The sequence below is a fragment of the Rana temporaria genome, chromosome 3, assembly GCF_905171775.1.
Source record: "Rana temporaria chromosome 3, aRanTem1.1, whole genome shotgun sequence".
Taxonomy (NCBI): Eukaryota; Metazoa; Chordata; class Amphibia; order Anura; family Ranidae; genus Rana; species Rana temporaria.
In genome coordinates, this window is record NC_053491.1 from 100,014,444 (window position 1) to 100,075,408 (window position 60,965).

At 43.4% G+C, this 60,965-nt stretch overlaps 1 protein-coding gene across 1 annotated transcript; it reads left to right on the forward strand.

The window, feature by feature from the left end:
- Positions 1-547: 547 nt before the first annotated feature.
- LOC120931538 lies at positions 548-39,212 on the forward strand. The gene is made up of 6 exons (XM_040343091.1): positions 548-565; positions 793-993; positions 23,778-23,910; positions 33,302-33,496; positions 35,272-35,442; positions 38,247-39,212. The coding sequence occupies exons 2-6, from the start codon at positions 847-849 to the stop codon at positions 38,957-38,959; spliced, it is 1,359 nt and encodes a 452-aa protein (XP_040199025.1). The 5' UTR covers positions 548-565; positions 793-846; the 3' UTR covers positions 38,960-39,212.
- Positions 39,213-60,965: the final 21,753 nt, after the last annotated feature.

The following is a 60,965-nucleotide window of genomic DNA, read 5'->3' on the forward strand; positions in this document are numbered from 1 at the left end:
CCCATCCCTTCTTACTGCACGGAGCGAGCCGATGACAGGTGACCTCGGCTCTTCTTTGACGAAAGAAGAGCAGGTGAATACCGGTACACCAGGGAGCTGTATTTTCTATGGTACTGTACCTTATACAGTGCCAAGATGTCTCTCAAAATACCGTAATGACTCCTGACCTGACAGTTGGGGGGGGGGGGGGGGTGACAGGGGGGACACAGAATCTTTGTAAAATTTGTACATTCTGTAAGTAAATAAGCCCTACCCCGAAAGTAAGCCCTAGTGTGTTTTTTGGGGACAAAATTAATATAAGACCCGGTCTTACTTTCGGGGGAAACACGGTAGTTGCATAAATGACATGATCCTCTGGCGTCAATGGCCACTGACTATGAGAAACTACACCACTGGTTGCATACTTGCTCCAACTTGGAGAACTGGAAGATCACTAGGAAGATGAGTGTACTGCTGTTTATCTGCCTCCTGCTGACACACCCCCCTGCAGTCTCCACTCCCAGCTCTCCAAGCCCCTTATGCAGCTGAGAACAGAGGTTGTTATGACTGATAAAAAAGAAAAAAGGTGATATGTATATGTTTTGCCTTGCATGCCTTTTTTAGATTTAATGGGTTGTTTTACAAGGTAACTGTTCATGTATACTTTAAAATGGATGAGAAAACAGATTACTTACTTGTAATTATGTAACTTTACCTAGGGCCCTGCCATTATCAGTAAATAAGGAATGCTCAGTCTAGCTGCTTTTCATTGTCACATATTTCTTTTAAACACTTCCTGGTCTCACTTCTTAGGCGTGTGACCTGTTAATGCACAAGGAGGCATTGCATAGGACGCAGTTCTGAAGAATGGACCCGGCAGAAGTGAAGTGGTCAGCATTTGAGTACACGCTTCAAGCATATGTTACCGACTTTCAAAAATCCTTTCCCAATATTATTAAAATCACAGAGGGATTCCTGGGGAAGCAAGAGATAGACAGTATCAGCTCCAGCACGGTAAGGACATTGCTTATACAATACATGTCTTTCTACTTTCTCTGTAAGCACCATGTTCCTCTAACACAATGGTTTTCAACATTTCTAAGACCAGGGCCAAGGAAATTCTATTCAAAAGCTTCCAAAGCTGCTCATTTATTCTATGATTATGATAAATAGGATTATGTAGAGTTTACAGTTCTGCAGTCAGGACTATGTCATGTACAATATACTGCATAATACTGCGCAAGGGGTCAGAACTATGTAATTACACAGCACAGGTTGCAGAGTGAAGTGAGTATGTTAGTGGTCAGTGTGTTACCTTCACTCACCATGCCACCTAAGGCCCTGTTCACACCACATGCCTTTGGATTTGTTTTAAAACGCATTTCAAATACAGTAAAAATTAATGCTCCTTGGGTATTGCACTGTGGCTACATTTGAAAAAAGTAGAGAAGGCACAACCCACACAAATGTGTGTACAAGCAATGCACGAGAATGCAACTCATTAAAAGGTTCCTTTCATAAAACATTAAAAAAAGCATGGAAAAATGTGCAGTGCATACAAAACCACATTCAAATGCACGTGAACACAATGGGCCAGATCCACGAAGCAGTTACGCTGGCGTATCTATTGATACGCCGCGTAACTGCTAGGTTGCTCCGGAAAACAAGATACGCCTGAAGCTGGGCTAGATCCGACTGGTGTACATCTTAGTACGCCGTCGGATCTAGGGTGCATATTTACGCTGGCCGCTAGGTGGCGCTTCCGTTGATTTCCGCGTTGAGTATGCAAATTAGCTAGATACGCGAATCCACAAACGTACGTCCGGCCGGCGCATTTTTTATGTCGTTTTCTTAAGGCTTTTTTCGGCGTAAAGTTACCCCTGCTATATGAGGCGCACTCAATGTTAAGTATGGATGTCGAATTTTGAAAATGTTATGTCATTTGCGTAAGTCGTTCGCGAATAGGGCTTTGCGTAGAATTACGTTCACGTCCAAAGCATTGGCTTGTTGCGGGTTAATTTGGAGCATGCGCACTGGGATACTCCCACGGACGGCGCATGCGCCGTTAAAAAAAACGTCATTTACGTCGGGTCAAGACGTATTAACATAAAACACGCCCCCATCTCATCCATTTGAATTGCGCGCCCTTACGCCGACAAAGTTGCGCTACGCCGCCGTAACTTACGGCGCAAATTCTTTCAGGATAAGGAAAATATGCTGTAAGTTACGGCGGCGTAGTGTATCAGAGATACGCTACGCCGGACAGAAAGATGCGCTGAGGTACGTGGATCTGGCCCAATGACTTTATCTTTGCATTTTTCTGATGTGAACAGGTCCTTCCACTGGTGGTCAGCAAACTCCTTCCTCTGGTAGTGGACACTCAGTATGTCCCTTTAATTGATGGTCTTAATTTGCCTCATTACCTTGGTGGTCAATTCTTAGCATGCTTCTTATATTGGTGGTCAGTGCTCAGTGTGTTTCATCACATAGGTGGCGGTGCTCAGTGCTTCCCCTTATATTGGCTGTCAGTGCTCAGTGTGTCATTTTACATTGCTTCTCAGTGCATCCACCTTTATTGGTGGTCAACATGTCCCCTTACACTAGTGGTCAGCATGCCCCCTAAGCTAGTGGTCAGTGTTTGCCCTGAAATTGGTGTGCCTTCTTATGTTGATGGTTAGTGTACCCCTTAACGCTGGTGGTCAGTGTGCTACCTTACATTTTTGCTCACTGTGTCCCCTTACATGGTCGTCAGTGGGCACCCTTACATTGGTGGTCAGTGTGTAGGCAGGTAAGAGTTTCCCCTCCATCCTGTAGGTGGCACTGTGTCATTATTACAGATAGAGAGGCATCTGTTATGCCCCGTGCACACGATCGGTGGTTTCCTGTTGGAAAAAGTCTGATGAGAGCTTTTAGTCGGGAATTCCGACCGTGTGTATGCTCCATCAGACTTTTTCCAACGGAAAAACTGCTGGAAAAAGATAGAGAGCAGGATCTCTTTTTTCCCCGTCAGGAAAAAAAAACTGATCTGAATTTCCGATCGTGTGTACAAAACCAAACGCACAAAATACCTGCGCATGCTCGGAAACAAATCGACGCATGCTCAGAAGCATTGAACTTAGTTTTCTTGGTTTGTCATAGTCTTTTACGTCACCACATTCTTGGCAGTTAAATGTTCACCAAACTTTTGTGTGACCGTGTGTATGCAAGGCAGGCTTGAGAGGAATTCCATCGGAAAAACCATCCAACTTTCTTCCGATGGGAAAATCGATTGTGTGTACGGGGCATTTAGGGTAATTGTTCCTTGTGTGTCATTCAGGAGTTCCTGGAGTGAGTGGTCAGGAATAGAGACCACCTGTCTAGGGAAAGTGATTTGCACAAGAAGAGGTTCCTGGTGAACAGGGACTACAGAGAGGAAACCTCCCGGTATTCAGAAAAGCCACACAGTGCTCTCTTAAAAGCCATATAGTGCCATCAAGAACATTGCAAACTGCCACCCCTTCAGCAGCAGCAGTCCTTCAATACTATAGGCTCTAATCCTGGTAATACTGTAAAATTACAATTGCTGCATTGCCATATATCAGTGCCCCAAAAAAACACCATTGTTCATTACTGTTAACCTATATATGCAATATACCAAATAATTACAACAATCAAAAAGTGTGTGTGTGTGTGTGTGGTATCCCCTTGACTTGGTACCTTGGGCCTGGGGCCCGCCTACAAGTGTGTCCCTCTACATCAGTGGCTCTCATTTCCTACGTTGTGGGGACCCCTAACAGTAAAGTTATTTTCGTAGCGTAGGTTGTCAGCACCCAAGGCAAGACAAGTAATTTGCGCCCCTAACCCATCTCGTAGCAGTTACACCCATGCCAAAATCAGGAGATAGGGTCTCCTCCAGTCCCTCCCACTTCCCAATCCTCACCAGTCAGCTGACCTCTAGTCTCTGCCACCCAGCCATGCCATGAACTGAATGGATGGCTACAGAGAGGCTGAGTGGGCGGCCGTTGGCTCCAGGGACAGCCCTGCTGGGCGGCTGCAAAAAGGCTGGGAGAGCGGTGCGGGCTTCAAGAACAGCCCAGGTTTCGGTGACCCCCCTGGCAAATCATAATTTGAGCCCCGAGGGGGTCCCGACCCCCAGGTTGAGAACCACTGCTCTACATGGTGCTCAGTGTACCAACTAACATGGTAGTCTTTGTGTTTCCTTACAGCCCAGATAGCAATGATAGCTTGCCACAAATTTGTGGCAGTGTTGAATTGTAAGTATGTTAACTTGCGGTACATTTTCACTGGCACGTGAAGCATAAGTTCTAGTTGACACTATTCCAATTTGTAACAAATTTGCGTGGCAAGTCTCTAGCAAGAACAAAGTTGCAGTGGTGAGTCTACAGCAGTAGATTACTGGAAACGCTGGAGAAGGAAGGAATCCCCTCCCCCACTTTGAATGACCTAGCATTCCACTATATCTTTCAATGCTGCTTACCTTACAGCAGTAAGGTAAGAAGATAGTACACCCGCCATGGGTGTTACTTACACCGAAGAGCCACCTCTCACAGAAGTCACAGTGCCGCCTGTTACTGTTACAGAGCACCAGCAACACTACACTCTGCACCCTGGATCCAGAGGAATTGATTTTCCCCTTCTGAGATTCGCCAGCACTTTAGCACCTTTTGCTACACTCACAATGGACTTTATTTCCATTTGTTTCTAATTCTACACGCAATGGGGCAGATCCACAAAGATCTGCCCCGGCGTAGCGAATCTGAGATACGCTACACCGCCGTAACTTACTTTTTTTGGCTTGAATCCTGGAAGAATTTGCGCCGTAAGTTATGGCGGCGTAGTGTATCTCTCGCGGCATAACGGTGCCTAATTCAAATCGGCGACTAGGGGGGGGCGTGTTTCATTTAAATGAAGTGCGTCCCCGCGCCGAACGAACTGCGCATGCGCCGTCCCTAAATTTCCCACCGTGCATTGGGCTAAATGACGTCGCAAGGATGTCATTGTTTTGACGTGGACGTAAATTACGTCCATCCCGATTCACGGACAACTTACGCAAACGAAAAAAAAAATAATGAAATTAAACGCGGGAACGACGGCCATACTTAACATAGCAGGTTTAACTATACGCCACCAAACAGCAGCTTTAACTATACGCCGGAAAAAGCCGACTAGAGGCGACGTAAAAGAATGCGACGGCCGCTCGTACGTTCGTGGATCGTTAGAAATAGCTAATTTGCATACTCGACGCGGATTACGACGGGAACGCCACCCAGCGGACGCCGAAGAATTGCATCTTAGATCCGAAGGCGTACGAAGAGGTATGCCTGACGGATCTAACCCAGATGCAGTCGTATCTTGTTTTGAGGATTCAAAACAAAGATACGATGCGGGAAATTTGAAAGTACGCCGGCGTATCAATACGCTGGCGTACTCGCTTTGTGGATCTGCCCCATTGTTTTTATTCTAATTATTATCAATTTTTGAATATATATTATCATTGCACTCTATATCATTGCACCTGTAGTCACTTGTTTGCAGCACAGCAGCACTTTATATATTTATTTATATCATTTTATACAATCTATTCTCTCTGCATTCATATATCTAGGTTTATATGGTATATGTTATATGTGATTTTCCCCTTCTAAGATTCGCCAGCATTTTAGCACCTTTTGCTACACTCACAATGGACTTTATTTCCATTTGTTTCTAATTCTACATGCATTGTTTTTTATTCAAATTATTATACATTTTTTTATATTTATTATCATTGCACTTTATTGCACCTCTAGTCACTTGTTTGCAGCACAGCAGGACTTTATATATTTATTTATATAATTTATTCTCTCTGCATTCATATATCTAGGTTTATGTTATTTCATGAGGGAGCGCAACACCACTATTTGTTTTTTTTGTGAGTTTACAGCAGTGTTTCTCAACTCCAGTCCTCAAGGCGCCCCAACAGGTCATGTTTTCAGGCTTTCAATTACAGTATTTTGCACAGGTGATTTGATCAGTTTCACTGCCTTAGTAATTACCACAGCCGTTTCATCTGAGGGAAATCCTGAAAACATGACCTGTTGGGGCTCCTTGAGGACTGGAGTTGAGAAACACTGGTCTACAGCAAGAGCTCTGCAAGTCTACGGCATTAAAATTCAGCCACAGTGACCCCTGTGGTGGGATGACTATTACACAACATACCTGAACCAGAACTTGCAGAATGTAAAGAATGCTGAACTCAAGTCAATGCGGACTTTCTGCAATTTCGCAACAAACTTGTAAAGCCTGACAAGTATAGCAATAGCTTAGCAAGTCATTTTCAAACCTGCAGCACAATTGCTTGCTATCTGGGATTGGTGGGCCCAGGCACCACCATGTAATGGATGCGAGGCATGGGGGGTGCATCTTGTCTTCTTTGCTACACCCTCCAGCTCTGACTACATTTCCCTCCCTAAGATGCAGCGTAACAGTTACAACTGTCACTGTCTCTGCAGTGCCCCACTGTTTGTATACAAGCTCTTGCCTAGTACTGTACAGTGTTTCAGCCTGTGAGTCAGATGCAAGGTGGACACAGAGGGCTAGATTCAGGTAGGGGGACGTAAGTTTGTGCGGGCGTAGCGTATGTTATTTACGCTACGCCGCCGCAATTTAGAGAGGCAAGTGCAGTATTCACAAAGCACTTGCTCCGTAAGTTGCGACGGCGTAGCGTAAATCTGCCGGCGTAAGTGCGCCAAATTCAAATTGTCAAGAGGTGGGCGTGTTTTATGTAAATAAAACATGACCCCACGTAAATGACGTTTCTCACGAACGGCGCATGTGCCGGCCGTGAACGTATCCCAGTGCGCATGCTCCTAATCACGTCGCAAATAGTCAATGCTTTCGACGTGAACGTAATTTACAAAATGCCCTATTCGTGAACGACTTACGCAAACTATGTAAAATTTTCAAAATTCGACGGCGGGAACGACTTCCATACTTAAAGGGTCACTAAAGGAATTTTTTTTTTTTTAGCTAAATAGCTTCCTTTACCTTACTGCAGTCCTGGTTTCATGTCCTCATTGTTCGTTTTTCCTTTGATGTTGCTGTAATTCCTCTCTGTTCTGGACACTTCCTGGTTGCCTGTTTCCTGATCACCACAGTACTGGGAGATTTCTCACTGTGGTGACTAATCAAGGAGGTGTGTCTAAAACCCCTCAGCACCAATCCAGTTTCGTTTTGCAAAACCTTCTCTGCCCTCTATTGGCTCTCTGGCTCTGTACATCAGAGAACCAGGAAACAACAGCAAAAACAAAACTAAACTGTAGGTACATTATATGATTGTTTTTTATCTATTTTTTATGCATTTTCAAAGGAATCAGTTAACTATTACCCTGTTTTACCCTGTAAAATTTCCTTTAGTGACCCTTTAACATTGGCTATGCCTCATATAGCAGGAGTAACGTTACGCCAGAAAAAGCCTTATGCAAACGACGTAAAAAAATCCGTCGGGCGCACGTACATTTCTGAATCGGCTTATCCAGCTCATTTGCATATTTTACGCTGAAATCGACGGAAGCGCCAACTAAATATGCACCCTAAGATACGACAGCGTAGGAGACTTACGCTGCTCGTAACTTAGCCTAATTTAAGCGTATCTGGTTTCCAAAATACGCTTAAACTTACGACGGCGTAGATTCAGAGTTACGACGGTGTATCTACTGATACGCCGGTGTAACTCTCTATGAATCATTCCCAGAGTTTGTAATCCCACAGCTGGGTGTTGCAGAAACAGTGATGGGGGGGGACTGGGGGAGAGCAGGTAGAGCACACAATAAAAATATACTATTCAGCTGGGAGGCTGACACGGCATAGTGGAATTTCAGGCAAATTTCAGGCAAACATCTACGTACACAGGTAAAATACACACATTTTGGCAGTTTTACCCACCAAAGGGTTTGCAAATTTGTTCAGGCACTTTTGTGATTTACCCACCTCTAGCCAATCTGCCCAGTTAGGAAGATCACAGTGCTGCAGCTTTAGAGCTACTTAGGACCCCTCATCTAAAGCCTCGTACACATGATCAGATTTTCCGATGGAAATTGTGTGTTGACAGACTGTTGGCCTAAAATCCGACCATTTGTATGCTCCATCGGACAATTGTTTTCCGCAGACAAATGTTGGATGGCAGGCCTATACATTTTCCGGTCTGTTGTCACATTTTCTGATCGTGTGTACACAAGTCCTTTAGACAAAAGTCCAGAGTACAAACACACATGCTCGGAATCAATGCTCACCAAACACGACATTAGCAGAAGGTGCCCAAAGGTGGCGCTCAAGAGCTGAAATTTCATGTAGTACGTCACTACGTTCATGTATGTTGGCCAACAATTGTGTGCCTTTGTATGCAAGACAACTTCCTGGCAAACGCCCTTCGGACAAAAGTCTGATGCTTTGTCTGCGGAAAATCCGATCGTGTGTACGAGGCTTTAGTTTAGGTTCATATTTATCTGGTTATGGTTGATACATTTTTCAGGCTTGTTTTGCGGTGAGTTTTGTCTTTTTAAACCCATGTTTTTAAAGCATTTTTGCATGCATTTTGTGTGTTTTTTTAAATTTCCCTATTAAAAACACTGTATATAGCTGGTTGCTAAGGAGTTGGACGGGAAGCCGGCCGGCGCATCCTTAACCGATAAGTTGATAGCTGAATGTAAAAAAAAAACAGACCCTGCAGCCTGACAGGTCAGAAAAGCGATGAGGACAACCGAGCACCCCCCCAAAGCACCTTGTCTCCATGTTGATGGGGACAAGGACCTCTTCCCCACAACCGCCATCAGGGGGGTACAGGCGGTACACCTGTAAGGGGCCCTGAGGTCCCCAGGGGCCCAGATGGCAACCCCCTTTTTTTTTTAGGGGTCCGGAGGCCCACAGGGCCCCAGAAGGCAACCCCCTTTTTTATATATATATATACTTATTATTATTATTATTATTATTATTATTACTATTATTATTAAAGGGCCCAGAGTTTCCCAGGGCCCCGGATGGCAACCCCCCCTTTTTTTTATAAATATTTTTGTTTATTTATATGTATATATATATATATATTTTTTTTTTATTAAAGGGCCCAGAGGTTTCTTGTTTTTTTTTTTTTTTTAATAAAGGGCCCAGAGGTCCCGGATGGCAACCCCCTTTTTTTGTAATTTCTTTTTATAAAAAAAAAATAATAATTTGTGTATATATATATATTTTTTTTTTATTAAAGGGCCCCAGATGGCAACCCCCCTTTAAAAAAAAAATATATATATTTTTTTGTAAACAGCCCCCCCCCGCTTCTCAATTTCAGGCAGCAGCACCCCCCCCCCCCCCCCAGGTTCTCTGCTCCAGGAGGGCCAATGCCTGAAGCTGTGTAAGGGGCCCCATAATTCCTGATGGCGGCCCTGCCCACAACCCTGGATCCTAGCCCCCCATGTAAATGAGTATGGGGTACATTGTACTCCTACCCTTTCACCAAAAAAAAGCAATGTAGTGTTACAGTAAAAAAGAGATATTTTTTGACAAATTCCTTTATTAAAAATTAAGGATATCCCCCCCATCGTAGCTCCAACGTAAATCACAATGTATTCTTTCTCCACTGATGTCTTCTTTCTCCGCTTTCTCCGCCGTTGTATTCCTCCTCCGCCACCGCCGAGGGCACCCTGAAATGAAAAAAAGGGCAGGGTCTCAGGGTGACTTTACCCATAGCTATATAAGAACTGTCAGACACCAGAGCTCACAGAACAGTGGAAAGAGGAGTGTTTTTTTAAATTTTCAGTGGGTCTTCGGCGGCGGCGGTGAAGGAAGAATACATCGGTGGAAGAAGCAGAGAATGAAGACATTGTGAATTACGTTGGAGCTACGACAGGGGACATTCTTCATTTTTAATAAATGACTTGTCAAAAACCGTCTCTTGTTTTTTGTAACACTACACAGTTTTTTGTTGTGAATTGGTAGGGGTTCTATGTCATTCACGTTGGGGGAGCAGGATCTTAAAGGGGGCTTCTAGATGCTGATAAGCCCCCTACCTACAGACTCTCACAACCACCATCCAGGGTTTTGGGGAAGAGGCCCTTGTCCCCATCAACATGGGCAGCCTCCATGTTGAGGGCATGCGGCCTGGTATGGCATACCAGGAGGGGCCGCTCATTTGTCCCCTACCTTTTCTGACCTGCTGGGTTGCATGCTCGGAGGAGGCCCCACTCTGTTTTTTACTTTTATTTTGGAGTGAGGGTCCCCTCCTAATCCATACCAGACCCGAAGGGGGGGGGCGGGGGGGACCCTACTCTGTTTTTATCTAAATTTTTTACATCCAGTTGTCAGCAGGAACAGATGACAGCTGATGACTCATCGGTCGTTAAGGACGCAACGGTCGGCTTCCCGGCCTGCTTCTTAGCAACCAGCGATATACAGTGTTTTTAAAGGGGAAATAAACACTTGCATTTCTGGTATGATTCCATTGAAGTCTATCACACACAAAATGCAATCTGCTGCGGGAAAAAAAGTCGCTGACCTTTTCCAAAAATGCACCGGCTGAAAAACGCATAGATGCAAATGTTTACCATAGAACAGTGGATATGAATGTGTACCATAGGAGACCAAGTTAAATGAACTGTAATGCATTTCTGCAAAATGGAAAACACACAAAAAAGTGCATAGGTGTGAATGTAGGGTAACTGGACAGAGGTGAGCAGGCTGGAGGCAGTGAGTGGACATAGGAAGCTGCATTGCTGAATGATAGAACATGATGTGGCATCTGCCTGGCTACAGTGTGATGCATGTGTGGGAATCATAACAGGCTGACTGGTGTCATAAGGACAAGAAGTCAGGTTAATCTTCCCAGTGGGGGCACAAAAAAAAACGGCACAGGTTGTAACCCTCATCTCTGATATCCAAAGCTAAAAAATAATGTAGGCTAGAGTTCTACATTAAATGTCTCATCTCCAGTGTACAATAAATAGATAATACTTTTATTGTTTTCTTGATAACATATAAAGGCCATAACTGGAAATTTTCTGTACTTCCCCTAGCAGCACCCTTATTCGTTTACACACAATAACCAAAAATGTGACCTTTATTATTTGTGACAGATGTTATAAAGAATGCAGAAGTCTTCTGTACAAATGTTTATGATTTAGAAAAATACTTAATGAGGCTGTCCCTTGTCCCCGCTTTTGTTCACCATCGCACTGGAACCTCTAGCGGCCCATATACATGGTAATCCGAATATAAAGGATGGAGTTGGCTGGAGTAACCCACAAGTTGACAATGTTTGCAGATGACATGCTTATGTACGTCAACTCTCTGCATATTACTTTACCAAACCTTCTCTCTCTATCATGAGCAACTTTGCAACCATTTCAGGTCTTCATATGAATCCGTACAATTCACAAGCCTTAAACGTTTCCATGCTTGATTCCCTTAAGGATTCTTTGCAAGCGCAATTCGCATTTCAGTGGATGTCCTCGCTACCATACTTGGGGGTTTATCTTACCTCTTCTTTTCATTCTCTATATGCCACTAACTATCCCCCTCTTATTTCTTCTCTGAAACGCCTGCTGAATACTTGGGATCAGGGCTTTTTTTCAGGGGGAACTTGGGGGAACTCAGTTCCACCACCTCTGACTCAGACCCTTTGGTGCCTGATCACCAGAATCACTTGTAAACACAGAAGTCTGGTTTCTGTGCTTACAAGTGACAGCTCTGCACTCTGTATGTAACCCCCCTGAACTCTGAACTCTGTATGTAATGCAATCCTGGTATTTAATGCCCCTTTAAGACCCTTCTACTGTTTGTGAAATTTGAACGGGGTCGTGGTTGAGTTCCTGCACCTATTTTCTGAGAAAAAAAGCTCTGCTTGGGATATTCCCCAAATATCATGGATGGGTCATATCCACGCCATCAAAATGTCCCTCCTGCCCAAAGTACTATATTAATTTAGGGATTCTTCCTATCCCTATCCCCCCTCATGTCATTTGTATTTTACAACGTTGTATCTTAAAATGTATCTGGGGTAGAGCTAGCCTGCGGCTTAATAGATCCCTTCTGTACACCCTGAAAGTCAGGGGAGGGTTGGGAGTCCCCAACATTGCTCACTATTACAAGGTTGTCCAGATCGCTCCTATTGCTCAACTTCATGCGGGTAACTTGGCACCTCTATGGTCTCTCGGTCTGGGATTCTATTAAATATTCTGCACGCCTGATATCACCCTCACCTCCCTCTTTTACCACTGCTTAACTGCCCTCTGTTCCCTCCTGGGTTGGAGAATCACCAAAGCTTTCAATGGTGGAAGCAAAAAGGTCTCACAATGGTTCGTTCTTTGCTCACACCCAGAGGAGTCTGCTCATACCAATACCTACGGTACTCTTACAAGATTTCAGAATCTTTTTCTATTCTTCTGCTGCTTGCCTTTACATGTATCCTCCCCTCTTTGTTGAGCTTCTGCAAGCTCTAGATGAACAGCGTAGGCCGTAGCCATCTAGTTTTGTGAACGACTACACCCCCCCCCTTTTTTTTTTTTTTTTTCGTGCCAGGCCTTCCGCTTATATTCCCCAATTTTTTGTGTCACAGAATCACTAGGACATCGGTGGTTTAGAATACATGATATTGATTTGATTGCCTGGATGTTGTCCTTTTGGCGTCTCTTGTGAATAAACGGTTCTTATGTCTTAGAAGCTCAGCTTATTCTTACAAATTGATGTTACTTAAGTCCTGCCTTACCCATGCTCTATTACAGTATAGGGAAGAGCTTCGTATCAGAGTCGAACTCACGTTCGACTCGAACATCGTATGTTCGATTGTTCGTCGAATTACGAAAGTTTTCGGCCGTTCACTGCGGCATCGCAGTGCATTGCTGGCTGACGATTGGCCAAGCATGCTATGACCCGCATGCTTGGCCAATAACAGCTTGCAAAAAACGGAGAGCCATAATTGGCTTTGGCCAATTATGACTCAGGGGGTTTAGTACACGCCCCACACTATAAAAGGCCCCCTGCAGGTCGGCCTTGTGTAGTATGTTGCGGTGGTTAAAAGAGAGAAGACAGAGAGAGAGAGTGTCATTTTTAGTAGGTAGATAGAGCAGGCAGGCTAGTCAGTTAAAGTTACAGTGTGTAGAGGATATATATGCATCCCAGGTGTTGTATATATATTTATACACTGTATTGAGTTTAGCTAGATCTGCTCTTACTAATTTACTGACAGGCAGGCAGGTGATTGTGCTAGCTGCAGTATTCTCACGTGGTGTATTGCCTGTGTCCTCTGCAGTGTGCACCTAAAGCTACGTGGTGTGTACTGCCCGTGTCCTCTGCAGTGTGCACCTAAAGCTACGTGGTGTGTGTACTGTCTGTGTCTGTGCCATTTTTCTCAATGATTTTCATCCATATTGCAGGGACCAGACATTACATTAAATCCGCAAGCAGTTTTAAATTACTTTTTTCTTATAGTAATCTCACTTTGTGCAGGGGCAGTTCTAAACACATGCCACTTCACAGGCATACTATAGACACCCAGCAGGTACGATATTTAAAGGAATTTTTCGGGTTTTTTTTCTTCACTTTAAGCATCATTAAAATCACTGCTCCAGAAAAAACGACAGTTTAAAAAAAAAAAAAAATTCCATTGATACATGTTCCCTGGGGCAAGACCCGGGTTCTCAAACACGTTTTACGACAATAACTTGCATATTAGGCTTTAAAATTAGCACTTTTGAATTTGAACGTTCGAGTCCCATAGACGTCAATGGGGTTCTAAATGTTCGCGCGAACGGTCGGTCCGTTCGAAGGTTCTGGTGCGAACCAAACGGGGGGGTGTTCGGCTCATCCCTATTACAGTATATGAGTGTTGCCGCTCCCACTTTACATTTGGGGAGCAATGTTTATACAAAGTGCATAGTTTTTGTACCTCTTTGACTTGTTATATTAAATACATTTTAGTAAAATAAAAATACTTAATGGATATAAACTACTAGACCAGCTAAAAAAATTACCATTGCATCAGATTGTATGCATACAGTGTCTCACTAAAGTGTGTACATGTTTGTAAATATTTTATTATATATTTTCATGTGACAACACTAAAGAAATTACACTTTACTACAATGTAAAGTAGTGAGTGTACAGCTTGTATAAATGTCAATTTGCTGTCCCCTCAAAATAACTTAACACACAGCCATTAATGTCTAAACCACTGGCAACAAAAGTGAGTACACCCCTAAGTGAAAATGTTCAAATTGGGCCCAATTAACCATTTTACCTCCCCGATGTCATGTGACTCGTTAATGTTACAAGGTCTCAGGTGTGAACTGGGAGCAGGTGTGTTAACGTTGGTGTTATGGCTCTCACTCTCTCATACTGGTCACTGGAAGTTCAACATGGCACCTCATAGCTAAAAACTCTCTGAGGATCTGAACAATAGAATTTTTGCTCCACATAAAGATGGCCTAGGAAGATTGCCAAGACCCTGAAACTGAGCTGTTGCTTGTGGCCAAGACCATACAACTGTTTAACAGGACAGGTTCCACTCAGAACAGGCCTCGCCATGGTCCACCAAAGTAGTTGAGAGCATGTGCTCAGCGTCATATCCAAAGGGTTGTCTTGGGAAATAGACATATGACTGCTGCCAGCATTTCTGCAGAGGTTGAAGGGAGGGGGGGTCAGCCTGTCAGTGCTCAGAACATACGCCGCACACTGCATCAAATTGGTCTGCATGGCTGTCATTCGAGAAGGACGCCTCTTCTAAAGATGATGCACAAGAAAGCCCGAAAACAATTTGCTGAAGCATAGGTGTGCGCAGCCTATGGCATTTGGGTGTGCACACCAAAGCTCAAACACACATGCATGTGTAATATACCGTATATGGCAGTGGGCAAGTCAGTAGGACTTTGTCAGCAGGGCAGAGATTGGTGTCAGTGTCTTTATTTGTATTATTATTATTATTTTTTTTACAATTTTATTTTTATTATTTATTTTTTTAAATATATATATATATATATTATATATATAATATATATATATATATATATTTAGGAGCCCTGTTGGGGGGCTTTGGTGAAATATCAGTGGTCTAAACAGACCCCTGATGTCTAAGGACAGAGATTCCCCAGTTCCTTTCTCTGCAGCCAGGCAGCAGGGGGAATCTGCACAGTACAGGGTGATTAGAGTGTGCCCAGGCACACCTTACACCCTATGTGCGCACGCCTATGTGCTGAAGACAAGCAGACTAAGAACATGGATTACTGGAACCATGTTCTGTGGTCTGATGAGACCAAGATAAACGTATTTGTTTCAGATGGTGTCAAGCACGTGTGCTGGTGTAGTGTCACATTCCGCTCCCTATCACAGAATGCTCCGGAAGTGATGTTTTGTCGCCACCATATTGCTACACCCCACACTCCTGCACAGTAATGATTGAGTGAGAAGGGGGCAAGCGGACATCTTGCTACACCCTCCGGAGTTTTAGATTTCACAGTTATTTTCAACACAAAACGGAGCTTATAAGCTTAAATACAGTATTTGGAAATAAGACGGACTATTTAAATGTTACATTGCTGACCTTACATGGTTGCTAATGTGACAGAACACCTCTGATTTTCACATTTAACATGTAAACAGTCCGTCGGATTTCAAAATACTGTATTTAAGCAAATAAGCTCAGTTTTGTGTTGGAAATAACTGTGAAATCTAAAACTCTGATGGGTGTAACAAGATGTCCGCTTGCCCCCTGCACACTCAATCATTACTGTGCAGGAGTGTGGGGTGTAGCAAGATGGCGGCATTTCCGGAGCAATCTGTGATGGGGAGCAGAACGTGACAAGACACCAGCAAACAGGTGAGGAGTACAAAGACAAATATGTCTTGCCTACAGTAAAGCACAGTGGTGGGAGTGTCATTGTCTGGGGCTGCATGAGTACTGCCAGCACTGGGGAGCTACAGTTCATTGAGGGAACCATAATTGCCACATGTACTGTGACATACTGAAGCAGAGCATGATCTCCTCCCCTCGGAGACTGGGCCGCAGGGCAGTATTCCAACATAATAATGACCCCAAACACACCTCCAAGACAACCACTGCCTTGCTAAAGAAGCTAAGAGTAATGGTGATGGACTGGCCAAGCATGTCTCCAGACCTAAACACTATTGAACATCTGTGGGGCATCTTCAAACCGAAGGTGGAGGAACGCAAGGTCTCTAACATCCACCAGTTCCGTGATGTCATGATGGAGGAGTGGAAGAGTACTCCAATGGCAACCTTCGAAGCTCTGGTTAACTCTATGCCCAAGAGGGTTAAGGCAGTGCTGAAATATAATGGTGGCCAGAAAAAATATTGACATGTTGGGCCCAATTTGGACATTTTTACTTAGCGGTGTATTCACTTTTGTTGCTAGTGGTTTAATGGCTGTGTTTTGAGGGGACAGCAAATTTACACTGTTATACAAGCTGTACATTCACTACTTTACATTGTAGCAAAGTGTATTTCTTCAGTGTTGTCACATGAAAAGATATAATAAAATATTTACAAAAATGTGAGGGGTGTACTCACTTTTGTGAGATACTGTAAATCCTTAATCCTTTTTTCCCCCAGAGGAACCCCTAAAAACATTTTCAGGTCTTGGGAAACCCTACTAAAACCAATTTTTCAGTGGTAATGGGGAAAATACCTGAAGGCCTCGTACACACGGGCAAGAATCTCTTGCCGCCCGAGTGTACACACAGACCTTTCAAAAGAACTGCGGTTCTCTTGAAAGGCAAGAATGCAGTGACGTCATCGCGTACGACGAGCATGTGCTTGTCACATTCGATGCCTTCGCCGCCATCTTGCTTCACCCTACCTATGCCGTGGAAGCTACCGCGCATGCGTCCTAGTCATTTTGAGCATGTGCGGGTTTCCGCGGCAACTGGAAAGTATACACACTCTCGGGTTTCTCGTCGAGAAAACAGGCCGACAAGAATCTCGACGAGAAAATAGAGCGCAGGTTCTCGTTGAGATTCTGACCAGATTTCCCGAAGAGAAACCTGAAAGCCTCGTACACACGTTCTTGCCGAGAAAACCGGTCGTGTGTACGAGGCCTTGGTGGACAGTCGGAAGAATGCAACCCTTGACTGATTTACCAATTTAACATCGATTGTTTATTGCAGACGTGCTTGAGTATTTCCTAGGTCCCATTGGGAACCTAGGAAGCAGTAAAGGCTTGACCAAGGCGCTAACCATTCCCCCACTGTATATAAAAGAAATTGGACAGAGTTTTTTCTTTAATTGCACATTGTTAACTACTTAAATTCCATAGAAACATGTCATTACACTTCTTTGAAGTGCTAATTCAGAGCGTGCTGATGATTGGCTTCCCAGAGAAAAACTGTGGGTGAATCCATCACATGAGCAGCGTTCTCGTGGTTGTAAGGCAGCAACACTTTTGGCAGTTTTTGAAATTCTAAGCTGTGGATTTATTACTGTAGATAGGTAATTTTATTAACATTGAATTAAATATGACTAGTTCAGCAATTGATATATAATTTTTTTTTTTTTTTTCAAAATCAGGTTTGCTTAGGTATATTTTCCAGATGTGATAATAATCAAGTAAGCAAATATTGGAAATGAGTCAGTTAGTCTTGATGTGATATATAATCTATTTGAGATAAGGAAACTTGAACAAAGGCCAGGTTGGCTGATGATGTATCCTGAGACTATTCAAAGCTGTAGAAAGTAGATGGGAGGAAAGGGTGAGAGAAGAAAGGGAGAATACAAAACTGTCATAGGTTGAAGAAAGTGTAATGGACAGGATCTTCTATTTTATATTAATAATATTTTATATTCATGTTTTATGTTGGGTTAATATAAACTGTAGCCGGTATGTATATTGGTTGAGTGTTCAAAATGTTTAAAGCTCAAATCTGGGCTCATCTATAACATCTAGAACAACCCTGCGTCTCATATTGTATTTTTCTTTCTAGCTTGATAATCTTTAAAAAAAAGAAACTGGTAAAAGCCAAAACTGATCATATCCATTGTAGAAAGAAAGCCAGAATGCTATTTTCCCTCCATTCTGCTCTTTATTAGGGCCCATTTATACAGTGCCTTGCAAAAATATTCACCCCCCTTGGCATTTTTCATGTTTTGTTGCCTCACAACCTCAGTCACTATGGGATTACTTTTCTTTATTCTGCAAAGAACCTGCTTGGTCCTGCTGTTCTCTATCTCCACCTTCTGTTCATGTCTCCAATTCACCTAGGGCTTTTGCAGCTGTGGTGGCAACTCTGCCCATGCTCAGTTTCTAGTGAATTTCTATGCTGAGCATTTCCTCCCTATCACATCTGGGCAGCCCATGTGACTACAGAGTCACACATGTGGGCGTATACACAGTGGTAAATGACAGCCCACTCCCTCCCTCTTCCTTCATGCCCACTAACCAGCTTAACACAATAGGGGGGCATATTACATGTAGAATAATGGAGGCTTCACCTCCCTCCTATTCTAATGCCGCGTACACACGGTCGTTTTTTGTGATAAAAAAAACAACATTTTGTAATTTAAAATGACAGTGTGTGGGGAAAACGTCGTTTTATGTCTTCTGAAAAACGACAAAAAAAAAATTTGAACATGCTTCAATTTTTTATGTCGTTTTTTGTGTCATAAAAAATGACTGTGTGTGGGCTAAAATGACGTTTAAAACGTCATTTTTAAACCCGCGCATGCTCAGAAGCAAGTTATGACGCGAGCTTGAATGGAACAGAGTGCCGTACATGCTGAACGTAACCACGCTTTGCTAGAGCATTTTGAAAAAACGATGGTGTGTAGGCAACGTCGTTTTATAAAATGACGTTTTTACAAGACAAAAAAACTACCGTGTGTACGCGGCATAAGACACAGGCTGGAGGGGATGTGACTGACAGAAATCTGCCCACACCATGTTATTGCCAAACAATTTTAAAGATTGGATTTTAAGAATATATTTGTATGAAAATTGAAAACAGTTTATTGAAATGTTTTATTTATTTTTACTCTATATTCCAAAGGCTGTTTTTTTTTTTTTTTTTTTTTTACATGTGACGATCAGCAGAGGACTAGAAGCTCTTCTTGCTTATGTTTCCCTGCAGACAGGCTGGGAAATATCTGGGTCATGTGACAGCTGTATTTCGAGTAGGAAAAGAATACTTATTTTTTTTTATTAAAATAATTGCAGTACCATTATCCACATTCAGAAATAGTAGGGACAGTGTAAATTAAACAGTGTGTGCTTTTCATGTGTTTTTCCTCAATTTTTTTCAATTGCCTTCAAGCAAACCAATGAAATCATGCACATGTGACAGAAAGTGCACTGATAAAAGTTGATTTTCAATGCGTTATCATTGACTATAAAGTAACACATGTTACTGCACTAAAGCTGACCATAAAAATGCATGATGTCTTTATTAAATAGTGGCCCACCCAACGATGGTAAAACACAGAATTCTACATTAAAAAAATATCTATACGTACCTTTTACTTGCCTTTTGCCAGTAATTCCTATCAGAGATTGACGTTACAGTCCACGGCAAGAGACTGGGAACATTGAGGATCACAAATTTGTAAGGAAAATGCTTCTGGACTGTGCTTATTCATTTGAGATTTGGGATCTTCAGCAAATGGACTCTGCGCACTTCATGAACTTTATTGTTATTTATGTGTTGATTTAGTTTATTTATTTGGTTTACCAGCAGCTCTATCACATTTTATTACTTGATTCAGTTTTTTGTGGGAACACATAGGCAGTTTCCGAAACTTTCGGAAACTGGTGAGGCGCATTATGCGCCGGGGGGCAAGCTTTTGTCATACGTCAATCACTTAGTCTCGAATAGGAACGCCCAGTCCCGCGGGATGCACTACCCGGAAGCCGGGGGAAGAAATACCTATACTAGGGTATGTAAACCGAAAAAAAAAAAAAAAAACAGCATACTGTACATGTCGGCAGTATGCTGGATTGAATGGTATATACTTGTTTTAGGGTGAACCCCTGCTTTAATTATAAATTGGCTGGTGCTATCACCTATGTGTTCCCAAAAAAAACTGAATCAAGTAATAAAATGTGATAGAGCTGCTGGTAAACCAAATAAATAAACTAAATCAACACATAAATAACAATAAAGTTCATGAAGTGCGCAGAGTCCATTTGTGACATACTGTATATGTGAAAAATCTTCCTATAAAGGTGCAAAAAATAAATTTTCGAATCCAACATGTTTCACTGAGACTACACACCACTCTATAAAGTGTTCCCATCATTAGTGCAATGCACGCTTTCCTCCTTGTTAGACCCTGCAAGGGGTGAAAACACACCTTGCACACAGTGCAATTCTCCTTTAAGAATGGCTCCACAATGGTCATCAGTGATTCCTGGTATTCCCTTTGAGAGTCAGACACGCTATGCACAAAGTACAGTATCCTTCCAATATGAAAAGCAGGAACAAAGATTGTCTCTGGACAGCTTCACACTGAACAAATTGTAGCCTTTATTGAAAAAAAGACAGCACTACAAGTCACAGCAAAGTGAAGTAAAATAAAACCCAACCTCTGACGCGTTTCGCACTAACACTAGTGCTTAGTCACTTCTCATCATCATCATCATCCCTAGACACATCACAGAGGTAACATAATTACACCGATCCCAAATCTAACCAGCGGCCCCTGAGGGGGTAGCGCTACATACATTATGTGGAAGGCACACTATATCACTAAAGCCACTCTGTAATGTGTGGTCCCTAAACCTAGTCTAATGCTGGGTACACACTATACAAATAAGTCTGACATCCTTCAATTTTTCAATTGAAGGAAACAGGCAGAAAATTGTTAGCTGAATAGCAGTTGCATTCAGTCAGATACAGCCGCTGTTTGGGTATTCAGAAAGGTGCTAACTGCGGCTGTCAGAGTGCAACAGTCGCAGCAAGAGATTCCTTCATCCACACTACTAGGGAAAGGGGAATCTATTTCATTATTTTCTTTTAGATAGCAGGCTTACAAAATGATCTCTGTGTGTACATCTGACTTTAGCTGGATATACAGCACTTATCTCGTATCACTTCCCCCTTCCAGAACTCACACAGTCATTAGGAGTGTCTCTGAGGCCCCGTACACACGTCCGAGGAACTCGACGTGCCAAACACATCGAGTTCCTCGGCGAGTTCAGTGTGGAAGCCGCCGAGGAGCTCGGCGGGCCGACTTTCCTTATTGAACAACGAGGAAATAGAGAACATGTTCTCTTTTCGGCCCGACGAGTTCCTCGACGGGTTCCTCGCTGAAAAGTGTACACACGACCGAGTTTCTCGGCAGAATCCAGCTCCGACCGAGTTTCTGGCTGAATTCTGCCGAGAAACTCGGTCGTGTGTACGGGGCCTGAGAACATATATACTATATGCTTGTAAAATATAAGTATTCCTGTCTTTGGTCAAAATTGTAGTTGGATCATTCATGCACATCTGTCCTCCATATACAGTAAGGCAGGAGTCAGCAACCTTTTTCCACTTAAGGGCCGGATTCAATGTATTTGAAAAAAAATTCTGATCACTTTTATTGCTGTCAGAAGGAATGTAAACATCCCTTCTGACAGTAATAGGCAGTGACAGGTACTCTTTATGGAGGGATCTGGGGTCTGTTTTGAACAGTGACGTTTTTTAAAAATTTGGCGCCTTTAAGTCTTTTGTAAAGCGGAAGTGATGTTATGACATTGCTTCCGGGTTATTAGATCCGAGGCCCTATCAAAACTGTTTTCGGCATCTCTGGCCAGCTGGCAGACGTAGCGGCTGGTCGCTCAGGCCTCCCGATGTCACAGATGATGCTTGGGATACCAGCCGAGCGGCTTTTCGTACATACTACGGGAGTAAATTTAGAGGCATTCAGTGGAAAGATGGAGATAGTGGATAGTTGGAAACAGAATGAGATATTTTTAAGAATATGTTACCCCAAACTTTTCAAATTTCTAATATGTGTCTGTTGTACCATGCACTTATGTTAAAACGTATCCTGTCCTCTTTGTATTGCTTCATTTGTGTGAAATACCTGGAGATGCAAAAAGGTCCCCCTGCTTTTTCATTTTATACTGACCATGCATGGCATGAAAGGACATCAGTGTAGTCAGTTTGCTTCTTTGCATTCTTTTTGGAAGCACAGCCTGTCTGTCCCCCAATGATCAGACCTGCTGACACGCTCCTCTCCCCTGTACAGTTATTGACTGGGAAGATCAGTGTGCTGCCGTTTCTCCTCCCCTAGCTCTCTAAGCCCCTTATGCAGCTGAGAACAGAGATTATGTGATCACTTTTAAAAAGAGAAAAAAGGTATTTATATTGTGTGTGTATACTGTATATATTTTGAGATTGGGGGATCAGCCTCCAATGGTAGATGCGTGTTTTCAGTGAGACGCCAATCCGGACTGAGCTTTTTTAAGGGCCTGGTAGCCCACTTTTATTTAAAAGTAAAAAAATACAAATAGCAGCCCGCGCAGGGGGGTTTCACCATTCCTGTATCTTGGAAAAACATCAACAACTCAGCCTCCCGGCTTTCACATTTGCCATCCGGCTGTTCAGGCCTTTAGCTTAGGCCCCAAGTTCTGCTCCTCAGAACTACCAGCTTCTTAGACATAAGCACATGTCTAGCTTACGTCCTGCTGCAGCTAAGCACACACCTAGCTTATCTCTTGCTGCTCCAACAGTAATGACCTCTGCCTCCTGCAGAGATGCATCCACTCTGTGACTTCTCTCACAGAGATTTGGGAGTCACCTGACTCCTTAGCACAGACCTCCTGTCTGTGGGGTGGGGCCCTGAATGCTGCTCAGATCAGCCTTTAAAAACCCAAAACATAGCTGACCAATTAACATGTGTTTCTTTACAGAATCTGGCGTAAAACAGCCATTTCTCACCCAGCACAAGGTCCTATCCTCACAATATCTCTATATATATATATATATATATATATATATATATATATATATATACAGTATATACACACACACACACACACACACAAATGCTTTGTCTTTCATTTCTAATTTAAAGTGAATGGGCTGTTTTACAGGGTTTCACATAAACGTTAAAGTGGTTCAAAAGATACAAGATTTTTTTACCTTAACGCAATTCATGCATTAAAGCGGAGTTCCACCCAAAAGTGGAACTTCCGCTTAATCCACTCCTCGCGCCCTTACATGCCACATTTGGCATGTCATTTTTTGGGGGGGGGAGTGGGGGCTTGAGGAGGAATGGGACTTCCTGTTCCACTTCCTCCTTCCGCCGAGGGGCTGCTAAGGGGATACGTCATATCGCCTTTTGGCAGCCCCTCCCTGTAGGCGATCCCCTGTCCAATCGGATTGTGCAGCCCCGCTCGCGCATGCGCAGTGGGTGCCCGGCCGTGAAGCCGAAAGCTGTCACGGCCGGGTGCCCACACTTAGAATGAAGACGCCGGCCGGAAAGGGGGGGAGAGGAGCGGAGCCCCGGCCGGCGCGTCGCTGGAACGTGGAGCAGGTAAGTGTATGTTTATTAAAAGCCAGCAGCTACACTTTTTGTAGCTGCTGACTTTTAATAAACATTGAAAATGACTGGAACACCCCTTTAAGGTTTAAAAAAATTCTGCAAGCATTACATATTTTAACAACTATGACCTGTCACAAAGTGCTAAAACAGTATGCAAACCCAGTGCAATCCAATCAGCTTATCCTGTTCTACTGATAAAAGAAATGGCTTATCTATCGTGTGTGTTCCTGCACTTTGTATGTATCATGACCTGTGTGAATCCTGAGTAAATAAAGTAAGTTTAATCAAATGTATTTATTTACAGGTTATCAGAGTTCACTCCCTGTACAACCAGAGAAGAGTAACAGCCGAAACCAGAACTGGGAAATTGTTTTCCTTGCCTGTTAAGCTGAAAAGACTGAAATTTCTGGTGCCATCAGTTAAAGGGCCCATTGGAAGTAAGAAGCTGAATTTTATTAAATATATATCTTTTACCACCAAGTGAATATCATTTTGCTGATTGGGGAGGACATCTTTTTTTTCCAAATGTGTGCCAAGAAGTACCAAAACACTAGAAATACTTTCTAAATCACTCTATTCAGCAAAGCAAACTTCTTATGGCGCGTACACATGATCGGACATTCCGACAACAAAACCGTGGATTTTTTTCCAACGGAATGTTGCCTCAAACTTGTCTTGCATACACACGGTCACACAAATGTTGTTGGAAATTCTGATCACCAAGAACGCGGTCAAGAACAACACTACGGCGAGCTGAGAAAAATGAAGTTTAATGATTCTGAGCATGCTTCGAATTGATTCTGAGCATGCGTAGGATTTTCCGACAAGAACTTTTGATGTCAGAAAAATTGAGAACCAGCTTTCAAACATTTGTTGTCGGAAATTCGGTCGGAAAATCTGACCAAAAGCTCACATCGAACATTTGTTGTCGGAAATTCCAATCGTGTGTACGCGGCATAAGACGTTTCCTAAAATATTGATACCTTTTAGCAGAAGACAAATTATAATTAACATAAAGACAAAATGGAAAGCAAGCATAACCATAATTTAACCATGATGTTCCTCTAGTTCTAATTTTACCAGTAAATAAAATGAAAGAATAGACATGACAAAGGGTATTCTCAGATGAACAAAAATGTGTGTTCAAGCTAGATAGCTATCTAATGTCTTAAAGCGGTTGTATGCCTGCAAAAAAAAAAACTTTAAGGCAAAAGGCATAATGAGCTAGTATGCACTGCATACTAGCTCATTGTGAAATATTTACCTTAGAACAAAGTGTCGGCATTGCATCCTGGTAACCGCTGAGAGAACTGACATTTTCCCCTCAGCGTTTCTTCCGGGTTCGCGGCTCAGGCGCTGTCAGGACCTTCATTTGCCGTAGACGTCAGCAGCTGCATGCAAGGTGAATATCTCCTAAACCATACAGGTTTAGGAGACATTAATTCTACCTGCAGGTAAGCCTTATTATAGGCTTACCTGTTGGTAAAAAAAAAGGGGTATACAACTGCTTTAAAGAGGAAGAAAACTCTGATATATATAGATATATATATATATATATATATATATATATATATATATATAGATATATATATATATATATATATATATATATATATATTTTCCTTTCCTGCAAAGTAAAGGCATAATGGGCTAGTATGCATTGCATACTAGCCCATTATGTGACACTTACCTGCAAACGAAGCCCGCGTCGCCCCCGCTGCAGGCCGCATCCATCTTCACCCGTCTTCCTTCCGGGGCCGTGGACTCTGGCTGTGTGAGTAGCCAGAGCCACATTACATCACTCCCGTGCACGCCTGCGGGAGTCCCCCATTCTGGCAAGGTCTGGCAGCATCAGCGGCTGCAAGCAAGGTAAATATCCTTCCTTCCGGAGCTTGTGTGACTGGCTGGAGCGGCATGACATCACTCCCGTGCATGCGTGGGGGAGCCTTCAGTGAGGGCACACACTTATGAAGAAACAGCACAGCCGGACGTTCCTTCAGAGCGCATACGCCAATGACATCATCGGCGCAATATACAGTAAATATCTCCTAAATGGCGCACGTTTAGGAGATATTTACAGTACCTATAGGTAAGCCTTATTCTAGGCTTACCTATAGGTACAAATAATTCAGGTTAAGCTTACAACTTCTTTAAGCAGCAACTTCGCTCAGATGCCAGCTCCCCCTTTTTATTCACTCCATTCCATTCACCACACCGCCACTGCTCTGTTCAGCTGCTAGGAGTTAAAGTGAAATCACAGCTTAATAAAAGCTATTCTTAAAAATGTCCCCCCCCCCTCTCATGCTACCCATTTACCCTATGCAAAAAAATCAGTATACTTACCTTTTTTAGCCCACTCTGTTCTGTGTCAGGGAGTGCTGCTAACGGATGGCCTATGAGAGTCTATTGGTGACATCACTGCTCCTGGAAATCCCAGCCATTGTTGAGCGCTTTTCCCTGCAGCTGGCTGCTCATTGACACAGGGGATCATGTGATCGCACTGGAGCAGGCTGAAAAAAGGTAAGTATACAGATTTTGTTTCTACATAGGGTAGACAGAACAGGCAGCAAAAGGGGGAAGGAATATTTATAAGAATAGTTATGGTTAGGCAGATATTCCGCTTCTAAGCAGAACTAAAGTTTGCGGCACTTACCTCCCCTCCAGCAGATGTGACATCCATGACCACCCATGCCATGCTGCCATTTTCATCTAGTCTTTTTCTGGATCTTTACCCATCTTGATTAATCTCATATACAGCTCAGTGTACAGTACAAAAGAAATCTGCTGTTATGGATGTTATGTTTCTTTAAATGCAACTCTATGGTGCATCTCTGTTGTACTTCATCCTTTGTGGCGTTTCCTGTTCCTGCTGGGTTCTTATTCAGTGAACATGGCTTCTGTTCAGTAATGGCTTGTGCTGTCTCTTTAATTACATCACATCAAACATGGTGTCAAAAGGTTTCTGGATCCATGCTATTTCTACATATTTGATGCTGAGAGCCTGCTAGCCTTGATGTGAGTGTTCTTAGAGCTGACTGTGTCTCCTAGAAATTGCAGCCCTGTCCTGGAAGCTGAAGCATTTGCAGCAAGGAAAACAGCATCATGGCAGCTAACAGCATTCCACTGCAAAGAGGGTGAGTGGAGATGTCAGCAGTAACTGGGACAATTTCAGGGCTGAGTTTGAGGACTACTCCCTAGCCACAGGGTTAAATGAAAAGCCTGCAGCAGTGCAGTGAATGCCTCCATGTTTACAAGCCTAATCTGAACCTCATAGAGGAGCAAAAGTGTGACATCAAAACCATTCTGGATGCATCAGAAGCTTTCTTCAGGCCCTTTAAAAATGTCATATATGAAAGATATATCTTTGGCTGCTGTAAGCAAGAAGACTGTGAATCAATAGACAGGTTTTCCACATGGCTAAGAGAAAAAGCTGCAAGCTGTGAGTATAGTACTCTGAGAGATGAACTTATTTGTGATAAAATAGTTTTGGGTATTACCAGTGAAAGCACACGCCGCCACCTATTGAGGAAACACGATTTAGACCTAAAAACAGCAATTGAAATATGTCGTACTACAGAACTTGCTGACAAACATATGAAAGCTATGGAGCAGGATAAACTGATTGACAATATCAATGCAGCCTCTAAACAACAGCAAAGCTTCAAAAACTACATGCATAAGTTTCAGCAGCACACGGCTCACCTACACAATTAACCTGGGAGGAAGCCTGCATCATGCAAGTCTTGCAGCAATGTGCATGTATGAGAGAAAGAAAAGTGTCCTGCCTATGGAAAATTCTGTACTGCATGTGGTAAACCGAATCACTTTGCAAGAGTGTGTCTCTCCAGTTAAATGGAAGCTGCACATAATTGAGTAAATGTCAGATCCGGAGGACTCACACCTGCTTAGCACTGATATGGTTTACTCCTCAGAATGCATTGGTGCTGTAAACACAAAGGTCAAAAAATGTTTTGTAAACCTCAGATTAAACAAAATAATCCAACCTCGAGTATAAAGGACACAATTAAACTGCCACCCAGAGCACCCCTTTAGCCTAGTAGCACTAAAGTTGTATTTAGGGAAACTAATGGAATCATTGGGGCTATTCCAAGCAGAATGCAGCATATGTGATTGTATACACAAACTGAACTTTGAGATTGCTGACAGTGATCAGAAACCGATATTATCGGGTTCAACATGTGAGCTTCTTGGACTGATGCAGTTCACAATTCCTGCTGAGCTACATAATGTTGATAATCAGCCTGCAAAATCTCTGACTAGGCCACTGACAAAACAGAAAATTCTTCATGCCTACGGTGATGTGTTTGAGGGCCAGGTAGTCTTTGTTCCAGGAGAGGTTTGTTTTGAACTTGATCCTACCATTCAACCTGTACAATGTGCCCTACGCAATGTGCCTATCACCATTAAGCCACAGGTTAAAGCTCAACTAGATATATATGAATATAACAATAAGAGGATCTTCTGCGCTAGCCAAGTGAACGAAGAAAAAATAAATAAAGATAAAAAGGTTTGATGTGCAAATGTGTTGAAAATGCTGCTCAAATCAATAAGTGTACAAATCACTGTGGATGTGGTAAATAATAAAGGAAGGATGAGCGCTATCTCAGGCACATCTAATGTGAATAAGTGTGCGGGTCACTTATAATATGTTCGCTGTGAAACGCAAAGTGAGTAAGTATTAGTGAAATGGTGATAAACCATCAACAGCCATATAATAAAAGAGCAAACACAGCTGCTGACTATGTGTCCTGTGTCAATAAGAACAAATTATAAAGTGGCAGCTGCTGAAACCAAATAAATGCATAAGGTATTATCATAGGTATAGCTTTAAATCAATAGTATAGTCCATAAGGTAGATGCATAAAGTCCATATATAAAAGATTCAAGCGTGGATCTTCTTAATAAACAAGCTCACAGAGCGCCTACCTGAAAGATGAAAAAATGCAGCTTGGATGGCTGAAAGACAGCTTCTCCGGCGAATGGTGGCTTCTGTTTGAGGATTTCCAGGCTCTATCTGCAATCTTCAACAAAATGGAGGTTCCAAATCTAGTGCAGTGTTGTGTAACAACCCAGGATAGAAAAGGAGCCCATAGTGAAGTACGTCAGTAAAAAAACGATTTTAATAAAACAAATGCACTTACATGCATAAGTAAAAACCAGGCGGTGAAAAAAGCATCCAAACGAACGGAGGGGGACGGACTAACGTCACTTCCGGTCGCGTATGATGTTTCTGACGCGTTATTATAAGTGACCCCGCACACTTATTCACATTAGATGTGCCTGAGATAGCGCTCATCCTTAGATATATATGAAGCTGAACGTCATCTAACTTCAGTCTCAGAGCCTACAGATTGGATCAGCAACATGGTTGTTTTTAGAAAGCCTGAGAAGATCAGAATATGCATCGATCCCAAGTTTCTGAATATGGCCCTGAAACGGTCACACTACTTAATGCCAACACTCGATATTTTTCACAAACTACCTAAAGCACGTGTCTTCACACTTGTTGATGCTAGAGATGCCTTTTTACAGTGCAAACTGGGTGAAAAGATTAGCTACATGACCACATTCTGGACTCCTTGGGGCAGAAAGAGATGGCTCAAACTACCATTTGGAGTCTCTGTAGCACCTGAGGTATACCAGCGAAAGCGGAATCAACTATTAGGTGGCCTAAACGGAATTGAGCCAATAGCTGATGACATTCTTATAGTTAGCTGTGGTAATACATATAAGGAGGCTGAGCATGACTATGATGAAAAGTTAATAGCGCTACTGAATCGTTATAGGCAGGTGATGCTGAGGCTTAGGCTGCATTCACACCTGAGCGTTTTGTCGCCTGAAGCGCGACGCTCAAAGACGCTAGAGGGGAAAAATAACATTATTCTCTATGGATATGGTTCACATCTCCAACGCAAAACGCTGAACGCCGAAAAGAACGCCAAACGCCTGAATTTCAAGCAAGTCCCGGACCCTATTTTGACGCGCGAATCGGGCGGCTTGGGCGTTTTACATTGATGCCAATGACCTGTACAAAACCGAGGGGGAAAAACGCTGCATTTTGTTGCGGCAAATAGTGGGTAAAAACGCCGCAATTTGTCCCGGCAAATCGTGGTAAAAACGCCACAAATCACCTACGCCTAGGTGTGAATGCAGCCTAAGTGTAAAGAAATTGCAGTTCAAGGTGGACATATCCTGTCTTCAGAAGGCTTAAAAGCTGACCCGTATAAGATTAAAGCCATTGTGGACATGCCACAGCCTACTTATGCCAAAGCGGTACAGAGGTTTATTGGCTTTGTTACATACCTAGCAAAATTCCTGCCACACTTATCTGAGGTGCGTGAGCCATTAAGGCGACTTCTGGACAAAGATGCAGGTTGGCACTGGCTTTTCAAACATGACCTGGCAGTAGAGGATATAAAACACTTGGTCACCTCTGCCCCAGTGTTGAAATATGATGATGTTGCAAAGCCTGTTACGATACAAAGTGTCTCCAGTAAAAATGGTCTAGGTTTTTGCCTTTTGCAGGAAGGTCAGCCAGTTGCATATGCGTCCAGAGCTCTTTCATCAGCTGAGCAAAATTATGCTCAAATTGAGAAGGAATGTTTAAGCATAGTATTTGCTTTCCATCATTATCTTTATGGACGGGATTCAATTACAGCTGAAACTTATCACAAACCTCTGATAGCCATATTCAAGAAGCCCCTTTTGTGTGCTCTCAAGCGTTTGCAGAGCATGATGCTTACATTGCAGCATTACAACCTCAATGTTGTCTACAAGCCAGGATGTGAAATTTATATCAGCGATACCCTGAGCAGAGCTATGTCAGATAATGTGGCACGTGGAGGTGACCATGAGCATTGTACAATTTGTCTGCTGCAACAGGAACAAAATGTCTTTGCCGATATCAATTAAGCGGACTATCTTAATGTCACAGATCAGCGACTACATCAACTCATACAGCACACCAACAGTGATGCATGTTTACAAGCTTTAAAGTCTATTGTTTTGAGTGGGTGGTCAGATGAAAAAGAGGCAGTACCTGGAATTGTAAGGGAATACTGGTCCTTTAGAGATGAGATCAGCATACAAAATGTCATCTTGTACAAAGGTCCAAGGGTCATTGTGCCGAATTCACTGAGAGCAGAGATGTTATTACGCATACACTCCAGCCATATTGGAGGTGAAGCATGCTACAGACAAGCTTGTGATACTCTTTACTGGCCCAACATGCATGGTGAAATCAAAGACTTTGTCAGTTATTGTCCCAACTGTAATGAATATGCCCATTTACAACAAAAAGAAACCATAATGTTACATGAGATACCTACATGTCGCAGATTATCAGTATGGACTTATTCAACTCTGCGGCAAGGAAAGCCTGCTATTAGTCGAACATTATTCAGGGAAATAGACCTTCCCAACTTATCCACTGAAGCTACAATAAAGAGGTGCAAGGGTCAGTTTGCACGTCATGGTCAACCAGATACAGTAATCTCTGACAATGGCCCTCAGTTTGCAAGTCTAAATTTCACAAAATTTGCCACTGAATGGGAGTTTGAGCATGTTACTTCCTCACCACATCATCCACAGGCTAATGGCAAAACTGAATCGGCTGTAAAGATGGTTAAAAATGTATGCAAGAAAGCACAAAGTGATGGTAAAGACCCATGGAAGGCCATTTTACATTGCTGAATAGTAATCCGGCACAAATACTGATGTCAAGGAGCTTAAAACCCTCCTTACCAGTAGCAAATAGGCTGCTTGAACCCTCTGTCATACAAGGTGTTACAGAAAAGTTAAGGATTAAGAGACAAGTGTCAAAGGCACGATATGACACATTGGCCAGAGATTTGTCAAAATTGAATATTGGGGAACGAATCCATATAAAACCATTACCTGGATATAAAACAGGCAGTTGGAGAATGGGTACTTGTCTGGTAAAGGTTGCACCACGCTCCTATCTTGTGGACATTGACAGAACTCTCTATCGCCGCAATCAAGTGGATTTGAGAGTGACAGAGCAGCCAGAATCTTAGTATCCTGTTGATAGATCAGACTCACCCAGTATCACAAGGACATACTCACCCATCCATTGACAGTGATGCTCATACCAACGGCAATGACAGTTCAAGATGAGAGGAGCCCAGTAACTTCAGAGAGGGCTAAAGGAATCCTTGCACAAGGGTCAGTCTTCACCCATAGTGGTAGATGTTCAAAACCACCTATGAGACTTAACCTATAGATTGTGTTATTGCTGTGTCTCTTTTGAATTTCACAATGTTCATTTATTAACACTAAAATAGGGAGATGTTATGGATGTTATGTTTCTTTAAATGCAACTCTATGGTGCATCTCTGTTGTACTTGTTCCTGTGTGGTGTTTCCTGTTCCTGCTGGGTTCTTATTCAAGTGAACATCTTCAAGTGAACAAGCTTCTTTTCAGTAATGGCTTGTGCCATTATCTCTTTACTTACATCACATCAAACAGCTGCTTGCAGGCAGGTAAAAAGCATTTATTGGAAAAAAAACATCCCAAGTCTCCTTTGTTATAACAAGCCTTCCTACCTGGACCTTTTTACTAAAGTTACAACCTAGAACCTGATGAGACCCGATGAAGGGGGCTTCTCACCTTTCTCTCACAATTAAATGTTAATTGGCTAAGCTGCCAATCAACCGGACCAAGTGCTATCACAAGGGGGCCATGAAAAAGTCCATAGCCCTGTGAAGCAATAGAGCTATGACAGGCCCAGAGTGCTAATTACCCCCTTTCCTATTCTCAATACATCTGAACTGGGAATTACAGGAACTTGAAATGGCTTTAATCCCAAAAACAAAAATGCAGATGACCAATTCTAATGCTGCATACAGACGATCGGACATTCCGACAACAAAATTGTAGATTTTTTTTCCGACGAATGTTGGCTCAAACTTGTCTTGCATACACATGGTCTAACAAATGTTGTCGGAAATTCCGAACGCCAAGAACGCGGTCACGTACAACACGGACGACGGCACTCTTAAAGGGAAGTTCAATACCAGTCGTGTTAATAGACATTTGGTGAGAGACGATTCGCGCTTTTCAGCCTTGTGCTTTTCAGTCTGTTAAAGCGTGACGAATCTCGATTACGAATGCTAGTTTTACCAGACTAAGCGCTTCTGTCTCGTACTTAATTCAGAACATGAGTGGAATTTTGTGCATCGGCATTGTCCACACACGATCGGAATTTACGAGAATGAATTTTGTTGTCAGAAAATTTGAGAACCAGCTCTCAAATTTTTGTTGTCGGAAATTCCGACAGAAAATGTCTGATGGAGCCTACACACGGTCGGAATTTCCGACAACAAGCTCCCATCGAACATTTGTTGTCGGAAATTCCGAGCGTGTGTACACGGCATTAGACTTTTTTTAGCCTTTTCTCCTTTCATTTTGCCTGTGGATCCAGCCAGTAGTACACTTCCTGACTGAGCTTGTCTAAACTGTGGATACAGGAGCGGCATCATTGTCGGCAGTATTGTCAAACTGGGGAGAGTAGTGTTAGGCTGGCCATACATTTTACAATTTTCTTGTGCAATTTTCCTTTAGATTTACCAAAACCATATAATATGGGGTCAAACTTAAACACTTTCAATTTGTATGCAATCGGGTAGGCCCTTGCACTACATAGCTGAAGGTAAATCTAAAGGAAATTGAATAAGGAGTTTTGAAATAGCTGCCTGAATATTGCTCTTAGCACAGATTTCTAGTTATGGGGGAAGCATTGAACATTACATTTTTTCCCCCTGTGTTTCCCTTTACCCCTTCCTACAGCTTTGAAGCATCAAAATCCCATGAATCTGGAAGATATATTAGCCAAATATACTCTACCTGTTACTATTCGCACATCCAAGGTTTTATCATATAAGCAAAAGGGGGATATGAAGTCTCAAGATGAAATGCTATCGGAACTGATGCTGCAAGATACTTATGAGGAAATGTTCTTATTTGGACATCCTATTGACAAAGGTAAGTGGAATCAACAATTATTCATATATTAAATTGAAAAGAAGAAGCAAAATGAATCTGCTTTTAACATACCAAAGACCCATGAGACCCAAAAAAGGCTTTTATGTTTCTGCCCTTGATACATTCCAAGTCTGAAATGGCCTCAGTATTTATACAAAGGAAAAAATATATATTTGTTTTACATCCAATACATTTGTTTACATAAGCAGTCCATATATGAGACTTCTAACAATGCAAGCCGCCCAATCCTAATAAAAATTGTAGGGATTGAATTTTATAAATAATTTAAATGGCCTTAAGAGCCGGTTCACACAGGGGCGGCACGACTTCGGGGGCGACTCGGCAAGGCGTCCTGAAGACGACTTCAGAGGCGACTTGCAAAATGACTTCTGTATAGAAGTCAATGCAAGTCGCCCCCAAAGTCGTACAAAAACCTTTTTCTAAGTCGGAGCGACTTGCGTCGCTCCTATTAGAACGCTTCTTTTGAATAGAATTGTCAGGCGGCCAAATCGCCCGACGAGTCGCCCCAGTGTGAACCGGCTATTAGGGGATTGAAAGAAGTTCCTGACAACAAATAAATCTTCTTGCCATATTATCAATATGTTAATATGCTTCCATGATTGCTTTAACCAACTTTTTTTTCTTTTTTCTTTTTTGATCACTACTTGTTGTGAGCACTAATTGGACTGTATTTTTGGATACATTTTCAATCACGCTGAGTGGACTGAGTTTGTTTTACATAGTTTTTTATTACCACAATTATTTACAACCGATTTATGTGAATTTGCGTTTATCACTATTGTAGATATTTTTCACAGGTACTCTTGTCTATACTACAGTCCAAGACACTTGGCAGTTGTCACGCATAGCTACTACATCCTTATGTAGCTTGGCTATTTGTATGAGGGTTTATTTAATTGATGGAATTTGACCTTGGCAGGTCTATCTATAGTGTTTACTTATCTCTCACCAAAGACCTAAGTCCCGTGTCTTTAAGCTGCTTGGTTCTTCTGTTATCAGCATAATTTCTGACAAGCTCTCTGACAACCAAGATAAAAAAGTTTGAAATTTGTGTTGGGGTTGATGTTTAGAGACAGATAAGCAGACCAAACGGTCTATTCACAGCACAGCTCTGCACATTTCTTCCATCCTCTGCCTATGTGGAGAGGGGTGTGTGCCTTTCCACCAATCAGCTGTCACACAGTGTATGCCAAGAATCCACACCCATTTATGGAACAGGAAAATAAAATTCTGAAACAATGTGCACTTTCTAAACAGTCTAGAAAGTTGAAGACAGCACATATGAGGACAGCACATATGAAGACAGCACATATGAAGACAGCACATATCCATGTAAAACGTATGTAGGGAAATTTGTTTCATCTCTGTGTATCATCTGAGGCTGTTCACTTCACTGGGTTTACATTCACTTTAAGGAAAACATTGATGTGATGAGGTGATTGGAAAGTGTGGGGAAGCAGCAGACTGAGGAGGAAATCCTTCTACTCAGTTTGCTCTCTTCTCTTATCAGCACGTTCCTTGTTAGCACATTTACATGAAACACACCTTATTGATGCCCAGTCCTGCCCCTCTCTATACTGCAGTGCTGAATGCTGCTATGTAGGAGAGCGTAAGAGCATGATATCAAATTAAATCTATATTAAAAATATTGAATATTGTTGGAGTAGAATAGACAAGATGATTCATGCTGTGTAATTGCTACTATATATTGAAATGACAGCATAATAATTCTTCATATCAATTTTCTTATAAAGGTAAGTTTTTTGTAGAGGAGCCTATAGTCATTCCAATGTACATGAAAGAGCTGAGACTGGCAGTGGCAATGGGATATAAGGATGGAAATACAGATAAATGGAACTCGTTATGTGGTTTGTTAACCCAGCAAGTCAATAATCAAGGCAACACTGCAAATGCCACTTTTGAGGGTAAGTTGTTGGTTATACAATTACAGGCAGAAATGGAGACTGTACTTAATCATCATGTACCATCTCTTAAAGTCCAGGTTTCCTGTCACTTTAACTACCTCAATACCTGGCACTTTCACCCCCTTTCTGCCCAGACCATTTTTCAGCTTTCAGCGCTCTCACACTTTGAATGACAATTGTGCGGTCATGCAATACTGCACCCAAATGACGCTTTTAATCATTTTCTTTACACAAATAGAGCTTTCTTTTGGTGGTATATAATTACTTTTTTACAAAAAAAAGGAAAAAAGACCATAAATTTTGAAAAATAAAAAGTTTCTTAGTTTCTGTCAGTGAATTTTGTAAATAAGTAATTTTTCTCCTTCACTGATGTGCTCTGATGAAGCTGCACTGATAGGCTGCAATGATGGGCACTGATGAGTTGACACTTATGGACACTCATGAGGTGGCACTGATTGGGTGGCACTGATGAGGAGGCACTATTAGGCCCCACTGATAGGTGGCACTATTATGCCTTACTGATGAGCACCGATAGGCGGCACTGGTGGGCACTGATAGGCGGCATGGATAGGCAGCACTAATGGGCACTAAAAGGCAACATTGACTGGCACCAGTAATGGGCACTGATTTGTGGCACTGATGGGCGGGCACGCGAGAGCGGCCGTTCTGGTGCGCCATCATATGACATCCACCTAGAACAAGAGCCGCACCGTCCCTCTGATATTTGACGGTTGGTAGACGGCAAGTGGTTAAATAGTTAATTTGGGCCAAGCTTAGTCAAACAACCTATTTTCCTTACTAAGTGATTCAGCCACTGCATGTATTATAATTTATTCAGGGCATTAGCTACGTACAGTATTTGGCACTGTGTTCTGCAGCAGTATCGGTGACTTCCCATCTGCTGCCAGAACAAACTTGAGTTGACCTGAGCTGCCATTCAGGAGAAGCCTTGTATTTTTATCAATGAATACAAGGCGTCTTTTGGTTGGCTGAGGTGGAGATCATGATATCATCTACCTGCCTCTTCAGCTCAGCCAATTGGAAGAAGCCTTGTATTCACTGATAAAAGTATAAGCTTCTCCTGAAGGTCTGAGAAGCATTCAGGCCGCCTCAGTTTTGTTCCAGCAGCAGAAAGGAAGTCGCCCATGCTGCTTTGGAACACAGCGCCACATACTGTATGCAGCCCCTTCTATTACAGTATGATACAGCGGCCAAATCTCTTAGTAATGTACAATAAATCGTTTTTTGGGGGTCAGCTTGGCCCAAAAAAAACATTAAATAGGAAGTAAACCCTGATGGGTTTTACTTCCTCTTTGTTACCTGAAAAGTAAAAGCATAATGGTCTAGTATGCATCCGCTATTGGCTGAAGTCTATTGATGTCACTCCTGCGCATGCGCACGGGAGCCAACAGTCATGGCATGGATCATGCCCTTTCTTCAGTGCGCATGCGCCGATGATGGCGTATATGGTAAATATCTCCTAAACCGTAGAGGTTTAGGAGATATTTCCAGTACCTACAGGTAGGCCTCATTATAGTCTTATCTGTAGGAAAAAGTGGTTGTACAGGGTTTACAACCACTTTAAAGTGACAAGAAACCTGGACGTCAATACTAACAAATTTATATAGGCATAGGACACACCCCCCTGCCACACCCCCTTAAAGGAGAATTTACCAAAAAAAAGGTTAATTACCGTATTTATCGCGGTATAACGCGCTCCCGCATATACCGCGCACCCCTAAAGTGACCCCCAATCCTGTGGAAAAAAAGTAATTTTTGTACTTACAGTTTTGGTGTCTTGCGCGGCGTCCATCGGCGGCCTTGTCGGGTCCGGCGTCCTTCTGCGGCTTTGGGTGTCCTTCTGCGGCTTCGGTGTCCTTCTGCGGCGGGTCCGGTGTCCTCTTCGGCGGGTCCGGTGTCCTCTTTGGGGGGTCCGGTGTCTTCTTCGGCGGGTCCGGTGTCTTCTTCGGCGGGTCCGGCGTCCTTCTGCGGCGTCCTCGCGTCCTCCCCGCTCGTTTCCCGCGCCGAGTTTTGAATACTGTGCCAGCATATACCGAGCGCAGTACACTAGGGCAGGCTCGGCAACTGTCGCGCTCACGTCCTGTACGTCCAGGACGTGACCGCGGAAGAAGCCGAGACTGGCCGACTATACCCGAGTGTACTGCGCTCGGTATATGTCGGCGCAGTATTCAAAACTCGGCGCGGGAAAGCGGGTATCGGCGTATATCGCGCACCCACGATTTTGCCCTGATTTTCAGGGCAAAAAAGTGCGCGATATACGCCGATAAATACGGTACACAAGGACTTTTTTTTTACCACTACTATTCCGTTATATTGGATTTTACAATGTACAAACACGTAATAAGTAATTTGGAAATTGGATGAAAGGTTTAGCACTGGGAAACACTTTTTGAAAGATAAAAAGGGACATTGCTGCAAATCAGGGACAGTCCCTCAAATTAGGGACAGTTGGGAACTATGGGCAAGAGGATTGAGATTTCTTTCTGCAATAGTCGGATTGAGAATACGTGGTGGGGAGATCTCACTTCTGTAGTCCCAAAGATAATGAAGTGAAACAGTCATGATTCAGGTCACCACCATTCATTTAGAAATATTTGATTTTGGAGGAAGGACAATTAGTATAATGATCCACCCAAAAAGGACATTTACATTTCTTCTCTTCACATTTTAAATGGAATGTTATTGTTCTATAAAGTTAACTTGGTATGGCTGCTTAGAGCATAAAAAAGAAAGATGCATAAATGTTACTTTCATTCACTTGTCATTTTACTCTTTCCCTACAGAGATTGTTTTGCTCGATAAAAGGGATGTTAATCCACAAGAGCCCAGCTACAGCACAATTGAGCCAATATATATTGACCTCAATGAAATCAACAGCGACTACAAAGCACCTCTGGATAATAAAAGAAGCAGCAATGTGTATCAGTTTAGTCTTGTGTCAGAACTGAAGCAAGTGCAACAGACCCAAAACAAAGTGATGCCAAAATCCCCATCAGTAAACACCCCCAATACCATTGATGACATCCCAAACGACCTTTACAATCTGACCCTAAATACAGTGAAACCAGAATCCCCAACAGCACAACCCTTTAAACCCATTCTTGATGTCCCAAAAAATCTTTACAATTTTACACCAAATACTGTGAGACCAGAATCCCCAACAGTACAACCCCTGAAACCCATTCATGGCCCAAAAGATCTTTACAATCTCACCCCTAAGACGGTGAAACCAGAATCTCCAACCGTACAATCCTTCAGATCCATTCATGATGTCCCAAAAGACCTTCGCACACTCACTGTTAAACAAGTGTGTGAATGTCTGATATTTCTCAATATGAACCAATACATACAAGCTTTTGAAGCATCTCAAGTGGATGGCCATCTAGTGTATGACCTTAACCAAGAGATGATGAAGAGCTGCTTGGGCATGAACGGACTTAACTGTGTAAAATTCTTGAAGTTCCGGGATGGATGGAGACCTAATCTGGATGGATAGCAGTAGTGGAGCAAGCCGCCGTCACAGAGCACAGGTGTTCGTGACCAACAGTCAGTTTCTATGATGACTCAAGAAGGACTGTTTGTCATTTAAACATTGTATTTTTCTGCTCTGTTTTATGAAAAGTTTTATTTAACAAACTTGGATTTGTCATTTTGCTCAGTACACTGTTTTCAGCCTTCTGCTTGGGAGGGACTCATCAGGCATAAGGAATTTCTGCTGATTGATTCCCCCTTTGGAAACGTGTGTACTTGCCTTGTATCCTCCAAATTAATTCATCATAAAATATATTTAAGTCCCAATAAGGAATTTATCTTATTTGGTCTGTTAAATATACAATTGAACGGGTTTTCGTTATATCTGTTATAACAGATACAAATACCTGTTGATCCTGCCAGAAATCCATTACTGTATTGTTTCTTGGGCACTCTGCAATGTTATATAATGTGTGGTTATCTTCCTTCCCAGGTAACTCAGTAAACTGCAAAACACCTCACCCTGTTATGGAGTTGAGGAGATGGAAAGGTGTTCTGTAGTCCTAAAACACGTCCTTTCCTAAGGTGACAATCATAGGTGTGTGCGCCACAAAGCTCAGACACATATGCCATTGTCTGCAGCCTCAGCTGCACGGGCCAGTGAATGAATGGAACGTGCTCTGTGCAAAGCGGCGTCCTGTTCATTCACAAATTGCAGCTTAGTATACAGTTTACTATGCTTCAGTTATGAATGAATACAGTGTGTTCATTTAGAAAAGGAAGGGGCTGGTTAATGACATTAATGTGCCCCTCCCTCTGATCTCCATTCTGAAATATCCCAGCAGCCGGGGGGAGAGGAGAGGGGGGAAGCCAACAGCACTGTGCAGGGCCGCTGATAGAAATCATGGGGCCCCGTACGGCCTACATGATGGGGCCCCCTTCAGCCCCACCCCTGGCCCCGTCCCTATACAGAGAGGCTACGTTTAACAGATAGGCTAGGTAGAGCAGGGATGGACTGGCCATTGGGACTACAGGGAGTTTCCTGGTGGGCCGATGGCTCAGTGGGCCGGCTTCAGTGACAGCGGACCGCCGCCCCCCTCCACTCCTCTGTCTCTCCCTTCCTGCAGCACTCACCTCCTCTCCCTCCCTGCATCGCTCACCTGGGGGGGAACAGAGAAGCAAGAGGAGGACCAGAGGGGCAGGGGGGGCAATAGAGGAGCATGGGGGAGGGGACAGACAGCTGACTCAACAGCTATGGCCTGGGAGTTTCTCACTTCTGCCTAATCTTGTCCCATAAGGGGGGGGGGCACCAAACTGATTCTTTGTCCCGGGTGAAATAATGTCTAGCTTCCCCACTGGTACTGCCTATAAGAGTAAGAGTACTAGTACCAGCCGTTCTACTCTATTAAAGTAGAATGACTAGTGGCTAGTGAAGGGGGAGAGGGGGCTTGGGTGGCCGGGGGGGGGGGGTACGGGAGTTGTCCGGCCGCCATAGGAGAGACCTGTCAAAGTGGGCCAGTCTGGATGAAGTCCAGGGCCAAATTTTTGTCCCAGTCCAGCCCTGAGGTAGGGTATTCTCATAAAGGCTAATTTGTGATTGTGGCTAATTTTTTAATATGCACCACACACAGCTGAAAAACAGACGTGGTTTAAATTATGCTTAATTATTGGGCATGGCTTAAAAGGGTGTGGTTAATTAGAGTCTAGATGACACTGTGCCGTGTTCAAAATGGCACTGTCCAATTTCTCACAGTCAAACAGTGCTACATGAAGAAGCAGCTAACCCCACTTTTAAAAAAAAAACTTTTTTCTAAACTTTTAATGAGTAGTAATATGTCTAAGGCCTGGTTCACACTGGTACGATTTGAGATGCAATTTAAGATGTGAAATTGCATCTAAAATCGGCGGCATTTGCTGGCAATTGTACCGTCCTAATCGGTGCGACGCCGCATCTACGGCGCTACACCAATTTCAAAAAGTAGTTCCCGTACTACTTTTTTGCGATTTCGGGCAGCGATTTACATTGACATCTGTGCAGAAACCTACACAGATGTCTCTGAAATCGCAGCCGAAATCGGGACTGCCAGCGGGAGTGAAATTGTGCGAGTTCAGCTGAAGTCGCACGGCTTCACTCCCTCAGTCCAGTGTGAACCTGGGCTGAACCTGGGTTTAGGGATGGTTCACACCATGCCTGCATCTGAATTGTGAAGGAATGTGCTGTGTATTTCTGTACAATTCAAACGGCATGCAAAACGCACTGCTATTGCAATTTGCAGCAGGTGTCAATAAAAAGTTAATGACACCTCAAATGCAGGTCGCAGGTTGTAGTGCGTTTGCCCTGCACCTGCCAGCCCTTGATCACCGTGTGATCTGGTTGCAGTGCATACACTACTTTGGTGCATTGCAATTTTAGCCCATTCAAAATGAATGAGCTTGAAATTGCACTGCACAGACCCACATGTGACTTGCACAGGAACGCAGTGTGTTCCTGTGTGATTCAGCTCCAGGCATGGTGTGAACCAGACTGATCTAAAAATTTAGACAGAAGTAATAAAAAGTGGGGTTTGCTGACAGTGGCCCAGATTCAAGAAGCACTTGCGCCCGCGCAACCATAGGTTACGCAGCGCAAGTGCTTACTTGCTCCGGTGTAACGAGTGCTCCTGATTCAGGAACCTCGTTACACCGACTGCAGGCTAAAATCTGCGCGGCATAAGGCTCTTATGCCTCGCAGATTTTAGGCTGCATTCTTTCGGGGGCCGCTCCCATTGTGTATCAGCGTGTAGTATGCAAATTGCATACTACCACTGATTCACAAGCTAGCGTGGGCCCCGCACAAGCCAGGTACGGAGTTTCCGTACGGCTACTTTTAGCGCAAGGCTGCCCCTTCTAATAGTAGGGGCAGCCAATGCTAAAGTATAGCCGGCCTTCCCGCGCCGTGAAATTTGAATTTCACGGCGTTTGCGTAAGTGAAACGTGAATGGCGCTGGGCTTAGAAGCAAATGACGTCCTTGCGACGTCATTTGCCGCAATGCACGTCGGGAAAGTTTCCAGACGGAGCATGCGCTGTACGCTCGGCGCGGGAGCGCGCCTAATTTAAATGATTCCCGCCCCCGGTGGGATCATTTAACTTGCGCGCGCTTACGCCGCAAATATCGCACAATTCTACTTGAATCTGGGCCATTGATTGCATTTCATGTAGCACTTCTGTGAGAAATTGGGCAGTGCAGTTTAAAACCCAATTTCTCACAGAACAGCTGTGCTACATGAGAAAGCAGACATTAGACTTTACATTGCAGTTAATGTCACTGGGCTAACCTGCAGTCCACCGAGAATCCTGGTCCATTGCCACCATAACACAGCTCATGTGTGCACACCAGAAGAAACCAGGAACGATTATCCTTGAAGCTGGCGACACCCCCTCCCGCCCACTCAAACTTCAGGATCTCACAGTCAGGCTCCGACTCTGAGATGTTTAGCCCGAGTGAGTGCTCATTGAGAGCAGCTGAACAGCTGCTGAGGGGGGAGGATCGCGGAGGAGAAAGACTTTTTTTTTTTTAGCTCTCTGATCAGATTGTCCGGGCCCCCCTGGTGGCCAGGGCCCGCTACAACAGGGCCAGTTGTACTGGCTTATCAGCGGCCCTGGCACTGTGGGTGGGAGGGGAGGTGCAACACGGGGGAGGGGTGGGGGAAGCTTGGGCAGTAGGGGGAATTGGCACAGCGTGTAGTGATTAGGGACACCTGGCACCCCCCCCCTGCGCACACCTATGGCGACAATGCTATTCCGAATAGAAAAGAAAGGAGGGCGCACCGACCTTGTGCATTACCACTTAAAATTTATTATTAACCACTTGACAACTGGGCACTTAAACACCCTTAATAACCAGACCAATTTTCAGCTTTTGGTGCTCTCACGTTTTGAATGACAATAACTCAGTCATACAACACTGTAACCAAATGAAATTTTTGTCCTTTTTTTCCCACAAATAGAGCTTTCTTTTGGTGGTATTTGATCACCTCTGCGTTTTTTTTTTTTCGCTATTAATGAAAAAAGAACGAAAATTTTGTAAAAAAATGAATTTTTCTTCATTTCTATCATATCATTTTGTAAAAAATGAATTTTTCCTCATACATTTGGCCTAAAATGCATACTGCTACATATTTTTGGTAAAAAAAAAAAAAAAAATTTGGATATTATTTAGTCTGGGTGAAAGTTATAGGGTCTACAAGCTATGGTACCAATTTCTGAAAATTGAACAATTTGATCACACCTGAAGTACTGACAGCTTCTCTCATTTCTTGAGACCCTAACAAGCCAATAAAGTACAAATACCCCCCAAATGACCCCTTTTTGGAAAGTAGACATTCCAAGGTAGTTAGTAAGAGTCATAGTTAGTTTTTTGAAGTTGTCATTTGTTCCCACAATTCTTTGCAAAATCAAGATTTTTTTTTTTTTTTTTTCATATCAATATTGTCATTATAACAGGTTATTTCTCTCACATGGCATGTATATTCCACAAATGGCACCCCAAAATATATTCTGCTGCTCCTCCTGAGTATGGCAATACCACATGTGTGAGACTTTTACACAGCGTGGCCACATACAGAGGCCCAACACCGAAGTAGCAACTTCAAGCATTCTAGGAGCATAAATTACACATCTAATCTCTCAACCACCTATTACACTTTTGAAGGCCCTGGAGCACCAGGACAATGGAAACGCCCACAAAGTGACCCCATTTTGGAAAGCTAACACCCCAACGTATAATCTATGAGGCATAATGAGTCTTTTGAACAGTTCATTTTTTTCCAGATGTTTTTGGAAAATGTGGAAAAAAATAAAAACGCATTTTTTTTTACAGAAAGTTGTCCATTTATAGGATATTTCCAACACATAGCATGTACATAGAAAAAATTACACCCCAAAATATATTCTGCTGCTCCTCCTGAGTATGGCGATACCACATGTGTGAGACTTTTACACAGCGTGCCCACATACAGAGGCCAAACACCGAAGTAGCAACTTCAAGCATTCTAGGAGCATAAATTACACATCTAATCTCTCACCCACCTATTACACTTTTGAAGGCCCTGGAGCACCAGGACAATGGAAACGCCCACAAAGTGACCCCATTTTGGAAAGCTAACACCCCAACGTATAATCTATGAGGCATAATGAGTCTTTTGAACAGTTCATTTTTTTCCAGATGTTTTTGGAAAATGTGGAAAAAATAAAAACGCATTTTTTTTTACAGAAAGTTGTCCATTTATAGGATATTTCCAACACATAGCATGTACATAGAAAAAATTACACCCCAAAATATATTCTGCTGCTCCTCCTGAGTATGGCGATACCACATGTGTGAGACTTTTACACAGCGTGGCCACATACAGAGGCCCAACATCCAAGAAGCACCATCAGGTGTTCTAGGGACATAAATTACACATCCAATTTCCTTACAATCTATCACATTTTTGAAGGGCCTTCATATTTCTAACACAGCATGTACATACCAAGAATTACACCCTAAAATACATTCTGCTGAGTAATGGGTAAAAAAAAAAGAAGATTACCTGTGGTTTTAGTAGTGCAATTGTCCACAGAAGGAGAGCCCCAATCCAGGCAGCAGGCAGGGACGTGGTCACTGGTCAGCGACAGTGAATGGAATTGTCCAGGCAGCAGGCAGCAGGCAGGAATTGTCCATAGTCAGTACAGTGCCAGCAGTGGCAAAATATTTGTCCTGGTAGGAAGATGGTCCAAGTAGCGGGCAATGGGTAGGGGAATGGGGACAGGGGTAGAGGCTTCTCCCACCCAAATCTCTTTGAAGCCTCCGGGCAACCAGACCCTAATCCGGGAATGAGAAAACTAAAAAATTAGTTTTTTCATCCAGAAAAACAATTCTGGAGCCCCTCACATATGTGAGACCCCTGTGTTCCCACTAGTATAGCAGGGTAAAAGATCAATCCAAGGGGCAGGCAAAAAACGTGGTCAAACAGTCCAGGGTCAGTTCCAGAGCAGGCAGAGGTAGGTACAGTTTAGGGTTAGGCAAAAGAGTGGTCGTATAACAAGCCAGGGTCAGTTCCAGAGAAGGCAGAGGTATGTTTAGGGTTAGGCAAAAGAGTGGTCGTATAACAGGCCATGGTCGGTTCCGGAGAAGGCAGAAGTATGTTTAGGGTTAGGCAAAAGAGTGGTCGTATAACAGGCCATGGTCGGTTCCGGAGAAGGCAGAGGTATGAGTGCAGTGGCATAAGGGGTGTGGGGGGGAAATTACAGGAAATTAGAATTGCGTTTACCATACGTCCCTAATAATGAAGAAACGTATGGTAACGGCGGAAACATGTTCCAATACAGAGGCCTGGTTGGGAAGAACAATCGGGACAGTAATATGTGGTGTCTTTTCGAATTCCTCTTCTGGAGCACACCCGGCACCTCTTCTGATGTCTGTTGCCTGTTTCACGGGAGGGGGTTTGCTCAGGAAAGTGACACTCGTGCAGTCTGCTCACAGAATCAGAGCGAATATTTTCCGGTGGGTTTTCAGGGTACAAAAGGGCGGTGATGACTTCTTCTTGATAGTCCAGATATGATACGGGGTTCTCGGATGATTTTTTGTAAATTACATAGGAATTGTAGAAGGCCAAACTAAAAAAATAAATGGACACTTTCTTATACCAGTGGCGGGATTTTCTTGTGGGCAGGTAGGGTTCTAACATCTGGTCATTGAAGTCCACTCCCCCCATGAACAAATTATAGTCATATATGCATTTTGGTTTTTGGATTGGGCCGGTTCTTTTGGGGACTTCCACGTGGGTGTCATTGTGGATTGATGAAAGCATGTGGACGTTCCGTTTGTCCCTCCACCTGACAGCCAATATCTCCTGGTTCCTCAATGCTGCAGACTCCCCTCGTCTGAGCTTTTGATCCACCAGTTTTTGCGGGAAGCCTTTCCTGTTGGGTCTTATTGTGCCACATGCTGGGGTATTCTGAAGGTAAAGACAGCGAAACAGGGGCAAGCTGGTGTAGAAATTATCCACATAAAGGTGGTATCCCTTTCCAAAGAGTGGATACATCAGATCCCAGACCACTTTTCCGCTGACTCCCATATACTCTGGACATTCAGGGGGATGCAGTTGGGAGTCCTTTCCTTCATACACCATGAATGAGTAGAGGTACCCTGTGGCTCTGTCGCAAAGCTTGTACATTTTGACCCCATATCGGGCCCTTTTGCTGGGGATGAACTGCTTGATGCCCAGCCTGCCTGAGAATTTGACAAGGGACTCGTCCACAGATATGTTCTGGTCAGGGGTATATAATTGGGGAAATTGTTGAGCGAAAAAATTTAGAAGTGGCCGAATTTTATATAGCTTGTCAAAAGCAGGGTCATTTCGGGGAGGGCACTGGGCGTTGTCGTTAAAGTGGAGGAACCGCATAATTATTAAATATCGGGATCTTGGCATAAGGGAGCAGAAGATTGGCATGTGGTGAATGGGTTTGGTGGACCAGTAGGAGTACAATTGTTTTTTTTTTTAAAGTGCCATAGTAAAGGTTAGGCCTAAGAACATTTTAAATTCGTCCACGGTTAGTTCTCTCCACTCAAAGGGGCGGGCATATCTGGAACCAGGGTTACTTCTTACGTACTGTTGTGCGTAAAGATTGCACTGGGCCACAATGAAGGATAGGAAATCTTCGGTGAAAAGTAAATTAAAAAAATTAATCATAGAAAAGTTTTCTGTGTTCACCTGGACACCTGGCTGGGCAGTGAAGGGGGGGATATTTGCTGCTCCGGAATTAGGGGGAAGCCACAGGGGGTTTTGAAGGCCATAGGGAAGGCTGGCATGGCCCCTATCCCTTTGGGGCTGAGATGACACCCTACTGGTGCCTGGGCTTTGTTGCAGTGGCACATCGCTTGAGGTGGACGGCACAGCTCTTGAGGTGGACGGCACAGCTCTTGAGGTGGACGGCACATCGCTTGGGGTGGACGGCACAGCGCTTGGGGTGGACGGCACAGCGCTTGGGGTGGACGGCACAGCGCTTGGGGTGGACGGCACAGCGCTTGGGGTGGACGGCACATCGCTTGAGGTGGTAGGCACAGCGCTTGAGGTGGACGGCCCTGCGCGTCTGGGAGTAGGCCGCTTCTCCACGCCAGCACCCCTTTTTTTCCTGGGCACATGTTCTTCTTCAGATTCTGAATCGGACCCACTGTCTATAACGGGTTCATAGGCCGAATCAGAATCGGACAGAGACTCCTCGCTGCTCTCATCGCTCATGGCAAGTAGAAGATGTACGGCCTGCTCGCCGGTAAAGAATTTTTTTGCCATACTGGTGGCTGGTGAGGCTGTACTGCAGAGTACTGTGGTGGCACTGGTGGACACAGGTGGGCACAGGCGGCACTTATGTGCACTGTAGTGGCACAGGTGTGGCTCTGGTGGGCACAGGCGGCACTGGTGGGCACAGGCGGCACAGGTGGCTCTGGTGGGCACAGGTGGCTCTGGTGTGCACCGATTAGCAGCACTGGTGGACACAGGCAGCACTGGTGGGCACAGGCAGCACTGGAGGGCACAGGCGGCACTGGTGGGCACAGGTGGCCGTGGTGGCACAGGCGGCACTGGTGGCACAGGCGGCACTGGTGGGCGCAGACGGCACTGGTGGGCGCAGGCGGCACTGGTGGGCGCAGGCGGCACTGGTGGGCACAGGCGGCACTGGTGGGCACAGGCGGCACTGGTACGGCACTGTTGTGGCAATATTATAGGACTGGTGCGGCTCTGGTGACTGGTGCGGCTCTGGTGACACTGGTGCGGCTCTGGTGACACTGATGCGGAACAGATGTGGCACTACTGGGCACAGATGTGGCACTGTTGGGCACAGATTGGGCACTTTAGGCACAGATTGGGCACTTTAGGGCTCAGATTGGGCACTTTAGGGCACAGATTGGGCACTGATGTGGCACTATGGGCACTGATGTGACACTATGGGCACTATAAACTCACAGTTTATCTCCTCTTCTCTCCCGCTGATACTGTGTGAGGAGAGGAGAGGAGGTAAACTTTCCCTGACCTCCTTTGTTTACATTGTGATCGCGCCGTCATTGGACGGCGCGATCACATGGTAAATGACCGTTGTTGCTGGTCATTTACCTAGATCTGTGTAGCGCCGGGTCTCATAGACCCGGCGCGCACAGAATTTTCTGTGTGCGCGCCCGAGGCGGCGCGCATTGCTGCTTCTGCGGGGCGCCGTTTCAGAACGGCGACCCCCAGTTAAGCAACCACCTTGCCGCCGTTTCCAGACGGCGGCTGGTGGGGAAGTGGTTAAAACAGAATAAAAAGCAATGGACCTACTCACAAGACAATCATAAGTAAGCGCTTTTCAGACAGCTGGACAATGCTACTCCTCCATGGATACAGCACAGTGAGCAGGTGTTGTCACCATAGAATGGGAAGTGTGCAACTAGCAGGATCATTAGACGAGAATAAAAAAAGGAACAAAGCCTGAAAAACAAAAATTAAACAAATGCAGCCATCACATTTAACCACCTCAATACTGGACACTTTCACCCCCTTCTTGCCCATGCCAATTTTTCAGCTTTCAGCGCTGTCACACTTTGAATGACAATTGTGCGGTCATACATCGCTGTACCCAAATTCAATTTTTAGCATTTTCTTCCCACAAATAGAGCTTTCTGTTTGTGGTATTTATTCACTGCTGGGTTTTTAATTTTTTGCAAAAAATATACCAAAATTTAAAAAAAAAAAAATACTTTTTCTTAGTTTCTCCCCAAAATTTTTGTAAATTAGTAATTTTTCTCCTTCACTGATGGGCACTGATATGCTGCACTGATGGACACTGATAGGCATCACTTATGGGCAATGACAGGTGGCACAGAAAGGTGGCACTGATTGGGATCACTGATGGGCACAGATTGGCCTCACTGGTGAGCACAAATTGGCATCACCGATGAGCACAGACTGGTGTCACTGATGGGCACAGAGTGGCATCACTGTTGGGCCTGCACTGCAATCAGGGCACTGATGATCAGTGTCCTGATTACCTATACAGGTCTCGCCTGTAAGGAGATGCCGCTGATCGGCTCTCTTTGCCTCACACTCTGTCAGTGTGAGGCGAGGAGAGCCAATAAACTGCACTTCTTTGATTACATGTGATCAGCTGTGATTGGACACAGCTAATCACATGGGTCACTCCTCTCTTGTTTAGGCATTATACCCCCTCAGCCCCTTTTTTTATAAAAATAACTTGTTTTGTTGTGCTCAGACCCATGTATAGCATTGTGTGTATATAGTGACATATATTCTTACCTTTAGTCTGTACAGCTCCACTGAGCCAGGAAAATAAACAAGCTTACACTTTTATTTGTTGTACTTTACATTGTTCACTTCCTGTATCATTGACATTATGGTAACAACGTTGTACTTGGGAATCCCGTTGTGTCCTTGTTGCATATGATCTCTGTACTCTGATCTTCTGTTAAATAAAAAAAGCTATTTATGAAAAAGAAAGTGTATTTGGCTAGTCTGATAAAGAACTTTTGGGATGAGTAAAGAAAGTCTACTGTTTTCATTCAGTTGATAAGACTGGTAGAATTTCAGTGTTATTCTGCTACACAAACCGGAAAAAGGTCTGCCTATATAATGATAAAATAGATTTGCTTTATGTAAATTATTATATAAAATGATATCTAAAACAAGGTTTCTTAATACTTTATTATGCATGCGTGAGTGCAAAGAAGTACAGTTAAACCTTGGTTTGAGAGTAACTTGGTATGAGAGCGTTTTGAAAGACAAGCAAAATTTAAAAAAAAAATATTTGATTTGATATTCAAGCGATGTCTTGATATAAGAGTTATATCAGGACAAGTATGAAAGAGAAGAGAGGCGCCTCTAAGTGTAGCAATATGGTTACATTTAATGAAGGTACAACATTTAGAAACTCACATGGTTGATGATTAAAAGAGGCACATCCAAGTATGCAGGCATCCGGGGTAAAGCTGTCCACATAGACCGTCCTCCGCACCACCATTGATGTCGTCCCTTCCACGAGTGGTTTAAGCCTCGCTTTCAAAACGCTCTACTGCAGGGTAGTCTTTCTGGTCACGATTGCAGACTAATCGCAGTGAGAGCCAGCGTTGAGGAGGAAGGTCTATGTGGATCGCTTTACCTCAGATGCCTGAATACTTAGATGTTCCTCTTTTAATCATCAATCATGTGAGTTGCTAATTGTTGTACCTTCATTAAATGTAACCATATTGCTACATTTAGAGGCGCCTCTCTTCTCTTTTATACTCTGTAGCTCCTGCTGGATTTTGCTTCTATTTCCCTTGTGGAGGCTTCCATTTGTGGATGGAAATTTTATGGTTACACAATCAGAAAAAAAAAAAAGTCTGAAAGTTTTTTTTTGTCAAATTCTGTATTAGTCGAAAATGTTTAAAAGAAAGAAAGAGAAATAAAGAAAGAAAGAAAGAAAGAAAGAAAGAAAGAAAGAAAGAAAGAAACAGTTCGAAAGAAAAAAAAAAGTCTGAAAGTTTTTTTTTTGTCAAATTCTGTATTAGTCGAAAATGTTTAAAAGAGAAAAGAAAGAAAGAAAGAAAGAAAGAAAGAAAGAAAATTTTAAAAAAAGAGGTTTGAAAGAAAGATAGAAAGTTTTAAAAAATAACAGTTTGAAGAAGAGGATGGGAAGGGGAAGGGAGGAGAGGGAGGGGAGTAGAAGAGGAGAGAAGTAAAAGAAGCCACTTTTACATGCTTTTCTATGGTAGTATATGTGTTCATGCACACATAGGTATTTACAGGTGTATAAGAAGAGCTTTTGGGCAGAAAAAAAAAAAAAAGATTGACGCGCCTAAACCACTTTGCGTGTTTAGCGCTTGAGCGTAAATTAATAAATGAATACTCTGGCCAACTAAATGAATGATTGCTCAAATGATTCACTCACCTGAACGCATGTGCAAAATGCAGTTTAATGCATGTTTTTCAATCAGCTTTTCTGCTGCCAGGGACACAAATGCTCAGCGTGCGTGAGGCCTATATGCTTTGGTAGTAGTCAAGTGGAACCATCCTGTCCAAGTCAGTTAGTGTCTCTGATGATCTGCAAGTATCCCCCTTGTTTGAAATGTTTTAGTTGAGCAAATGTCCTCAAAGCACCCACTGGGAATGATATCCATTCTTCCCTTAATTGGGTTGGGTCTTTCAGTGCACTGATGCCAGTGCGTACTTGGTATTAAACCAGTCCCAGACTTTCAGTGTTGCCAAAGTGAGTGAGGAATCAGGGAAAGACAGACCTGTGGGCAAGCCAAGGGGCATGCACCAACTTTTGGCCTGCCATACACTTCTAGGAGACCCATAGTTTATATCTAATTCCCGTTATTGTTTTGTATCAGCATTACTAGGGTTGTCCCGATACCACTTTTTTAGGACCGAGTACAAGTACCGATACTTTTTATCAAGTACTCGCCGATACTGAATACCGATACTTTTTTTAAATCTCATGTGTCAGTATTTTTTTTTTTTTTTTTTTACATTTTGTTTTTATTTATTTATTTTTACAATTTTTTTTTTTTTACAATGCTTTGTTTATTTTTTAAGGGGGGTGGGGGGAAATGTACATTTTAGTGTGTTTTTTAATTTAATTTTTATTTTTTACAACTAATTTTTTTATTGCAATTCCTTTTTTTTTTTATCAGCCCTGTTGGGCCTCTGACATCTCCCCTCTGAGACAGGGAAAGGGACTAGGGACACAAATTCCCCAGTCCCTTTCTCAGCAGACTCAGCTGCGCTGAAAATGAAAGGAGAGAAGCCAGCGGCTTCTTTTCATTCATAAACTGAAACATCATAATCACAGGAGGTTACAATGTTTCAGTTATGTGAATGTACAGAGTCAGTGATCACTGACTCTGTACATTCCGCCACTCTCCATCCTGACAGATCGAGGGGGGACACGGCGGCAGCAAGGAGGGGGGAATGACAGCGGCAGAAAGGAGTGGGGACACTGCGGCAGCACGGAGGGGGGCATGACGGCGGCAGAAAGGAGTGGGGACACCGCGGCAGCACGGAGGGGGGCATGACGGCAGCAGAAAGGAGTGGGGACACTGCGGCAGCACGGAGGGGGGCATGACGGCGGCAGAAAGGAGTGGGGACACGGCGGCAGCACGGGGGGGGGGAAACACGGCAGCAGCACGGAGGGGGGACACATGGCGGCAGCACGGAGGGGGACATGACGGCAGCATGGAGGGGGACATGACGGCAGCAGCAAGGAGGGGGCATGACGGCGGCAGCAAGGAGGGGGGCATGACGGCGGCAGCAAGGAGGGGGGGACACGGCGGCAGCATGGAAAAAGTTGGCATCACGGAGGGGGACAGCAGCAGAATGGAGGGGGAATGGAGGAGGATACAAGGACAGTCAGCGGTGATCAGTGCTTGTAACTCCCCCACCGCACTGATCACCCTGACTGTCCAGGTATCGGGTGAAGCATCGGAGCATTTGCACCGAGTACAAGTACCCGGGCAAATGCTTGGTATCGGTCCCGATACCGATACTAGTATCGGTATCGGGGCAACCATAATTACCACCTTATCAAAAAATTGAAGAGCAGGCAGCCTTAATCCTCCATTGTTTTTAGTTCTCCTAAGAAAAGGATAACCATGGTCTCTGTCCTTTCTTTTTAGATAAACACTTGTATAATTTCATGAATCTGGCAGAAAAAGTGATTCAGCAACTCCATAGGGAGTATCTGCAGAACAAAATGCATCTTATTCAGGATATTTTACTTTCATTTTTGAACCCTCTCTACCCAAGTAAAGACGGCCTTATCCCAGTCTTGTAAGTCCTTTGAATTTATTTCAACTGGAATGGAAAAATCATCCTGAAAATGGATTAGAAAACATTGGTAAATTTAATGCTGGACTAATGGCCTTCCCTTGGCAAGCAAATGAAAACACTAAGGCCCAGATTCTCAAAGGAGATACGACGGCGTATCTCCAGATACACCGTCGTATCTCTGAGTCTGAGCCGTCATATCTATGCGCCTGATTCATAGAATCAGTTACGCATAGATTTCTATTAGATCCGACCGGTGTAAGTCTCTTACGCCGTCGGATCTTAACTGCATATTTACACTGGCCGCTAGGGGCGTGTACGCCGGCCTATTTACGCTACGTCGCCGCAACTTACGGAGCAAGTGCTTTGAGAATACAGCACTTGCCCGTCTAAGTTGCGGAGGCGTAAAGTAAATAGGATACGTTACGCCCACACAAAAATACGCCGATCTACGAGAATCTGGCCCTAAGCTTTTACAGTAATGGGCAGAATTTCTAAATTACTGAGATTTATCTTAAAGTTGGACAGGTTGTGAAATCTCTCCAATTCCACCATTATAATTGGTACAGTGATACATAGCATAGTCACAAAGAACAGGATACCATCTGCAAAGACTGCAGCATTATGTTACACTAAGCTAATTTGTGAGGATTGTTTCTATTTTTACGTAGGAGGACCTCCAGTAATAGTACAAAAATAAAAAAGTAAAGAGGGCACACTTTTCTTGTACCATTACCAATGTGGAAAGAGGGAAAAAGGTATTATGGACCTTTATTCTAGTAGAGAGATTAATTTATACGGCACCTATCCATTGGGGCATCTTTGACCCAAATCCTAATCTGTTTAAAGTGGTTCTAAAGGCTGGTGAGTTTTAACCTTCACGCATTCTTTGCAAGAAGGTAAAAAAAACTTCAGTATGCAGCTCCCCCAATACTTACCCAAGCCCAATCGCGATCTAGCGATTGTCAGCATACCGAGATAGCTTACCTGAATGCCATTGTCACTTGTAAATAGAGCCAGCAGAGACAATTTTCTGCTACTCATTTAGTATGCGTCTCTGAACATCATCTTATGCATTGCCTAGCAGAGGACATGAGTAATGACCTGTGCAGACTCTGTTTACAAATGGCAGCGGCACTCCGGTGAGCTGTCTCAGCCTGCCAAGGGTCTCAATGGAGCCAGGTGGCACCGCTTAACTGCAGATGTGCCATCTGGTCCCACACAGATGGAAGTCTGAATGGTGTTGGTATAGTTCATGTGCATTTGGTCTGCAGGCACCACCAGAGAGGTGGGCAAAGCAAGGCACTGACCAGCAGCAAGATTATTTATTAACCGCTTGCCGACCATGTCACAAACATTTACGATGGCAGAATGGCACGGCTGGGGGTGTGTGGCTGGCCTCGGAGTAAGATGGACGCTTAATCCACACGCTCCGCTCAGCCCTGGGACAGTATAATGACGGGCCGGCTGGTTGGCAAATGATTAAGGTCTTTATGTTATATAGTTTGAATATCATGTCATAGGTATATTATTTATCATTGTAAAAGTGGAAATACCTAACCACTTAACCTGCCTGGCGGTATCCCAGAGCGTGACTCGGGGTGTCTTTTTCATGCTGCGATCGGTATACCCGAGTCACGCTCGGGGTAGCTGTGCAGAGTGTGCAGCGGCGCGGTTTACCTTCGCAGCATCCACAGACAAGTTACTCACCTTGTCCCTGGATCCTGCGATGCATCCCCGCTGTGTGAGCGAGCGGGTCCTCGCTCGATTCATAGTGTCCCCGTGTGCCGCCGATCTCCGTTCCCTGCGACGCTACGACGCACGGGGGCGGAGAATGGCGCCAAATTAAAAAAAGTAAACAAACACATTACATACAGTATACTGTAATCTTATAGATTACAGTACTGTATGTAAAAAATACACACCCCCCTTGTCCCTAGTGGTCTGCCCAGTGCCCTACATGTTCTTTTATATAATAAAAACTGCTCTTTCTGTCTGAAAACTGTAGATTGTCCAAAAGTGTCCCTTTATGTCAAAAATGGTTTTAGAGCAGCTAGAAAACAGCGATACAAAATTATAATAACTTGCGGAATTGAGCGATAGCGATTTGTGGGCAAATTCGTCATAAAAAAATAAAAGTAATGATAGCGACAATTCTGCAACTGAGCAAATTTCAGTGATTTTAATTTGATTACATTATTGAATAATTTTTATTATAATTATATTATTATTTGTTATAATTATTTATAATTATTTATTATATTATAATTTATAATTTTGTTTTTTAAAAAAAATCATACCCGGTATGCCTACAAGACTCTTGTTTGGTCAGATTTAAGTGAGTTATTACTAAAAATTACAGGCCTACAGTATAAAACGCCAAATTTCCTTGCAAAATAATTGTACCGCTTTTGGTACGTAATTCCAGACAGAATCATACCGCCAGGGAGGTTAAATACCGGATACTTTTACCCCCTTTTCTGCCCAGACCAATTTTCAACTTTCAGCGCTGTCGCACTTTGAATGACTATTGTGCGGTCATGCTATATATATATATTTATCATTTTTTTCCACACAAATAGAGCTTTCTTTCAGTGGTAATTAATCACCGCTATTTTTTTTTTTTGTGCAAAATAATCGGAAAAAAATTGGGGAGAAAAACATGTTTTTCTTTGTTTCTGTTATAACATTTTGCAAATAGATAATCTTTCTTCATAAATTTAGGCCAAAATTTATACTGCTACATTTCTTTGCTGAAAATAACCCAAATCAGTGTATATTAGTTTGTCTGTAGGAAACTTATAGTTATAGTTCATAAACTATGAGATATATACACACATATACACACACACGGTATATCTGAAAATCGATAAAACCTGATGTACTGATGGTCTATTTAAGTTCTTGAGGCCTGAAAATGCCAGGACAGTACAAATATCCCCCAAATGACTGACCCTTTTTGGAAAGTGACAGTCCAAGGTATTTTTGAAGTTGTAATTTTTTGTCAATTTTTTTGGGTAAAATTAACAAAAAAAAAATTACATACTGTCACCAGTGCATTACACCATAATCATTTAACTGGTTTCGCAGTGATCAGTTTACTGTACATGTCGGTAATGTTGCCAACAGTGGCACAAATGCTTGACGCAGGGAACTACAGCCAGAAAAGTAGTGTTAAAACCATTTTCAATTCCTCTGAATGTCTTAAAAAAAATGACCCCAGGGGACTTTTAGCTAAAATGTGCTAGTATTGATTTGATTTTATTGAATATTTTTTAAGCGCCAAATACAGTTCATGAACTGCGCCTAAGCGCTAGACAGAACAAATACATATACTGATAATCAAAAAATAAGCATAGCAGATATCACATACAGAATAGATTAGTAATAAATAAAAACTGAAATAGCATAAGGAGGATCATCTAAACAGAGGGAAAAAACGAAATAAAAAATGAAAAGTTGAAGAAGCAGAATACCAGTCCATATTTAAATAGGCAGCAACAAGTCAGGGAGTGCTGATGATCTGGTTAGTAGCAAAAAGCACATGTCCCTTATTAATATAGTATTCACAGCACATTAAGGCAGACTTACCCACCAAAGCAGCCCCCTCCAGTGCTGTAATGTCAGCGCATCCTCCGTCACCGGCTCTTCCATGTTCTTCTGGTCTTCTTATGATGTAACTCCCACACAGGAGCTACTTTGCCCTGGCACAGAGTCACGCCAAGGCTGTACACAGAGCTGACAGACATGGAGAAACAGTTATGATATAAAAGACATAAACAAACAGTCTCTTCTGTCATACAAAATCCTACCTGTCAGCACTTTTTTTTTTTTTTTAAAACAACTTTGCTTCCAATTTAAAATTGTGCATCTTCTTGAATCAAGCCCCTTCAATGAGGTTGGACTGCTGTTTTTGCAACAATGGAACTGAAGTTGGTTAATTATGGACAGTATGTCAGAAAGTGGAAACATTTAGAACTTACATCTTTATAAGAGGACTGTGATGCTCACATACTTTCATGAGTTCTATAATGAACAGGCATTATTGGATGCAGCACAGTGTAGTCCTATGTACTTTTTGTGTGAACCTCCGCTTTAAGCACATAGGACTTTTTGGATTCCTCCCCCCCTCCGGTGTCACATTTGGCACATTTCAGGGGGGTGCAGATACCTGTCTGAGACAGGTATTTGCACCACTTCCGGGTTCTGATCCCCAAGGGGAATCCAGCATGTCATGTAGGGTGACCACATTTCCAAACTAACATTCAGGGACACCCACCCTTCCCAAAAATCAGCTTGTGCTGTAACGAATCACAGCACAGTGATTGGACACAAGAGGTGGGATTTATGATTTCTCCAAATTGCAAGCAGGGGGCGTGATTGTACTCCTCCAGGCATTCCCGGCCAGGACAAGTACTGTCAGTGAGTAAAGCGGTGATATGGCAGCCTTTTTTTGTGAGCATCAGATGTATTGTCTTGTAATGAAGGTGCCCGGGACAGACCTGCAAAATGCGGGACTATCCCGGGCAATCCGGGACACGTGGTCACCCTACTGTCACGTCACCCCCCCTGCTGTCTTCTGGGAAACACTGTGCGCATGCGCAATAGGGAATCGGGCAGTGAAGCTGCAAGGCTTCACTTCCTGATTCCCTCACTGAGGATGGCGGCAGAAGCAGCCGAGGACCAAGCGATTGCTCAGCCTCGTCTGCTGACATCGCGGGCGCGCTGGACAAGTAAGTGTCCATTTTTTAAAAGTCAGCAGCTGCCGTATTTGTAGCTGCTGGCTTTAAAAAAAAACGGCGGAACCTCCGCTTTAAAGTACTTTCTGCTTCAATTTACTAGACTGTATGAAGCATTTTCATCACTAGGTGGAGCCGAAGACTTTCTGTGTATGTGTATGTGTATATATAATAAACTATTCTGACCATCCAAGCCCACAATTCCTACAGAGCAAATTGTTTTTAGAAACAAAGTATTTGCTGAAATAAAATTAAATAAATACATGAATAAATAAATGTTATATAACTAAAAATGAGAACATCTGATTTGGAGCTGAAGAGAAAAAGTTACAAACCAAGCCAGTAGGGTAAGGGATTTTATTTATTTTTTAACTCTTTCTAGTAAGATGGTAGAGGCAAGTTCACAGGACTGAGTGACCCTGTTCAGGGATTATTACATGTCTGTATTTGCAGAAAGGAAACAGAGGTAAGAATTTTGGGATGCAGACTACGTTGTTTTGCACATCTTCCTTATAAAAATATTAGATCTAATGCCGCGTACACACGATCATTTTTAGGCATGAAAAAAACGTTGTTTTTCAGCATGTCCAAAAAACGATTTTTTTCCAACTTCATCATTAAAAACGACGTTGCCCACACACCATCGTTTTTAAAAAGTGATGAAAAAAGCGCGGTGACGTACAACACGTACGGCGGCACTCTAAAGGGGAAGTTCTATTCGCCTTTGGGCTTCTTTAGTTGATTCCGTGTTAGTAAAAGACGATTTGCGCTTTTCTGTCTGTTACAGCGTGATGAATGTGCTTACTCCATTATGAACGGTAGTTTTACCTGAACGAGCGCTCCCGTCTCATAACTTGCTTCTGAGCATGCGCGGTTTTAAAATGTCGTTTTAGCCCACACACACGATCATTTATTACTACCCGAAAAACGACATTTTTAAAAACGACGTTAAAAAAATCCAGCACGTTCGGAAAAAAATTTGTCATTTTTGAGAAGGCGAAAAACGATGTGAAGCCCACACACGATCATTTTAAATGACATTTTTAAAAACGTTGGCCCAGATTCAAGTAGATTTGCGCTTTATTTGCGCAGGCACAGGGCAACGATTTTGCCCTGCGCCCACGCAAATATTTTGCGCTGCCCTCGATTCACGGAGCAGTAGCTCCGTAAATTGCGAGGGCGCGCCGGCAAAATTGCCTGGCGTAAACGCGCGCAATGTAAATGATCTAGCCGGGGGCGGGAATCATTTAAATTAGGCGCGCTCCCGCGCCGAGCGTAGAGCGCATGCTCCGTCGGGAAACTTTCCCGACGTGCATTGCGGCAAATGACGTCGCAAGGACGTCATTTGCTTCAGAGTGAACGTGAATGGCGTCCAGCGCCATTCACGAATCACTTACGCAAACGACGTAGATTTTAAATCTCGCGACGCGGGAACATGGGTATCATATAGCATTGGCTGCGCCTGCTATTAGGATGTGTAACGTTATGCGAAACCCGACGTACGCAAACTACGTAATTTGCGTACGCAGGGCTCGCGCAACGTTGTGAATAGGTGTTAGTATGCAATTTGCATACTATACACAGATCACAATGGGAGCGCCCCCTAGCGGCCAACGCAAGAATGCAGCCTAAAATCTGCGTGGCATGAGAGCCTTATGCCACGCAGATTTTAGGCTGCAGTCGGTGTAGCGATGTTCCTGAATCAGGAGCATTCGCTACGCCGGAGCAAGTAAGCAATTGCGCCGTGTAACCTATGGTTACACAGGCACAATTGCTTCTTGAATCTGGACCGTTGTTTTTTTTCATACCGAAAAATGATCGTGTGTACGCGGCATTAAAGTGACACTACATGATAAATCCATACAAAAATAATCTATACACATCCACTCTTTAATACCCCTGTACTGCATTTTTCATGAAATCGTTTCTTACTGTTTTTCAGCCTCCTTGTAACTTCCTCCGTGAGCCCCCAAACCTCTCCTTTATACCTCACTTTCCTTTATTTGGAACAAGCAGTGCATATCTGTTTTCATCATGTGCACTGCACTTTGTACACTACAGATGATCCCATATAGTTCATAGTCCCTAGTTTATCTAGGAGTGAGCAAGAGAGGGTAACTACGTTCCTACATACAACAGGACCACGGAGAACGAATGTAGCCACCCTGTTTAGTTTCAAATGTTGTGTTATGCTTTGACATACTGCCTTAGAGTGGACCTATTCTGTCTGGACAGTATGGTCACCTGCTGCCTGGGCACCATCCACAGGCAGCCTATTTCTTCAATAAGACACAGGATTCAATACAATTTTACTTTAGCTAATTGCAGTACAGAGGATGTTTTTCCAGTCTTTAAATGTGTAAGAAGACAATGGCCCAGATTCACAAAGCACTTACGCCGACGTATCTCGAGATACGCCGCGTAAGTGCAAATATGCGCCGTCATATCTGTGGGCCATACCCACAAAACTAGATACGCCTGAAAATAGGCTTCCTACAACCGACGTAACTTGCCTACGCCGTTGTATCGTGGGCGCATTTTTACGCTGGGCGCATTTGCCGCTTCTATTGATTTTCTATGCACATATGCAAATGAGGGAGATACGCAGATTCACAAACGTACTTGCGCCCGGCGCATAAGATACGCGTTTTGCGTAAGTCGTACGTCCAGCGTAAAGTTATTCCCCATATATGAGGCGCAACTCATGCTAAGGTATGGACCAGGGAACACAGCCGTCGTATTTTACGTTGTTTACGTAGTACGTGAAAAGGGCTGGGTGTAGGTTACGTTTGCGTCGTAGTCAGTGATCCGTCGAATCTTAGGGAGTAGTTCCGACGTGATTCTGAGCATGCGCACTGGGATGCGTCCACGGGACGGCGCATGCGCCGTTCGTTATTCGTATCTTTATGGCGCTTGGCCCATCATTTGCATGGGGTCACGCCTCATTAGCATGGCTCACGCCCACTTCCACCTACGACGGCTTACGCCGAGGGAACCCAGCGCAGTTTGGGAGGCAAGTGCTTTGTGAATTCGGTGCTTGCCTCTCTGTGCTACGTCGGTGTAGCGTAAAAGAGATATGCTACGCCGGAATAAATATGCACCGATGTATGTGAATCCGGGCCTATGACTTTTCTAAGCCCGGTCTTTGTGAATAACACAGTTTGAGCGAGCATGGAAGAAGTGGGGAGGGTCTAGCTAAGACTAATGCCGCGTAAAAACACGATCGGAAATTCCGACAAGAAAAGTTCTATGTGAGCTTTTGGTTGGAAATTCCGACCGTTTGTAGGCTCCATCTGACTTTTTCTGTTGGAATTTCAGACAGCAAAAATTTGAGAGCTGGTTCTCAATTTTTCAGACAAGAAAAATTCTTTATGGAAATTACGATCGTCTGTATTAAATTTCGACGTGCAAAAAAAACATGCATGCTCGGAATCAATTCGACGTATGCTTGGAATCATTGAACTTAATTTTTCTCGG

Excerpts from the sequence above, each read along its gene's own strand:
- LOC120931538 (XM_040343091.1), top strand. The coding sequence starts at position 847 with ATGGACCCGGCAGAAGTGAAGTGGTCAGCATTTGAGTACACGCTTCAA. Across the intron at positions 23,911-33,301 it reads AGTTAAAGGGCCCATTGGAA|CTTTGAAGCATCAAAATCCC; the intron begins GTAAGAAGCTGA and ends CCCTTCCTACAG. Across the intron at positions 35,443-38,246 it reads TGCAAATGCCACTTTTGAGG|AGATTGTTTTGCTCGATAAA; the intron begins GTAAGTTGTTGG and ends CTTTCCCTACAG.